This window comes from Cupressus sempervirens, chromosome 4 (assembly GCF_028749045.1).
Source record: "Cupressus sempervirens isolate cs-2001-9-10 chromosome 4, ASM2874904v1, whole genome shotgun sequence".
Classification (NCBI taxonomy): domain Eukaryota; kingdom Viridiplantae; phylum Streptophyta; class Pinopsida; order Cupressales; family Cupressaceae; genus Cupressus; species Cupressus sempervirens.
The window spans coordinates 545,017,305-545,089,393 of record NC_143121.1 but is presented as its reverse complement, the minus strand read 5'-3'; the positions used below and the strand labels follow the sequence as shown (position 1 = coordinate 545,089,393).

At 32.9% G+C, this 72,089-nt stretch overlaps 1 protein-coding gene across 1 annotated transcript; it reads right to left on the bottom strand.

The window, feature by feature from the left end:
* Positions 1 to 28,696: 28,696 nt before the first annotated feature.
* LOC149562344 (uncharacterized) lies at positions 28,697 to 61,573 on the bottom strand. The gene is made up of 5 exons (XM_089825870.1): positions 61,429 to 61,573; positions 61,224 to 61,323; positions 59,262 to 59,334; positions 30,128 to 30,273; positions 28,697 to 30,014 (listed from the first exon to the last, which is right to left on the bottom strand). The coding sequence occupies exons 1-4, from the start codon at positions 61,571 to 61,573 to the stop codon at positions 30,133 to 30,135; spliced, it is 459 nt and encodes a 152-aa protein (XP_089681996.1). The 3' UTR covers positions 28,697 to 30,014; positions 30,128 to 30,132.
* Positions 61,574 to 72,089: the final 10,516 nt, after the last annotated feature.

Genomic DNA, 72,089 nt, shown 5'->3' with positions numbered 1-72,089 from the left:
TGATATAAAATCTAACATCATATGAGTCATATAAAATCTATTATCATGAGTGATATTGATAGGTCACCCTTTTACTTCTTCCTCTAGAGTCTACATTGGCTTTTGCATCAAGCATAATAATTAGCCTTATCAATAGAGATGGAGAAAAAAAGTTAAAATTATTTCCTGTAGTGCCTGCCCTCGTTCACATCTTTTCTAGACATTGTTGTTGTTATTATCAGACTATGATATATTAGTTTTATGGTTGATGGATTAGTGGTATTGTTTTGAGACTATCAGACATTATGTTATGGATTCAGTTGGTACATGATGAGATCATTTAGACTTTACATTTCATGCATACATGATGATCATTACATTGCTTTCAGTTATTGTTGATGATTAGTTAGATGGTTTATTATCTCATGTGTTTTATTATAGATACTTACCCCATATTTGCATGTGTATGGTGTGTGTGTTTTCTTATTGTATGGTGTTTCTGATATGGTTAAGGAAGGGAGTCATAGTCACCTGCTTATTTGGGATCTACACGATGCACCACTTCCTACCATTGTCTGTTTAGCTTAGCATTATATATATTGTATGCACATGCATGGTTTTTTTGCAGGTTGCAGGTACCAGGTATCGACTTCCCTAAATTGCCAAGATGAGTGTACCCTATTATACTATCTCAATGATAAGAGAAGGGAGATAAATTCTCAAGTCCAAATCCCAAACCCTTAAGCCAATTGTCCTAGTGAGGTAGGACAAGTATCTAGATATTTTACCCACCGAATGTGTCGAATGACATGATTCATGATTTTTAACCCTTTAGACTAATTTTGTGTGAATTGCTCTATGATGGGTTTTCATATTTTATCTTGGAGGTCTATGGTGAATTTTCTATTAATTAAGTCTTAATAAATAGATTTAATTAATAAATTAATTATTTGAGAAAATTAATATAAAATATCATGATCTTTGATATTTTGATTATAGTTAATTAAATGTGAATTAATTGAGGGAAAAGAATTAAATAAAAGAAAATTAATAATTAAAATTAATAATAATTATAAATAATAATAAAGTAAATAAATAATAATAATAAAAGTTATAAAAATTAAAATGAAAGTTATAAATATTTAAATAGAAATTATATAAAAAGTAAACTGGAGTTATAAGCTTGCATGGGAATTAATGCACCTTTTCATTTCTCATATGTCAACAACACGGGGGTTAGTGCATCAATTAAGCACATGGTGTCTACAGCCTTATGGCTCATCTAGAAGGTTGGAAAAGACCCATGCTTAGTTGGTGACACCTTCTAGCTGTTTCTAGAAGCATTCTAGATGTTTCCTGAGAGCTCTTTATATTTAGGCATTCCTAGAAGCTTAGACATAGCGTTTGGAGTGCAATTGGAGCATTGGAGGATTCGAGAACTCTGAGGAAGGGAGCTTGCTTTGCGGGTTTTTTGAGGAAGAGCGAATTAACATCAAAATCCAGGTAGATTCTTGTGATTTTACTTATGCTATTTTTGCATCTTGCATTCCCTGTCTTCTTCGTGTCTTCCATATGTCTTTTGAGGAATTTCATATTTTTATTGTATGCATTCTCAGTATGGGTAGTTTAATTCATTTGAGAAATTTATATGCATAGATCTAAAAAGAACACGGGGCTAGGGTTTAGATTCATAGTCAAACCCATTAGATTAATTATTGGAAGAAGTTTGAGATCAAGACTTATAGGAAAATTCTGAGAACTGGAATTTATATATGCTTATATTTCCAAATTTGAATACATATATATATATATATGTCTATATTTTGTGATATTTGATTTAACTCTGTACACACACACACACACACACACACACACACACACACACACACACACACACACACACACACACACACACACACACACATATATATATATATACATACATATGTATATATACATATATATTTCATTAAAAAGTCGAATGACACATAATTCACAGCGAGCGAATGATGCATCGCGATTGGAGGTATGCATTTTAATAAAATGCAATTATAATTATAAATTTGAACGGGCAGGGGGATGTGTTTTCCACTCCCATCGACGGTATTGCCAAAGCAAACTGCAGTACCGAAGCGTACCTACAGTCTGCAGTGTACCTGTGATCGCAGTGTACCCTACGATTCGCAGGTCACACATATATATGTGTCGGCGATTATAAACTCATCGTGTGTTGTCAAATGTTTATTCGATTTTTTTTTATATAATTCATTTATAAGTTAATAATTTTATATATATATATATATATATATATGTATTTATATATATATGTGTGTGTATTTATATATATATGTATTTATATATATATATATATATGTATAAATATATATATAAGTATATGTATGTATATACATTATTAATAATAAATAATTGATATATTAATAGATAATTGGAATTTAAAGAGTAATTCTTTAATAACAAGTTATTTTATATTGTTGAATATAGGTTCAATATAAGCTTTTATTTTAGAAAGATGAATATGAAAAGAATTTCAAATATTATTTTGAAAATGACGGGGGTCTAAATGGGAATATAAGAGACATTTAGAACATTTAGAAAATTGAGTCTAATGGTTTTTGGGGAGAAACTTTTATCTACCAATACAAAAACATGGGTTAGGTTAAACATGAAATTTCTCCACTTGATATTTAAATTGGGAAACGTAAACCGAGACTTTTGTATTTAAATTCAAGTTTGTAAATTTAGCAAAACCAAAACATGTGTTTGCATTGTGTATTCTTTATGCTATTTTTTTGGGTTTTGGGTTGACTAGTGTTGACTAGTTATAGGACATCTACTAGAGGCTTGGGAGTTATGTGATTATGATGTCATGATGATGTTTTAATCTCGATCTTTATAAACCCAACCATGGTTATGTGATGGAATGCTCTATGTATTGTTTGTAATTATTGATTGTTATAGTTGAGATTCTTATGTATGAGACACTTGACTTAACCATTTTTGGTCATCGATCAGTTATCCTTGGTTAGTTTCTAGTCGCCATGATGGGACTGTAATGTGGATTTATTCTTGATGATGTCATGATGTGATATGTTTGACTCAACCATTTTTGGAGTCTTCGATTAGTATGATGAGATATATTTTGGTTATTAAGAACCATTGGATACTTCGATTATCAGTGATGCTTCAGTTGCCAATAGAGAGCTGTTGTGATCATGATTTTCTATGGTTGTTTGCTCATAGAGATTTTATGCTTTTATGCATATTTGATGATTTTATTATGGATTATCTTTTGTGATTTTGAGATTTATGATTCCATGAGCTTAGGGTAGGATATCTGCATGTAGTCATGGGAAGTGGCTTACAATGGGGGCCAAGGCCCTAAGAGGTTGCCAGGGTAACTCATTGTAAGTTGGATTAATAAGTGATAACATTCACACCTAATACTAACTGAATGAACCTAAAAAGATAAGTGTTTTGTTCTTGCCCATGCCTTGAGTGCTTGTACAGGCTAGGATGGGAGTAGTGAGAACACATGGTTGAGACCTTGCATTCTGTAGTATGCCTCATCAGTATGAGAGGATACTAGTGGCCGCATGAGATCAGTATGGACCCGTGGAGTTTAGCTAACTACTAGGGTAACTTGTATGTGATAAATGTGATGACACTTTCCCTCTTGCATAGTAGGTTCCTACATGTCATTGTGTGCCTTTGGGATTAGATGTTGATTTTGTGTTTGGAACCTTTGAGTTAGTATACTTTTAGGATTCCTGGACTTATAGAGATTTGTGCTATGTGATTTTGGATCTATCCTGTTTGGGACTTGAGATTATCTCCTCAGCATGGTGGGAGTGGACCACTTAGGTACCACGCGGTCGGGTGGTAGTGTATTTTCCACTCTTATCATTTGAGATTCATTGAGACATCGTGGCTGATGCATCCTTCATGATGGTGGATATGTATCCTTTTTATTGATGATTAGCATATGTTAGATGATGATATCTTATGCTTTTATTTGCATGTTAGATTACTTTCTACACATGATGTTGTATATGTTAGGAGTGACATTCCTACTATGTTAATACCGATGATCTCTTCGGTGATTTGGAATGTTACGCATGGAGGGATGGCTAGGATCCACGATGGTCTAATGATGCTATTAACCGTTGGGAGGAACCATGCACTTAGTTTATTATTTTTGATCTTCTATGATGTTATATCATGTGATTATTGTTACTTCGATGTATCATGGATTAGAATAGGATGATGTACCTTATTCTACATATGTATATTCTTTTGAGCTTGTCATACCCTGTGACATGTATAGTGGATGATTGAGCATTTGAAATGTAATGTATAAACATTGGACTTATCATTATTATTTCATGTGGTTGTTGTACTAGATGGATTCATGTATGTTAGTTAACTTTTATGTAATTCAACGTTAAGGGATCTTTAAAGAATGTAATATGTTATGTATGTTATGTTTACTTTCAAATGGACATTGCTATTGCTTCCGTTATTGTGCATAAGTTATATGTGGTATTTACTTTCATGTTTTAAAAAAATAAAATAAATAAAAATGCTACCAAACTTAGTGAAATTCTAGGTTAATTCTTTGGATCCCTTGGCGGGGCATTACATTTCCAGGACAGGGCCAAGCAATATTCCAGTCTCTTCATTCAAAGCTCAAAGAAGTTCGACCAATTTTGATGACTATTGTTCTGGTGCTTCTAAACATTGTGAAAGAGTTACATATAGCTTTGAAAAAACTTGCAATAACTTGTATAGACTGCAAGTTTTGATGCTGGTGTTCTTCATAAAGTAAACTACTAATTCTATGCTCTATAATCATTATGCTTTTGGTGTTATATAGTATGTTACAGCTATGATCAAAATAATTTAATTAAGTAATGTCTAATATCAGTTGTTTTTACTATTTCCCTAGGCTCTTGAAGGTGTTGGAAAAAGTCAAGAAGCAAGGTCACAAGAATTAGATTTGGTTGGGCATGAACTTGATAGGGATGAAGTGTTTAGTTTAAATCAAGAAAGAAATATTGTAGAAGAAGTCAGGGACAATGATGAACATGGAAGAGATTCTATGACTAATGAAGAAATTCTAATTCAAGGTGATGAAGAGTCATGGATTTCACCATCGGACAGCTTAGAAACCAGTGGGTCTAGGTCTGATGGTAATTCCTCAAAGAGTACCATCTACCAAAACCAGGAAAACCATGTGGGTATCTTTAATGACTGGGAATCTCATCTAAGTGTAGCTAACATGATTAGGTTTAGTGGAGGGGAGTTGGAAGATTCCTCAAGATATATAGTGAATGAGGATATATTTTTTACTTTTCCATCCTTCATTGTTAATAGCCAGGAAGATCTTGTAATGGTTCCACATATTGGAACTGATGGAAAATTTGAAGTTCCATACATGGGGAATAATCAAGTTTCTATAGGCAGCATTCAAATTCCTTTCTCAAAGAGCACAAATCACAAGTGAGAGGACTCACCGACATCTATAAAGGATAACTCTAAAATCCAAAGAACCACACAATTAAATGTTTAAGAAATAGGGAATAGCTATTTGAATGCTACTAAAAAACATCAAACTAGAGAGTTGCAATAGAGAAATAGGTCAAAACAAATTCATGTAACAACAAATAAAGGCAGGTTTGGAAGTTATAATGAATTATCTACTTTATTTTCGTCTATGAAGATAGAGCAAAGAAGTCACACTTTAAGGGGTATGGAGTTTTATTTATCAATCATGCATTCTAATTAAAAGATTTTGATGTTGACAAATTTTGGCATGCATTTCATTATCAGCTAAAAATGTGTATGCAGTATCAGTGCTAAAATGAGTTGAGGCAAGGTTGGAATGTCGAGACACTGATGGGAAAAGGTTAATTATTACTGAATTAATGGTTATTTGATAATATTGGTCAAGTCCACTTATTTGTTTGTAACAATATTTAGTAAAATCCTTTTTACATTGTTTGTACAGACAATTTACTATCTCAGAACAAGTGGACCATCTTCTTCATCAAGCTACAAGCATTGACAATTTGTGCAGCATGTATGAGGGTTAGACACCCTAGATATGATGCGTCAAATCTTTTTTCATGGGAAAGTGTATTCCATTTCAGGCTAGTTGATATACCTATTATGATATTCCAGAAAGTGTATTTATCACAAACCTCTTAGAAGTATAGTTGTCGTCTTTCTTCATTTGGGCTATCTACATATATTTGCACGAGTCTTTTATGATTATTTTAGAGAATGGAAGCATGATAAAGAAATTCATCTAGCACCATATTGGATGTGCAAGGACTGGTTGCTTCAACTGCATAGAAAAATAAATAATCTCCATTAAATAAGTTGTTCTCTTCAACTGTAGTATTCACATTACTATTGAGCTACTTTTTTTAATGTTTTATTCGGAGAATTTCTAGCCTTATCTTGTAGATGCCTATGATATAATTGAAACATAATTGAGTTCTACCTTTCTGTATTTGTTTTGTAGTTACCTTTTCAATCATAATCTCTCAAGCACCCAACTCTCTCTAATCATCCTTTGTGGCTCACCTCTAGCTCCTTGGCCTCTGCCAATGTATCCTATAGCCATCTCTCCAACCTCTTTCACAAAGTGACCTCTTGTAGAAGAAAATCCTCATGCCACCTTGTACCTTATGAGATTCTATCTATATGAGATATACCTATGTATTAGTTGACCAATAACAAAGAGAAGATCATCAAAATGCATTATTCTCTCCAAATTGACAATATCAGAGTTCAAGTTTCATGCATCCAAATTTATTATATAGTCTACAATACAATTGCAATTTGAACCCACACGTACCTGATTATCATTTGCAAAACAAAACAAAGTATGATTCTAAAGGCATATGTTAGGGCTAATGATTCTTCTTTATCACAATAGTTTCAAATAGTCCATAATACTTTGAGAGTCATTTTCACATTGATGAAGGTATCCACTTGGTTGTTACTCTTCGAGAAGATGAAGCATATAAGGACTTTGACCTTATCAAGAGAGTGGATCATATAATGCTTCTCATAAATCTTCCCAATTAAGAGGGGAGGGTGAACCATGTCCATGCAATTCTATGTAATGGTCTGAGAAAATATCATGTTGTTAATTAATTTTATTGCCAATTTTATATTGGAAATTATTGATTATTGATAAGTGCAATATTTTTTTTATCAGTGTTGATAGTGTTGCAGTTTACTAATTATCCTATCATGCTGAGTGTTTGTTTTGCCTTATTCTTCTCATTTTTCTATGTCAACCTAGCTAGATTTCTTTGATCAAGATATCTTTATAGTTGTCTTTGTAACCTTCAAACATCAATTTAGATCACTTTCAAATATTGTTACTAAGAGTTAAGTGATCTGTTAAAGTTGATGTCCTAATTAAGAGTTTGATTCTTTAGAGATGGGCTTATTTATGGATTTCTTTCTACTTGGTTCTAGTTTTTCTCAATATTCTCTTTGTATTATGTTCAAGTGACATTTAGTTTCTTGGTAGTTGTTAGTCTTATTTCTCAAGCATTTTGGATATATGAAAATTAGAAACTAAGACATGTTAGAGGAGTGAAATTATGGTCTGCTAGCTTTACTGAGATGCAATCGGGACTTTTCAATTTGTTTAATATCATTTGTTCTTTTAACAATAATTAGTTATTGTTCTCACTGTGTAACAACATGTAGATGCATCCACTATCTGGAAAGAATTCATGACCCTAGAAGGAAGAAAGTAGTAATCTCATCCTTGCATAAAATGCTCTCAATTTTTGGACAATTTCAATTGCCTTGAGCTCTACTATTAAAAAATATCTAACTATTTGGATTATTGTTGTCTACTTTACACATATTATTACAATAAGGTTACAAAAAAAATTGAGTGGACAATTCCAGATGATCTAAGAGTTTGTATAGCTATTTTATTCTGTTTGCAAAAAAATTCAAGTATAGATCTTCCCTTATATTTTGTCTTTGCAGAATAATATAGATAGTTTTAGCTATGAAAAATGTTGATGTCATGCTTAAGTGATTTCTCCTATGAGAAGGAATTTTCTATTGTTGGTTGTTATTGCCTAATTATAGAATGTATCATTGTGAGATACTAAATAATTTATTAGTTAGGTTTTAAATTTGATCTTAACTATCTTTTGAATATTAGTGTTAAGGTCTAAGTTTGTAGAAATTGTTATAGGTGGCTAACCGAAAAAAATGAGGCACAAGCAAACATTCTTGTATTGATAGGTACATGGATGGTATGGATTATGAAGAATTCAGTGTGTGCTTTTTCTAGCTCTTCTATTTATGACTGGTGGCTTTTCATCTATTAGTGGAGTGTCATGCCAATGGCTAGTGTAGAGTGTAATTAAGGAAATGACATTGTATGTAGTACAGAGTGTCTATTTTTGGATGACACACTTGAAGCAATCTTCTAGTCACTAAATGCACTTCTACATTGTTGTTAAAAAGTTGGACACCATTTTTAAATTTAAAATCCATACCCTAGTTCCCTTTTCCTTTGGCTGATTTGAGTTTGACAAACTGGAATTATTTTTTGAAATAAAAGGAGCCTTTAAACTATCAGCTTGATTGGATGTTGCCTTGTTGCCCCCATTTCAAGAAATACAAGTATATAACCTTTTTGGGTGCTATATTGAGAATGAAATGACATAAATAATAATTAATTATGTACTCTTTAAAGGGTGCTAGCTCGATGGAAGAGCACCTGCTTTACAAGTAGGAGGATGGTGCTTCAATTCCATCATGCCCTATTATGAGCAAGTACACTACCAAATATGTGACTAAATATGCTATTGAATATGCTACTTAATATGTGACCAAATATACTATTAAATATGCTACTAAATACACTATCAAATATTATGTAACTAAATATGTTATTGAAAATGCTACTAGATATGTGACCAAATATACTTTAATATGCTACTAAATACACTACCAAATATATGAGTAAATATACTAAATATGTGATTAAATATGCTACTAAATATACCACTAAATAGGTGACTAAATCAACTATCAAATATACGGCTAAATATGTGATTAAATATACTACTAAATATATCACTAAATATGTGACTAAATTGATGATCAAAATCAGTGATCAAATAAGTGACTAAAATCATTTGGTAGTAAATTAAGTAGTGTTATAAATGATTGGATATTAACTACTATTAGTCACATGACTAATTCTAGTCACATATATACAATTTTTTGTGGTTTTTTTAATCACATATTGTTGTTATTGTACTAATGTTGGGAGGTCATTTAAAAAACCATGGAATGAGGGAAGAATTAATGGGATCATAGTGACTGAGAACATCCCTAACATTACGCATCAAGAATTTGTAGATGATACAATTCTGGGAGGAGACAATTCTTTAGAGGAAGACAAACACTTCAAAAATATAATTTGGCAATATATGGAAGCATCAGGCCAAAAAGTGAATGTTGTAAAATCAAAAATCTTATTTATCAACACCAAACCTGAAGTAGAAAACCAAATTTTTAATATAATGGGTTATAAAAAAGGATAATATCCTTGTAAATACCTAGGTATAGAAATAGAAAAAGGTTCGAGAAACAATAAAGGCTGGAACAATATCCTAGAAAGAATGGATAAGAAGATGGGAAGCTAGAAAGGAAAGTGGCTAAAAAAAGTGAGTAAAGTAACAAAGATTAAAGCAGTTCTGTCAACACTTCCTACCTATCAATTATCTTCCCTTCAATTAAATAAAAATATGAACAAGAGGATTGAAGCAGCTTAGAAAAAAAATTTGGAATGATACAGAAGGGCATTAAAAAATGGCACTAATCAAGTGGGAAAACATATGCAAACCCAAGGAACTAGGGAGTTTAGGGATAAAAAATTTGAATTGGCAGAATAAAGCCCTACGAGCTAAATTGGTGTGGAGAATATATCATGAAAAGGACCAAAATGGTCAAAGATTCTTTATAAAAAATATTTAAATGCAGCAGATCCAACCTCCCTTTTTCAGGATGCGAAATTTACCTAAAGGTTCAGTTGAACTTTATAGTAAGATGTAGAACACTAATAAGTAAATTTATTACTGGGGATACTAGAAGGGGAGAAGAAGCATTCTTCTAGAAGGACTCATGGGATGGTCATCCCCCATGGATAGCTTAGGAATTCCAACAAATGTAAAGAATACTTTAGTAAACCTATGGGGGAAACATATCAGCAATTATAAATACAAGAAAGAGGAAAATGGAAAAGAAGAATGGGCATGAAAAATCCTAGAAGGTATCGATCTAGAAACTATAGAACAAGAGTCATTTGAAAGTATTCTTTGAAAGAGGAAAGTAAATCAAATGGAAAGAGGAGATAAAATTATTTGGGGAGCCTCCAAGGATGGAAGATACAGTGTCAAAAGAGGTTACAACCTTATTATTCATTCACAAAGATGGAAAGAGCTAGATATGTCTCTTAAACTATGTTGGGATTCAACTTGCCTCCCAAAAGTAGGAATATTACTTTGGGCAGTCCTCCAAAAAAGGATCTTGACAACTGATAGACTTAAGAAAATTGGGTTCAAGGGTCAGTCAAGATGTCTATTATGTAAAAAAGATAGTGAAACTATAGACCATCTATTATTCCAATGCTCATACACCCAAAAACGTTGGGAATGGCTTAGGAAAAAGCTTGCCTGGACCTCACCCTTACCAAATAATCTAGAGTAATTTGAAAGGGTGGCCTAAATGTAAACCTTTCAATATTTATGATAAATTGTGGAACATTTATCCTTCCATCATTATGTGGGAAATCTGGAAAGAAAGAAATAGAAGGATTTTCAGTGAAAAGGAATTGATGAGTTGCATGTTATATAACAAAATTGAAGCAAGCATAGTAGAAGTCATGAACGTTTATCTAAGAAAAATGATAAAAGAAGAAGTTACATTCTCAAAATGGGATGGTATAATGAAAATAAATTGGAACAACTTGATCAATCCACCACTAATTTATAAGAAAAGTAATTAAGAGGCAAGGGATAAGTGTAATGGGAGCCGCCCCCATATGGATGGACAAAATTGAACTTTGATGGGGCATCAAGAGGCAATCCAAGTAAGTCAGGTATAGGATGTATCATAAAAAAGGACATTAGGGAATGGATTGTCAAAAGAGTGATATTTATGAGAAATATGATGAACAATTTAGCAAAATTTGAAGCCCTTCAAGAAGGACTCCAATTATGCCTTAACTTAGGAATTAAAAGACTTATAATAGAAGGGGATTCACAAATTGTGTTCAATGCCTTGAGGAAGAGGACTACTCCAAATTGAGTATTAAACTTGTTACCTCACTTTTCATGCAATACGCAGTGTTGTCGATCAAGTCTCCTTTTTTGAAACTTGAAGTTAAACTTGAACTCTTAACATACTTCAACTTTGAGTTTAGGTCCACCTGCTTTCCTTCACTCAACAAATTATTTACCCATCAGCCCGAGTCACATATTGCAAAGTTGAAGTTGAACTTGGAGTTATTTTCAAAGTTACTTCAACTTCAACCTCAAATTTGTGATTTTCTAACATTTTTGTGTTTTCTTGCAGGTGATGTACTAAAAATGATGAATGCAATTCTCGAGGCATAAAATGGGTCCCGCTCGATGGCATTGAAGATGCAAAAATCAATAAGTATGATAGCTAAGAAAAATCATGCGAAGGTACAGTTGGTTTTATGGGAAAAGGTGGAGTCAAGATTTTATGATATCATGAGATGTAGGTCACGTGCAAATTTGATGGGTATTAACTACAAACAACCTTCCAAGTCTTGTCAGGTACAAGTGACACACTTGTTATAAATGCCTTTGCCCTCTCATATCTGTCTTGAGATTTGCAAGAAATCATTTCTTAAAATTACCCTTCTAACTAGTATAATTGCCCATTTGGTCATTTCGAGCTCTCAACATCGACTGATAAGCAAAAGAGGTGGAGGGTTAAGCTCTATTAAGAACTGTAAGTGCATTACATTGTTTTCCTCTGTCATTTTTATTGTACCTACTTTTGGTTTAAAGTGCTTCAGTTTATCTTTGTAAATCCTTCTTTTCAAACCAAGCCATGATGCTTTTCCATCCTAAGATGCCTAAACTAGAAAAGCCATGCCTATTAAGCTCCCTCCCAAAAATCAAAGATACATTTCTAGTGAACAAAAATCTAGTTGATATATTAGAGCAGGTGAAGAATGCCTAGTCTAGATCCATATACTAGAAGTTGGCCAATAGTGGGTTGCTCGAAGCCACCACCTTTCCATCAGCCATTGGGTGTCTGGAGCTAGTTATTGAATGTGCAAATCATTATGACCCCAACACTAAGTGCATCAAGAAAATTTCAAGAGAAGTGTTGGTCAAGATAAACAGGGCTAGTATTAACTCTAAGAATTCCTCATAAAGAACTTTAAGAGCCTTGGACGTTTGAGGAAGTAGAACATCTATATGGTGATAGAAAGGAAGACTATGATTCTATCATTGCTCAAACCTGCCTTTTAAAACCAGTTGGAGGAGGCTCTAGATTGCCCAAACCCTTGACTATGGAGCATTTCATTATAGAAATTTCCGATATTGGGCTACTCTTAAATAGAGTTAAGGGTAATGATCACACCTTTCATTGGGAGAGCTAGATGTACTTCTTTATCCATAAGATTGTCGAGGGTGAAAAGTTCATTGATTGGACTGATTTAATTGCTGAAAATTTACATAAGGGTTTAATAGCTATGAGTAATTTCAGCTCATTCTTTCTGTCTTCTTTCTTAATCTACAATTTACCAGTGTCCAAGTAGTGGGAAGGTCTTCCACACTTGCCCTGGACCAACAAAATGACTATTTATTAGTACTACAAGGATCTCCAAGCAAGTGAATGTTGTAAAGAATTTAGGAGAGTGAATGATGTATTCCTCGAAAGATTGGTGTTCAAAGTCCAAGGGCATGAAAATTGCAAGTTGTCTGAAGAATCAATGCAAGCCATTAAGATTTATGGTTGTTTCTATATTCAATTTCCCAAATTCACATATCTCAAAGTTGGAGGTTTTTTTGGTAAACCTCTCAGGTTACTGCATTATTGTTTAGACAACATTATCTTATTTGAGATATGCAGACAATTTGTTTATGTGATAGAATCTCCTAAAAACACCAAAAAGTCATCCTCTTTCATATTTCTCATAGAGATTGGCCATTGTAGATGCTCAAATTTCAAGCAAGTTGTATTAACAAAAATGACATTGTCCCACCTATACCTCAAACCCTACTCTACTAGAGAAGATTTTGATTACGCAGGTTTTACTAGAGACAATTTCAAACATGTAGTTTCACTAGTCCATGTTCCACATCTAGAAGATTACTAGGCTAATTGCTCAGATAAATTTGAAGTTAGAAAAAGGTTATGGTCAAGGTTGACAGTAAGCCAAATTAATATGTTTGAAGTTAACCTCTACACCAATGGGATAAAAAAAGATGAAAGTGAAGAAGTGATTGACCCATTTTATGCCAATCAAATTGAATGTATGCCAATTCCTAAAATTGATTGGAGTAGAAGAGAAGAAGATGATTTGCTTTCCTGTACCTCAGAAGTTTTGAAAAGAATTGAAAAATGGTTGAAATCAAAGACTGTTAAATCAGCTACCCATAGTCCCCTAAAGAAATACTCAAGAGCCAAACATAAAAAGACACACCCAAAGCCAAAAATTATCACTAACCCCAGTATTAATGATCCTATTGTAGGTTCACCTAAAGTTGAAGTTGAAGTAACTCTGCAGCCACTTCAACTTCAAGTTCATAAATAGGTGCCAAAGACCAGAAGGATAACCTACTCAAGTACTAGGAAAGTAGCACCAGGCAAAGGAAAAGATAGGGTGACCATTGATCTAGATCATGTAGAAGTAAAGTCAAATCCAAACCAACTTCCTAGTTCTCCAATGGCACATAGTGTATCGGACCCTCAAAATTTGCTTGAGAATGTTAATACTCAATTAGTTACCCTTGCCTTGATTAATGTTTCTCCCATGACTGGCAAGGATCCTCTCGTGCCTAAATGGCTAGAAATTTCCATTGAAAAGTAAACAAGTATGGTGCCCCTGTCTATGCCTATTGATGATTTAGTTAGCAGATGTTTGGAAAAATCTTCAAAAGCTATAAGGGCCAAAACTGAATCTAGAATTAAGTTTGATAAAAGTTCATGTCATTGGTCAGACGAGATTGCTAAGACACCAAAAGGTATCCTACATGAGGATCTCACTCCTCATGATTATCAAGTGTAAAGAATTGATCTAAGAAAGGGGAAGTCACGCAGTGGATATGAAGATCTTTGAAGCTTCAAATAAAAAGATTCCAAACAAGGTCTAGAAAGACACTTAGGATAAACAAGATATGAAGGAAGCAATGAGGAGCACGACATAATACATCAATGTTATCCTACACCTGGAACTTAAGTCTTTGAGTGAGATGTCTTCAATTGTGGATGTAACATCTTTTGCTAATCAACAATTCCTTGATAATTTATAGAAGTGTAAAGCTGTTGCAAAGACAGTTGAAGAGTGGTTACACTATGTCCTGAGTGAAACTGTGAAACAGATAAATCTTTTAGAAAAAGCTTCAAAGGAGACCTCTGCCATCAGTAAAAAAGTGGAATCAAATAATGAAGGCTGCAAGAAAGAAAAGAAAAATTGGGTAAAAGTAGTGCTCGGGATAGAAGAAATTCAAGGATTTGGGTTGCAAAGGTTCCAAGCTAAATGCCATGTGGCTGGTCTTGATTATAAGACCTTGTATGTGATTAAAGATTGTATTGAATGGCAGAATCAGGCACTTGTTCAAGGGGTAATAGAGATTAAAGAAATTCTAGATGGTCTCAAAATTGTGGATGAAATAATTCAAGGAGATCTAAAGTGGTTCAGAAAGCATTGCGCAAGTAAGGAAAATGACTCTGTTGCCCAGGTGGAGGAAATAATAAATGAGGTTCAGAAGAAGTTTCAAGAAATTTAGGAGAAGAAAACGCCATCCAAGCAAGATTTTTCAAATGTCACTCATACTAAGACCATATTGATAATAAACCAGAAGCATTTGGAAATGCATGAAGAGAAAATAAATGAACTAAAGAGGGAAAAGGAAGTTTGGAAATAGATGATTACCTACATCAGTTTGCCCCACTACTCGATTATTTCTACATTCGCTGCTACTTATGAGACATCGAAGGCTGCAAGAGTCGCAACTAGTGTGAACAACTCTTCCTGAAATGGTGTGTGGCTATTGGACAATTGCATCTTTTTTTCTCCTATCTATTTCCTTTTATGCATTTTAGTTAACACAATTGCATTAACTAAAAAGATAATTTACTCCTGGCGGGGTAATTTTGGATAGTTATCCAACCCTATGCCGTATAAATATGTAATAGCTAATATCTAATAGGGGTTGATCTCCATATAGAAACTAAGACAAAAATACTTCTTTTTTAAAGTTCTGCGCTTTGAATTTTGAATATAGTATTTCCTGAGTTAGCAACAAATATTAAATAAAATTCTATAGTTTTATGTGTTGAAGCTTTCTGAAGTGGATATGATTATTTGCTTGACAATAATTTGCATTCTTAAAAATATTTTTTATGTGCGAGAGTTAAGTTATATTTGTTGTGTATTCAAGACTTATTTGATTTGAATCTCGAAGGTTGTGGGAGGTGGAATTTATATTATTCATTTATTTATCCATTTTTTTTAACATTCAATCATGTGGATGATATTGATTGTTAAAATTAAGTGGTTTTTTAGCATTCACATTTATCTTGTATTCATGAGATGACTTAAGCTTTTCAATATTTTTAGCAAAATACTCATTGGGAAGTTTTTTCCCTCAATAGAGGACTTAATGATTATCTTTTCATAAAAGGTTAGCAACACCTTATATAACATAAAGCAAATTTCAAGCAGAGAATTTCTTATCTGTAATTAGAAATTCAATCTATTAGTATACAAACATTTTCCTATTCAAAAGTGTTAAAATCTTAGGAAAAAATCGTTTACTAAAAAAAATCTAAATTAGAAGAAGTTTTAAAGTTATTTGATTGCTTTGAAGAAACTAGAATTCAACATATATTTTGAGAAAGAAATCGAAAGATGATAATCTGGCAAATATAGGGGTAGATGGTGAAGAAATATTAATTTTCAATACACAATAAAATATAACTCAATATTAAAGATTATAATTGAATAATTACCTAAAATTAGAATTTATTGCCAAATAAACATTTAGACATTACTTAGTAATGATGGAGAAAACATTATAAATTGGCAATTAAATTAAGAAAGAAAATTGACATCATTATTTGATCAACCTTCTAGAGCATCTGGCTCCTCCTCTCTATAAATGGGGTGTCTCTCTGATAGATCATAAAGTGTCATTTTTTTTTTTATAGTTCTTGTGTAGGTTTAAGTATGGACTTTTTTGTCATCGTTTTCCATGTTTTAGAAGCTAGGACTATGGCTTTTAGGGGGAACATCAAACCTGAAAGGTGGAATAGGATTTTGAATCCTATAGATGATCTATCAAGGGTAGTAGTCTATGATTATACATGGCACATGAATAGTTTTTTTTATTAGGTCCTTATAGCATGTCTAGCTAGGGAAAGCATTGAGCAAGGCTTAATCATAAATTTGTGTCACGACATATTTTATCCAACCTAGTTGGAAGGGTTTGAGTACACAGTTTTAAGCGTCGCTAATCAAAGGATTCCTCTCTCGAAGGTTTATATGAGTCACCCGCCAGGCAGGTTAGGTCTAGCTAAGGTATTCAAGTGCCCCATAATGACTATTAGGGACAATATCAAGTTTTACCAAGCATGGTAGAAGATGGAGGGAAAAAAATCAATTCTTCTACGTTGGAGAGGAATAGTGTTGAGTTGAATCTGGTATGGCTCCAAAACTACCTCAATCTCTATTTTGCTTATGTGGAGTCGGAGGTGGATTTGAAAAATTTGGAGAGTGTAGAATTCTTTCCCCCCAATCTATACAAATCTAGCAAAGAGAAGACTGCCTTCATCTTTCCTCATGGGTGCCTGATGACCAACAAAAAAGAAGCTTCAGAGATTATTATGGTATGCATTAAAAAGGATGAGATTTAGTCCTTTGTTTTTTAGTATGTTGATAGTACTACAGCGGACCTGAGTGCAAAGTTTTGTTTATGGGATTATGGTTAAGCCCGGGTATAGCATTTGTTATTTTAGCCTTGGGTCAATTTGCCCTATTTTTAATCACTGGTGACCCTTTTTCTTAGGGTATTCATATCTTGGTATCAGTACTCAAGTATATCTTGGAACATTAGGATACAAGCTTCTTAGTAGTGGATGGTTCTCCTAATATGGAGATATATGGTTGTAAATATTAAATTTTATTAATACAATATATATAGTTAACTTTAATGTTTAGCAATTCGCCCTGTTTATCGCTTTTGTTATGGTGGTATCCATTGTGGATATTTCATGGTTGATTCCATTTGTAGACTTTGATCATGATCATTCTAGGTATTATGAAACAAAGGATTGTTTAAAACTTTAGAAGGATTAGATATAAGTAAAGTAGTAGGAAGTTATTGGAATCAGGCATGTAAAATAATGTATTAGGTTTTGGCCTCTGAAATCATCCCTCATTGATCAATAAGATTAACAATTGAAATTTAAAATCCATAAGTGAGAACAAATTTATTTATCTTAGCAGAGGGTTTCGATTAAACTAAAAATAATGAAATAAGACACTGAAAATATGGAAAATAATCAATAAATATGAGCAAAAGATAGAGGTCAATAATTAAGATGACCATATGTAATAGAGTAAACATGATTCCCAACAATTTATATATTACACACAAAAAATAAAAATCTTGTGAAAAACATGGTATTTAAATAAATATGGCTCAAACAAATACTAATCTGTAGTAAGAAGCAAGAAATGTGGACAAAGAGATGTGGAACCAATATTTAGCATCTTTAGACTTGCAAGGGTAGTTCACTACAGTTGGTGTCTAGGACGCCTGATTTGACTTCTTATTTTTTTCTCCCTTATATTGCATTGACTAATATCCAAAGGGTTGTGCTGAGTGTGCCATGCAAATTTTTAGATTTACCTATTTACAGATCATTTGAAGATTGGAGTTGGAAATCTTGTGTTCTCTCAAGCTCTCTATTCTCGTTAATCACGCTTAATTAATAAAGATAGAATAATGTTGTAAAACTGTGTATAACTTTGGAAGAAATTTTTTTATGAAAACTTGTACTAGGGTATGCCCCTTTTAAATTTGTATAATATAGGACCTTGGTCCCGAGAAAGATTGAAGGTTTTCTTACTCTATTCTTTCCTACCAGTGCCTAGTTGAACGAAGAACTCTATATTCCTTTATTATTTCTGATGCAAGAGAATCCAATGGTGTAAGGGAAATCTTGTATCACCCAAAAATATACTTAGTAAAGATTCCAACTCTCATAGTTCCACTATTAGTTTTCTGGGTTAGAGTTTTTTAGCACCTTGGGAGGTGTGCCAATGCAAAAAATGGGTTGTTTTGTAATTGAGCAATAATTATGATGATTTAGAGGGTGTAAGTTGGAAGGATGATTATATTTTTAATTTAAAACACTCCAGAAAAAGAATCAGGTCAAAAGACTTTACGGTTTGAAAGTTATTACAATTTTAAGTGGCCTAGAGACCTCCTAAGAGCACTTCTTAGTTAAATTTGAGGCACTAAACAACCTTATATGGGCCCAAAAAATGGGAGATGAGAAAAGCTCTTCCATAGGACTATAGAGCACTTTGAGATCTTTTTAGAAATGTAAACAGTTCATCAATCAAATTCACAGATCAAAAGTTATGCTTCTCGGAAGTTGGACTACCATTTCTAGATTCTTCTAATTTTACACCGGCTTCTAATGTGATTTCTAGAACCTTCTATTTTGGCGATGGATGCCAAATGGCATATTCTAGAATGTATTCCTAACCCTAAACCTAATTGGGGTTTATTTAAAAAAAAATTCTGGCAATGTAAAGGCAGTTCTTGGTGGAGTTTCAAAGAAGGTACTGTGAGGAGGACTTTTCTCTAGGATCTGACCATTGTAAGCCCATATGGCATGTCTTTGAGTCTGTTTACATGTACTAAATGTAGTAGCAGATTTTAATGATAATAATATTCCCCTTTTTCCTATTGCATTCATTTTGGTTGTGGTTTGTGCCTTCATCAAGTGGTATCAGAACAGGTTTTCTTGAGTGTGTAGACAGAGTGTTGACTGTGAGGTAGTTTGCACTAGGACTGTGTGGTTGTGGGTTTGTGGCAAGAAGATGTCTCCACAAAGGGAGCGTGGTTAGAGCCCTCTAGAGACAAGTTCAAGCATTGCAGGAGGAGATCTGTAGAGGGATGAATGTTGTCGTAGGCAATGAAAGTGAGGAAGAAAATGAAGAAGGAAATATTGGGCCAGAAGGGGAAGGAGACGGAGAAGTCCTAAACTAGGTAGAGGAGAGGCTTTTTAAGGCCATTGCTAAGCTTGGAAAAAGACTTAACATTGATGTGGGTATGTTTTCAGGAAGTCTAAACACGGATGAGTTGATCGACTGGATCAGTGAACTAGAGGAATATTTTGAGTATAAGGATATCAAGGACTTAGATAGGGTTAAGTTTGCGAAGGCCAAAATGAAAGGCCATGCCAAAATCTAGTGGCAAGAGATTCATTTGGAAAGAAATAGAAGAGGAAAGGAGAAAAACACAAGATGGGATCGCATGGTGGAAAAACTAAAGAAGCAGTTCATTCCTATTGATTATGAGCTTGATTTGTTCAAGAAAATGTTAGGGTTAAAGCAAGCAAGAAAATTTGTCTAGGAATATACAGAGGAATTTTACCAAGTTCTTATTAGGGCAGGGCATGCAGAAGCAAACAAGGAGAAGGTCGCCCATTACCTTAGTGGGTTAAGACCTAGCATTCAGGAGTTAAGTCTAGTTAGAATGACTAGCATTGAAGAGGCATACCAGTTTGCCCTGTGAGTTGAGGAGAAGCTAAACAAAAGGTTTGATGGAAGACAAAGAGGGCATGATCAAGGGGGAAGGGAAGGTGGCAGGTCGTTTGGAGGCCAAAATGAAAACTAGACGAAAAATGAAGATGTGGGTACTAGCCGAAACTAGAGGAACGAAGGTTTCAACCACTCCCGTGATCAAAAATTTGGAGATCAAAGAGGAAGAGGTAGAGGATGTGGACAAGGTTCAGAAAGAGGAGACTTCTATGGTACTTGCTTTCATTGCAATGAAGAAGGCCATCGTGCCTTTGAATGCCCTCAATGCCAATGAAGGATAGATAGAAGAGTTGATGGTCAAGCAAGGGTTGCTCATGTGGATGAGGATGCACAGTCATCACATTCAGAGGATGCAGAAAGAGGAGAGGTTCTAGTAAGTGAAAGGGTCTTACTAAGCAGTGAGACTAAACCTAGACAAAGGAGGAGTTTGTTTTGTATCAAGTGCAAGTGCAAGGGTAAATGTTGTGATGTGATTCTTGATGGTGGAAGCACTGACAAATTGGTGTCATAAGAGATGGTCTCAAAGCTAAAGCTCAAGAGGGAGAAACACCCCCAACCCTATCAGATTGCTTGGGTGAAGGATGATCATAAGGTCCTGGTTAGTGAACAATGTCTAGTGAAGTTCAAGAGTGGGAGTTAGCATGATGAGATTCTCTGTGACATCATTCCAATAGATGTCTGCCATTTATTGTTGGGAAGGTCGTGGTAGTTTGATAAGCATGTTGTACATGATGGCCATGCAAATACATACTCTCTGAAAAAGGATGGAGTTCGCCACAAACTGAAGCCCTTGATTAAGGAAGGTGAAAAGGTATGCAATAGTGCTAGGGTATGTCTTGTTGATGGAAGAAAATTTTTGGATGGCATGAAACATCAACGTATGTGTTATGCTTTGATTCCTAGGAAAGATAAGGAAGGTAATAGTGAAATTCCACTTGAAGTTTCAGGCCTATTAAGTGAGTATGGAGATGTCATCTCTAATAATCTTCCAAAAGGGTTTCCACTAGTAAGGCAAATCAGTCATCAAATAGATTTAATCCCTGGAGCTAGTTTGCCTAACAAGGTTGCTCATAGGATGACTCCTACTGAAATTGAGGAGCTAAACAAACAAGTTCAGGAGCTGTTGAGGAAAGGATTGATTTGAGAGAGCCTGAGTCCATGTATAGTACCTGCAGTGTTGGCACCAAAGAAGGGTGGAGAGTGGAGAATGTGTATAGACTCTTAGGTTATAAATAGAATAACCATCAAGTATTGGTTCCCTTTGCCAAGAATGGATGATCTTATGGATTGTTTGAGTGTTCAGTACTTCGCAAAGATAGATCTCAAGAGTGGCTAGCACTAGATATAGATACGAGAGGGAGATGAGTGGAAGACTGCATTCAAGACCATGGAGGGTCTATATAAGTGGTTAGTCATGCCCTTTGGATTGACCAATGCACCAAGCACCTTCATGCGGCTTATGAATGAGGTACTAAAGAAATTCTTGGAAAAATTTGTTATTGTATGTCTGGATAATATTTTAATTTGCAGCAAGTCTTTGGATGAACATTTATTGCACATTCCTAGTGTCCTTGAAAGGTTGAGGGAAGAGAAATTGTTGATTAACTTGAAGAAGTGTAGCTTCATAAAAAAGGACTTAGTCTATTTGGGGTATGTTGTATCAGCTGAGGGTCTCAAAATGGATCGAGAGAAGGTAAAGACCATCCTAGAATGGCCTACTCCAAGGTCTGCTACTGAGGTGAGGTCATTCCATGGTCTGGTTAGGTTTTATAGGAGGTTCATTAGAAATTTCAGCGGCATATGTGCACCCCTGACTGAAACAATGAGGGGGATAGAAAAGAGTTCAAGTGGACTACAGGAGCTACAAGGAGTTGTGAATTGTTGAGAAGAAGGTGATAGAGCAACCTGTGTTGGCACTTCCTGATTTCAATAAAGTGTTCTAGGTGGATTGTGATGCTAGTGGCAGTGCTATTGGGGTTGTATTGAGCGAAGAAGGTAAGCCTATTGCCTACTTTAGTGAAAAATTGAATGATGCAAAGAAATATTTTGTTTATGATCAGGAGTTCTATGCAATAGTTCAAGCCTTAAAGAAATGGAGGCATTATTTATTGCCAAAATAATTTGTCTTGTATACTGATCACCAGGCATTGTAGTGCCTAAATAGCCAAGGTAAATTGAATCAGAGACATTTGAAATGGGTGGAGTTCATGCAAAGCTATACATTTGTGTTGAAACATAGAAGTGGAAGGTCTAATAGGGTAGTAGATGCATTGAGTAGGAGATAGTTGTTGTTGACAATAATGCAAGTTGAAGTGGTTGGGTTTGATGAACTCAAGAATATGGACCCTGAGGATCCTCATTTTGTTGAAGCATGGAAGGCTTGTGAAGAACCTGTTACTCTAGACAGGACCAGGTGGCTAGATTTTTTATTCAGGATGGTATGTTGTTCAAGGACAATCAATTATTTATTCCAAGGAGTTATATGAGGGAGAACTCGATCAAGGAGAAACATAGTGGAGGAATGGCAAGACACTTTGGTCGGGATAAGACTATTGCCATTATTAGAGAACATTATTTTTTGCCTCAATTGTCATAGGATGTGAAGAAGTTTGTGCAGAGTTGTCAAATATGTCAAGCAGCCAAAGGATTTAGTCACAATACTAGACTATATCAGTCATTGCCTGTTCCATCGAAGCCTTGGGAGGACGTAAATATTAATATTGTTCTTGGATTTCTGAGGACACAAAGGGGTAATGACTCAGTATTTGTGGTGGTTGATAGGTTCTCCAAGATGGTGCATTTCATTCCATGCCACAAGACTCATGATGCAGTACATATTGCAAATCTGTTTTTCAAAGAAGTGGTGAGACTACATGGTCTCCCAAAGAGTATTGTTTCTGACAGAGATACTAAATTTGTGGGGTATTTTTGGAGGACTTTGGGGAAGAAGTTGAGGATGGAATTGAAGTTCATTTCTACACATCATCTTCAGACTGACAAACAAACAGAAGTAGTAAATAGAAGTCTAGGCAATTTGTTGACGTGTTTAGTGGGAGATAAGCCCAAGGGATGGGATTTGATTCTACCACAAGTAGAATTTTCTTACAATAATTCTGTAAATGGGAGTACTGGTAGATCACCATTCCAAATTGTGTATGGGAATAGTCCAAGGACTACACCAAAGTTGAGAAAGATGGAGCAAGGAGAGACGACAAGTGCTGAGGCAGAAGAATTTGTTGAACATGTCAAAAATCTATATGAGGAGGTATATGCACATATTACCAAGATGAACCAACAATATAAGGCTAGGGCAGATCAAAAGAGGAGACATAAGGAGTTCCAAGTAAAGGATATGGTTATGGTATACTTGAGGAAGGAACGATTTCCAGTGGGTACCTACAACAAGCTGAAGATGAAGAAATTTGGTCTTTGCAAAATTTTGAAAAAATGTGAATCAGGAAATGCATATGAGATGGAATTGCTAGATGGGATTCACATTTCTCCTATCTTCAATATTGTAGACTTAACATAATATCATGATGATGGTGCAGATGAGGGATTGATGCTAGAGCCATGTCCAATTCCTACTTCGGTGAAGGAAGAGGTTGAAGACATTCTAGATAGTCATGTGGGTCGGAGTACCAGAAACAGGTAGTATGAAGAATACCTGGTGAAGTGGAAAGGACAACCAATAGAAGATTCAACTTGGATATCCACAACGGAGGTTGCCCATTTGGATTTCCTTCTACTAGCTATAAAGTGACAAAGTCACTTTTCAATCTACCTTGTGTGTCTAATGCAAGAGCATCTAGTGGTGTAAGGGTAATCCTGTATCGCCCAAAAATATGCTTAATAAATATTTCAACTCTCATAGTTCCACTATTGGTTTTCTAGGTTAGAGTTTTTGAGCACCTTGGAATACATGCCAATGCAGAAAATAGGTTATTTTCTAATTGAGCCATAATTATGATGAGTTAGAGGGTGTAAGTTGGAGGGATAATTATATTTGTAATTTAAAACACTCCAAAAAAATAATCAGGTCAAAAGGCTTTACGGTTTGAAAGTTATTGCAGTTTTAAGTTGCCTAGAGACCTCCTAAGAGCGCTTCTCAATCAGATTTGAGGCACTAAATGACCTCGTATGGGCCCAAAAAATGGGAGATGAGAAAAGCTAGTCCATAGGGCTATAGAGTGCTTTGAGAGATTTTCGAAAATGTAAACGATTCGTCAATCGGAGTCTTGGATCAAAAGTTATGCCTCCCGGAAGTTGAACTACCATTTCTAAATTTTTCTAATTTTACACCAGCTTTTAATGTGATTTCTAGAACCTTTTGTTTTGGCTGTGGATGCCAAATGGCATATTCTAGAATGAATTCCTAATCCTAAACCTAATTGGTGTTTATTTAAGAACATTTCTAGCAATGTAAAGGTAGTTCTCGATGGAGTTTGAGAGAAAGTACTGTGAGGAGGACTTTTCTCCAAGATCTAACCATTGTAAGCCCACAGGGCATGCCTTTGAGTCTATTTACATGTACTAAATGTAGCAGTAGATTTTACTGATAATAATATTCCCCTTTTTCCTGTTGCATTCATTTTGGTTATGGTTTGTGCCTTCATCAATTTTATATAATACAAAGCTTCGGTCGTTTACTAATCAAAAAATATTCACTAAAACGATCAATCATGATTCAACATATATGCAAAACATTTAGAAAATTTGAATAAGTAGTTTTAAAATTGTATTAACAAATAAAATAGACAATACATAAAGAATGTTTAGATAAATGCATGTTTAATAAATTTAATAAAGGGTTTCTTACATAGCAATTCTTTAAAAAAAAAATTAATTTTTTTTATTTCTTTTTAAAAAATTGTTATCAAATTGGGAACTTATCTTTTATACTATTTTTTTTCAAGTTTATATTTAAAAGATAGTAATTTTAATTGTTATTAAATTGGGAGCTTAGATCTTTTATACTATTTTTTTCCAATTTTATATTTAAAAGAAGTAATTTTATTTTGTTTTTTTAACAAATAATTAGCAAGAAAAATGATTTTTTTTAAATGATTTACTCCACATTCAATGTCATTTTTTTTCAGAATTTCACTTTTTTTTTAATAATTTGTAAAGGGCTTCTTGTATAGTAATTTTTAAACCTTTCTATTTATAATTTTTTAAATTAAATTTAAAGCTTATTATTTTTAAACTATTTTTTTTAAGTTTATATTTAGAAAATAGTGATATTATTATTAATGTAACTGGCCAACAATATTTTTCAAAAGTTGATTTATACAACAATATGTTTCCAACTATTGTTATATTTTGAGGATTTCAATTTTTCTTTTAAAAAAATGAAATTTGATTTATGTTCTCTATATATAGATGTATGTATTGCCAGTATTAAACATGCCACTAATATTATCATTTAGAGTTATATTTTTAAAATCAAAATTATCGTTTAGCTTCAGTTTCCTAAGCGAAGAAGCTAGGTAACCCAAGCAAGGAAGCTAGGTGATTTAGTCACCTAAACCATGAGCATTGTCTAACTAAACTTTTAGAATAGATTTAAGAAGTTCTTTTCTTTGTCCTCATATGTTTTTTTTTTTTTTCCTTAATTAAATTTTAATTAAATTTTATTTTTTCTTTAGATCTAATATTTTATTTTATTTTGTCTACTCTGCATAAATGTTGACTTTTAAATTCTACATTACATTAATCTTTTTCTTGAAATTTTCAATAATTAATTCAAATGATTTAAGATAATACCATCATTAGTAATTTTTAAAATTTTACATTATTTTTATACATTAATTAATGTATATTAAACTCTGCATTGTAAAATTGTGCAAATATTTTTTGTTCAAACTTTCCATGGTTTCAATGTAACCATTTGAAAAAAACAACTTTATGCACTCACAATGTTCTCACCTGGTACGCAGACTCACGGAGTTAGCGAGGAGTTGCATTTTAAACCATATACTATCTGAATCTCTTTTTTCGGTTTCCTCTGGTTGTTAACCGTTACGTGTCTGATTCAGCCACTCTTGTGTTAAATACATTTTGTGCAATAAAAGAATCCCAAATAAGCATGATGTTAGGAGATCGATAACATTTTCCTGTCTGGAAAATACAGTTTTCAATATGCCGATTGATAACTTTTTTCAATGTACAGTTTTTATTTAGTGATCGCAGTAAATGCAATGAATCAAATTTGATGGTATTGTCAGGGCAGGAATATTTATGCATTCATGTCGTGCTAATATCACATTAACACTGAGCAATTAAATCAAAGAATTTAAAAGATTATATGAAATTTCAAATGTTTATATATTTTTGTAATTTTTCATTATTTGATAAATCACATTTTTCATTCATTCTATTGATCCATACTGGGAGAAAAAATTAATTTTCTTGAGCAAAAATATAAATATTTTCTAACTTCATCTTGCATTAATGAATGCATTAATTACAACCTTATCTTTGTGACAAGTTGATAAGTTTTTTTTATTTTTTTCAATTATTTTATCTTCCATCTCAGATAACATGTCTAATCAATATTAATTCTCAATAACAATATAATTTCAATATGTTATATCTTCGTATTTGAATTTCTAATTTTTTTAAATTTTTAATTTTTAATAAAAATAATTAAATTATATCATTATTTTACTTTTGTAAAAATAAATTAAACAATAATATTTTTAATTATATTTTATAATAATGTTTGTAATATGTATAATTGATAAGTATTACAATTTGTAAATTATATCATTTATTATTATTAATATTTTATATTTAAACAATTTATCATTTAATTTAAATATACTTAAAACTTAAATATATATTTTAATATTAATTTAATAATTATATTTTACATAAAAAAAACATACTAAAGAAAATAACCACAAAAAAGAAATAATTCAATTCTAAAACATATGTAAATTATTATTAAATTTTTATAAACTATGTATTAAAATTAAATAATTGTACTCTATTTTTTATTTATTACATCATATTTATTCATCAATCAAATTTATATGTATTACATCTATTTATTATTTCCAAATATACATATTAAATTATATAGATATTATTTTAAAATTAAAAATTACTTAATTTTATAAAAAAAATTGAAAATACAAAACATTAAATAGTAAACCTTCTCTAACTAATGTAAAATTAAACAATTAGTTTTATATTTAATACATTTCATTTTTTCCTATACAAATGTGGGTTTTAATATAAAAATTAAATTTTTAGTTTCATTAATTAAAATATAATTTAATTTATTTTTTCTATCATAACCATGATTTTATTTTTACTATTTGTTTTATTAAGAAAAATAATTATATTTAATATCTCTCACACACACACAATTCACAATTTATGATGGTATTGCTTTATCTTACTATTTTATCTCTTGTCCTCTTCCTCTTCCTCTTCCTCCTATATATTATCTATCATTTTTTCCTTTGCATATATGTTTATGTTGTTATTGTTATACACTGCTATTTATCTCTATATAATGATTAAAAATAGTGTGACTTCCATTTGATAATCAAGATGAGAATAATACATAGTTGGGAACTTTATTATTGAGTTTAAATGCCCAAACATATAATAATATAACACGAGAACTTAACAACAAAATATGAGCCATCCTTTCAAATCACAACTGCATTTTTAAGACGAGAATTTAACAACAAAATATGAGTCATCCTATCAGATCACGAGAGCATTTCTAAGCAAAAATTAATGCATTCACAATGTTAATTTAGAACTATTTAACCTTATTCTCACTCATGTACACCTCTACAACCATTATGCGTTAGGCAAGAACTATGACGCACTGCATCTCTTGTTTCATCCATCATCTTTTAATTGTATTTATTCTGGAACATTAACAGCTGTTGGAATTCATGTTTAGGTGCCCCCTTTTTTTTGTTTCCTGACATCATGAATTGAATTTCGTCAGCTTGTCTCGCCAATAAAGATAGCCTACTGGCTAATTACCTAACAATAGATTAATAACTGACATCACTAGTCTTTGCTATGTATTTGGTTATTATAATGAATTTCAACTTTTAAATTAAAATTTATGATATATCATTTTAAGTTCGAAATATGGAGTTCACAACACATTTTTGTCGCTATCCTATTTGCCCTTGGTTTTGTAGAGTAACCAAGACCTAAAAGGGACTTTGAGGTTTTTTGGTCTATAGACAATTTCAATAAAAATTCACTTTGGGGTGTCCTAAGGCAGTCTTGGGCAAACTTACTATTTATACTAAGTCATTGTGGCTATATTTGGAAGTAAAAATTCACTTTGGGGTATTCTAAGGAAATCTTGGGAAAACTTACTATTTATACTAAGTCATTGTGGCTATATTTGGACTTCCAGTGTAGTAGTATGTCAATGGTAAATTACTCAATATCAGTAAGATCATTTATTTTATCATTGATAATTTGTTATGCATTAATAAAGCTTTATAAGTTAAATTTAATTATTTCACTTTACTAATGCATAATCTATTGTTTAAAAGAAATATTTAAGTAAAATAGTTCCTCTTGATTTCATAACACATTGGAGGCATAAAAGGTAAAGGAAAAATATATATATATATTACACTCGCAAAAAAAATAGTAGTCGCAGGAAGATAGGGGAGCTGGGAAAAATTGCGGCCACGAGAAAGTACGAGGAAAAAACAATGTCATGTTTTTAATCCCACATTGACAAAACAAGAGGGTGAACTCATGAGAAAGTGTATAAAAAAATAAGTTACTGATTCTGGTTTTGATGCTGATGCAGATGTCATATTCTGATGCGCGATTTTTTATTTTGAATGCGTTTAGGTGCATCTGCATATACATATCTATCTCTCTCTAGAGAGAGATTTGTTAATCTTCGGTCCACTTCAAGGGGCATTAAGTACTATATGAGATGGATACAACCAGAATTCACTAAACTAAAAATTTAAGCTCAAGGAAATTTGATAAAGTTGTTTTCAATCTTACTCATGCGGAGCAGGGAATGCAGTAAAGAAGTCAACAAAAAGAACAATGGATTGATAAATATGTTTCTCAAAAGTATTAAAGAGTTGTTGTTAGCCTTTTTGCCATTTTGATTGGTATCATTCAAAAGTTGAAAAAATAAACATTTACAAATTTTTAATTCTGATTTTTGAAACAGCAAATTACATGATTTATTTTTTATTGTTGTGTTAAGTTTCTAATGATGTAATGTGAAATTTTTATGATGTACGTTTCACACTCTCCGTGACAGGAATAATCTATTAATCTTCAATCCACTTCCCCTTTGGAAACTAATAAACTCCTTTACATATAGATCATTCTTATTTGCTTCGTTTTTTAAATTCCATTTTTTGGAATATGTAAAGGAGTCTATTAGTTTTCAAATATCAAACTATCCTAGTTACACAAATAAAAGAGGAAGTGGACCAAAGATTAACAAATCATTCCATCATGGAAAGTGTGAAACGTACATCATAAAAACTTTACATATTACATTATTAGAAATTTAACACAACAATAAAAAATGAAGAATATAATCTGTTGTTTCAGAAATCAGAATTACAAATTTGTAAATGTTTATTTCTTCAACTCTTGAATAATACCAATTGCAATTGCAAAAGGGCTGCTAACAACAACTCTTTAGCACTTTGAAAAACATATTTATCAATCTATGTTCTTCTTGATGACTTCTTTACAACATTCCCCACCACCAATATGCCCCCCATGAAGAAGACTGAAAACAATTCTCTCAAACTTCCTTGTGCTTAATTTTTCAGTTTGGTGAAGTCTAGTTGCAACTACCTCATATAGTACTAATGCCCCACGACTTTCCAAATTCTGAATCGAACTATGAGCTGCATCATATACTCTCAACCTTTTTCTACATTGAAAACATTGAAAAGGAGAGTTAAAATTTTGGAAGTTAAAAGATTAGGAAAAAGAAAACAAAGCATAATTCCTTTATGTATTTATTTCTTAAGTAATGATTGATACCTTTACTATCCAGAGGCTACGATGTTTTCTGCGGATTGAAATGCAGTGGCCAATGCTGAAGAAAATGATAAGTTCCCTTCTCCAACTAACAGAATGCTATGCATGTTTGAATAATGCATCATCTTTCTCTCCACAATGGGTCGCCCCTGCAAAAAAAACGAAAATCATCTCCATCAGATGTTAATGTAGAGCTAAGTTAAATCACAATACAAGAATAAAGTATGCAAATTAAGATAAGTATCACCAAATTGTTGCTCTGAAAGCACAAACAAGATTAGGAGGTTGTGTGTGATGAAAGTATTGTCATTGATGTCGAAGTTCTCTAATCGAGATTGTTAAAAAACTAGTGTAACATTGATAGTGATATCATTATTAGCCAAAGCATGTTATTCAAATATATTCAATTGACTGACCAAGCTAAGGCATGGGAGTTTGCATTATCAAACATAGACAAACAATTTGAGGGATATGAAGGTGACTTACAGTTTAATGACTCTACAGCAGTCCAAACATGATTGATGGTTTTACGAGGAGTCAAAGCATTAAAAATAAATATGCAACAATGTTTACAACATCATTTGTCACAAAACATTGGGCGGTGATCGCATCAGCAAGTAGATAAAAATGAGATGCACGAGGCTATGTCAAACCAACCACATCAATGTTTGAATGAATGTCAATCCTGTATACTACAGTGCTAATATTCAGAAATATATATGGATGAAAATGGTATGACGAAACAACAGACACAAAGGCATACTCCATGTATTTAGAAGACAATACTCAGAATATGTCAGCATGGGAGACACTGCTTGGACACACTGAACAAAATATGTGATGACATCTAAAAGAAATATATGGAGGCATATACGGGAGTAACTGCTCATAAACACTGAACAAAATATGTGGGAGACACTGCAGTGTCTCTCCATATATATGGGAGACACTGCTTGGACACACTGAACAAAATATCTGATGACATCTAAAAGAAATATATGAAGGCATATATGGGAGTAACGGCTCATAAAAAATTATGTGTCTATTGCTGGTGTTAAAAGACCAGCCAACAGAGATATATATTCTCTGCTAAAATCGATGAACCCGCAGAGTTTGAACATCATAAATGAACCACAGAAGTCAGCATCACACAGTATGGTTGCTAAAGACAATAAAACAATGATATACTATATGCAGCGTTAAAGATTCAAAGACATGCCAAACTTATTGATACAGAATAGAAAGTCCAGAACATGGTCAAAGTAATATTTGCCCAGCACTAAAGAAGCAGCGTTAAGTATCCATATTACTACAGTAGATGTAGTACAGATCACTACAGTAGATGCAAATGAATTTGAAGATAAGTCTACTGCAATTCTTTAAAAAAGCATCCATGAAATATGAAGGCATCCACCATATATCATGCAAACTCATGAACCAATAACTAACAGGAACGATACAGTACAGCATATTGGAGATTTGAAAGGGAAAATATTGTATATAAGATAGGTATGAATTGATACAAAGTTCCAAACAATAATATCATATGCCATCGAATATGAAATAGATGTGGCAAGAAGAAGGCACTGTATGCAGCGATATGTGGAGAGAAACCCCAATAAAGAAAAGATCAGTAATACCAAAAGATTTATGAAAGGGAGAAGATATATTTGGATAAATTGTATGCCAGTCTGCTGTGTCAACATGAAAAGATACGTGCCGTCAGTGATTGTATTTATCAGTTTGTAAAGATTGAAAAAGCTCATACATTTGTTTTAGTAAGAAATAAATTAAGAGGAGAATATATATTAGTCAAAGGATGTCATGTTCATGCCAGTTTGTTCAGCGAAAACAGTGAATTACAATTTGCTAGGACAATGAAAGACTCATGAATCAGACAAGACCAATGACATCGAGGCCCTGTTCTTAAAAGGCCATCTGGAGTCACAGGGCATATGATCAAGAGTTTAAGTTGCACATCACAGTGATGACATGGATGACACAGATTTCCCAGAGTTATACTAGCGATAAAATAATCAATAATCAACGATAATTTATTGTTGAAAGACAAATAAGGTCAAAATGTGCATAATGGGTGGAAAAGCGTTTGAGAATGAATTATTTGAAAATTAAATACTAAAGTAATTTTTATGTGAAGCTATAATTATATTAAGAGAAAAAGGCTTTATTACGAAGTGTTTTTATTTTTATATATGACTTTTCATTTTAAAAAGTCACATCTATTGGATAGAATATAAATGGGAGTTACTCTAATCCAAAATGGAATGAGTGTTATGAGAAGAATATAAATGAAATGTAAGATGAAAAAATTAAAAATCAGGGATAAGTCAACGATATGTGAGTGGTGTAAAAAGCAAAATATATATTTAATTGAAAGCATAATAGGAAGAATTATAAAGAAGGGAAAGCATTCAGATTTGCAGAGCAAGTTAAAGATCCATCATCAATTGAAGACGAGCAACGTAAGCAAGGTGGAAAATAAATATGTGTGCAGTGAGTTGGTATTCATGCAGACAGAAGTGGGGGGTTGGTGCTTCCAGTAGGTTGGTGGCTGCAAAGTGTGGGAGTTGAGTCGATGCTCATAAATATAGAGTTTGGAGCATGCAAATTATTGAAAAAGAATAAAAGATTATAGAAAAGCATTTACTTGCCATATATTTCTCCCCCATTGGGTTTCCACGTAAAACATTGTGTTCAAACACCCATCTGCAATTATCAGAAATTATGGACTGGGCAAAAGCAAAATGTCAGGGGATCAAAGACGGGTTTCTCTTAGACTCTGAACATAAAACTTTCATTCTAATTTTTCAGTCAAAGAAATTCAGGGATGAAGTTTAGAACTTTAAAGTGTGGTTTGTAAAGGCTCGTGTATCACAACAGCAGCATGGGTCCCAAATTTTAAACCCGATCCCTCCTTGCTCCCATTTAAACCTCTGTGGATATCATTCCCTGCTTTGCCTCTTGAGTACCAGGGTCCGGCAATTATAGAACTGTTGGCTAATAAATTAGGAATTTTTGTGAAACATGATTTTACAGTTTATGAATACTCTAATCGTGGTGTGAGGGTTTGCCTCCTTATTAGTGAAACTACACAGCTGCCAGATCAGATTATTATTAATACAAGTTTGGGTTCTTGGGATCAGCAGATTGTAGTGCAGAATGAGACTATTCTTCAAATGTTTGAAGATGTTCTGTGGCACTTTAACACACAATGTCAGAACATGTCACATGAAGCGATACTAGTCTATAAAGATTGGGCAACCAATCCATTTAAATGCTCTTTTTCCCAACAGCCATCTCGAGTTATAAAGGAGGTTGAAGATGAGAACATATCTTTGTCCAACCAAATGCCTGACAAGGATTTTATGATTGTTTGCCACAAAGGACTAAGTTTTATCTTCAAGTGCAGGAAGTAATTTACACATTGCTTATCATGTTTAGAATTTTTGGGAGTCCCTGGAATTGGGGATTTAAATGCACCAACTATTTATCATTACCAGCTTATCTGAATGTGAACCAACACAACAGCGAGGTGCAGGAGTGTATGGATTGAGTGGTACATGAGATAATGTTTGTTAATAAACCTATCCACATTCCTCAAGCAAAATCAGTTGAAGTATTGCAACAACCTACAGAGGCTCAGTTGCATCTAATGGCAGACGATTTGCTTACAGGACTAGCAACTACAATTATTCCTGAAATTGCTGATGAAGGAGTTTGCTTTGTAAAGGATAAGGACTTGCAAGCTGTTGTATCATCAGAACTTAATCAAAACATTCACTTTCATACAGAGGAATCTTTGATTCAAGAAGAGGTGGTTGACTGTCCAGCTTGGGTAGTTAATGATAAGGTTTTTCATGACATTCAGGACAGTCAACAGTGTATTGAGAAGGACCAAAGGGCTATTCTTAATCCTTCCTATGACCTTCAGATCAATCAGGATTTTAACTGCCAATTGCCTCAACGGGCAGGGATAGAGTCAGAACATACAGATGCAGCCAATGTATTAGAGACAACCAATTATATCAGCAAGCAAGCAAATATAGAGATAGAACATATAGATGCAACCAATGCATTAGAGACAACCAACAATATCGGCAAGATAGCTTTTGACTATTCTAAGATTTTGTCATTAGCAAAGACCCCCAAGGAGATTATGGCAGGTAAAAAGACACCCCAGCCAAGAGGTAGACCTCCAAAAAGCGCCAAAATAAAGGAAGAAGACAACACTTGATGAGTTCTCATCATCCAAAAGAATGACAAGGAGAACAAGAGGTTCTCCTTGTCAGCCATGAAGATTATATCGTGGAATGTCAGAGGCATTAATGCCTCTGACATGTGGCTTAGGATCAAGCGACAACTTGATTCTTTTTAAGTAGATATTGTTCTACTCCAAGAAACAATACTATCTCAAGATTGTTATTATAAAATTTTGGGAAAATGGAATAATTGGAAATCTATGCACATGCCGGTACAAGGTGCCTTGGGTGGCAATGGGGTCCTATGGAATCCTAAAGTTATTCAAGCACAGCTATTGGATCAAAAAACTAATTGGCAATTATTGAAGATTCAAAGCTTTGATATCTGATTTTATCTCATTAATGTATATGGTCCTCACCAACCTAATGATAAAAGAAGACTCTAGGGCACTTAAACACAAACTATTCAAAGGCATCAATATCCAGAATTTGTATTGGGAGGAGATTTTAATGCCATACTCAATGCAGCAGAAAAAAGTGGTGGTATATGGCCTCCAATAAAGACAATGAAGGGTTTCTTAGCACTAGTAGAAGGCAATGCACTGTGGGATGATATTGGATTTCTTTGGATTGACTCCTTTTTTGGAGCCTTCTTTCATGGATTCGGCCCAAAAGGATTGCTACTTAGTCTTTCAGACTACGATTGTAAGAGAGTTCTGATTATGTAGAGAGGAATTTTGTGACATATTTATGTGTCCTTGGCATTTTCTGCATCATTTTATAATTCATTTTTGGGATACTTGATATATGCATTTGACTCATTTAGTGATATTTTTCTGATCCAGCCTTCATCCTTTCTGTTGCTGTGTGTGAGTAATATCTGATTGATAAAGTATTAAGTGAATTTTTAGGATTCCTTCTCACTCTGTCTCAGTTATCACCTAGTTCAGTTTGTACTTTTGCTTGCAGGTTATAGTTTGTGTCTTTCATTTTGGGACTGTTATGTGAACATCTTCATGTTCCTTAACTCTCATTATCAAGACATTATTATGAAGTATTAATGCAAGCCAGTATAGGATCTAAGTATTGATAAGCAAAGGGAGTTTCACTGTTTTGATAACACTCATATCTTAAGTATTCATAAGTTTTGGAGTATCACTTATTAGCTAGGTTCAGTTTTAGATTTGTTTCTGCATCTTTCTCCCTTTTCCTACCAAGTTCAGTTCATTTTAGTTACAAGAGCTTAAGTGATTATCCCAAGGAGCCGGCCTATAACCTGGAGATCCACTCGATTTCATAGGAAAATCCCACTGCCTATGAGTGGTTCAATGTTACCTGAAATTTCTAGTTCTTTTCGTTGAAATCTGGTTGGGTGCAAATTTCTGAACTTAACAGTTCCAGAGAGAGATAAGTACAAATTTTCACTTATCTCTCTCTGCAACTGTAATGGGAAGTCTAGTCCAAAGGTGGCACCTAAAATAATTGGCAAAATAAGAAATGCAGTTTGTGACTCAAAACTTAAACGGATGGCAGTGATTCATTCCAAAGGATATAATGAATATAGCGCCCAATGAAAGACATACAACAGTATATTGATGGAAATGTTTCGATTAGAATATGAAGCAAAGAACAAACCAAACTAGAAACATTAATTACGCATAGACAACAACAATGTATAATGCCTTAGGTTTTCAACAGCAGCAAGTATATGAGGATGGCATGATAAGTACGTGGGCTCCAGGATGGTTTATCACATATCAAATCTGTGGAAGGCAGTGTCCAGATCATAAATTATCAAGCACACCATAAAGTATTGATAAAGTTGTTAGCGATCTGTTTGATAGTAAATATCATAAATAAAACAAGTATATGCGAGGCAACAAGCAAAACAGATGTTTCAATTTATTTGGACAAAGTGTATCAAAGTCTCCATCTGAGAAGTTCAAACACAGAAATTGGAGTTTCATCAGAGTAATTTTGAGTCTCAGTCTTGAAGGAGAAATGAAGAACATAGAAGATTGCTTTTCCATGCTAACAATGGAGAAGAGAAAACTTCAAAGGCAACAATGGGTATATAAATAGAAAGAAGCAATGATGTCCAGAATAATATGTATATGCAGCCTCTCATATTTTATTGTTTCTAATAAATTACAGAAAAGAAAGAAAAAAAAAGGTGTGAGTTTGTATGAATATGAAAGGCGCCTGGAGATATTCATCTAATATATTGCTTTTGATAATAATATGATCTGATTAAGAGCAACTAGCAGTTGGATTAAAAAACCTCACTTGACGGGATTTGAAGGAGAGGTGCGATTAACTAAATAATAAGGAAAGGATATGTTTCTTTATCCATCATAAATAAGGGATGGCTTGCTTGTCAAAAGAGGGCAGCAATAGAAGTAGAGCAGCTGGAAACAGAATTAAAAAAAGGAATAGATATTTTTTAAGTTTGGGTGGATTGAATATAGTAAATGAAGCACAGACTATTTATATTCGTTTTTGAAATTTAATGCAAGAACCCTGTTTTCTTTGTTCATCTTGAAAATCAAACTTCAAATACTTTGTTCATATTTATGCCTTGTGATTATTCATCTAAAAATCAATTGCTACTAACGGTGAAGAAATTAATACAAGTCTTCGATTATGAGAATTTGCATATGAAATGTTGTCTATGTGAATTTTGTCTAATTGGTTTCCCCAAAGAAATTCAATTCAATTAGACTAGGACTTGTATTGCTAATTAAAGCTTCAGTCTATAAAGTAGTGGATGGTACAACACTGTCTCTCAAGGTTGTATATAAGGGTGTGGAGAAAGTTTGGCTCTATTTGCCCAAGACTGGATAAGGGACGAGTCTGCAATTTATTTCATAGAAGTGGGTTGATGTCTTCTGCCTTCAAGTTCAATATTCTGCCATATCCATAACTCAAACACTATTCCTTTCATTTTAATAATATTCATTTCACAAGTAAAATATCAAAGCATTCATATATCTTTATTTTGATCAAGTTCAAAGAGTTTGCCAACGTAAAGAATTCACAAAGTTTGAATTCGCTATAGAAAAGCTTTGAACTAAGAAATCAGGGTTCAAGGAGGTTTACCCGCCTAGGTTTAGCGAAGCCAAAAGTGCATGGGAATAAATCATAATTATTCCCATTCATTGGCCAACACTAATTGAGTAATCTTGTTGGAGAATTGGCAAAGCTCTTGGATTTCCAATGTGTGGTTTTGGGAACCAACATAACCAATCAAACGGTGTAACGAATTCCTACTGTCAATTTCATCAATAGTATTCCCAACATTTCTTCATTTAGGATAGCCCCATCTGTCTATTGCAATCTCCATGACTATTGTTAGATGAGTCATTGCTTGGCAAGCCAATCTGGTTATTTAGCCTCACTATATCAAATTTAATCTCTCTTGATTAAAGTGTGTCCCTGTTTTCAAGATCAAAAGGTCAATACATTGATAAGAAACTTCAGTATATCCAACAAAGATACTTTTTCTACTTGTCTTCCAGACTGTTGTTTTTTCTTTAGTAACTATACATAATCACATTCATAACTACTACATGCTCTAGCCTGTTCCCCCTCAGGTGCATATTCCTCACTGCCTTTGTAAGACTTCTTTAGAAAGGTATATATAGAATTGATTGCTTCTGTTCAAAACTTTTAGCAAGATTCTTGCCTACAGATACCATTCCTCTGCTCATGTATAAGACAGACAGACTTTGCCTATGGAAAACATATCTCTAGCGGAAAATTCTTGACAGAAGGGGCCCGCACAGGACCTCAGCACCCAGTCAGTACCTTGGGCATACCTAGGTACTAACCAGCATAGGACAACTAGGACAGAACCAACGTGTGGACCAGGGGCAAAATAGGACTCAGTAATATAGTATCTGGGGATAATAAAGCTTTAAAAAGGTGCTTATTAAGAGTATTTAATCACCATTTTAATCCCTTCAAATGACCCTCGAAAGATTCTAAACAGAGTAGTTGATGCTAAGTTTATACAGCAGAAACTGTTATTCAGTTGAAGTTATTCAATGATTGCATGTATCTAATTTCATCAAGTAAATTGACAGGAAAAGCACTTAATAATATCAAGTTTCCACAATCCATTGTTAATGATGATGTTGCTTCTGGATTCGATTGTGTAAGTTTTTTTATCATCAAAAAAAGCACTTGTCAAAAGCACTTGTCAAAATTTGTATTGGTGAAATCATTTTTTCCTGAATTGTACCTTGGAATGCAGTTTAGTTGTTTGTTTTATGAAATTGTGTGATGTTTCATTTGTTTAATCACTCCAATTAATGCCAATATGTTGGTCTGTACTTTGGCGACCAAGGAGCATGTCTTTGTAATTCATTCAAATCTTGTTGCAAATTAATATAGGTCTCTACTTTAGCATATCATTTCTGCTTTTGATCATTTATCATCCTTAATATCTGCAAATCTCACTCCGAATATTTGAAAATCTCACTATGAGGCTTAGTTGTGGACATTGCAAGACTTGCATCCATGGCAAAATCATAGTCTTTCACCAATTTACATTTAATGTAAAACTGTGCATGTTTATAAATTTTTGTTTACAATTTTACTCTGTTTGGTTTTATGTTTACCTAGGTCTATAGAAACTTATCTTCTGGTTAGGTTTAGTTAGGCCTTCTAAATTCCCTCTGCAGGCTATTATTTTGCAACTAAGTACCCAGTTCTCCCCCTGGCCCTTCAAACTAGGCGAATTTTGAACCGGTCCTTGGTCTTGGTCCCGATTCCCTTTTGGATTCCACTTGGGTTCGAAGGCAGGCAGGCTGGTTCCTCCAGGCCCGACCTAGGTCGATCCTTGGCAGACTGAGTGCAAACCAAGTATAGTTCCAATGAAAAACACTCTATAATTTAGTGCAGAAATTGATTATTACAGAATTTGACTAAAGATCTTTAACATTACAAAACAAATTTGCTGAAGTTCGGAAATTTATTACATAAAATTAAACTAGCCCTCAAGATTTCCTCCAGTGAAATTTATATATCCAATTGTTGATAATGACCCCTATCTAATTACTTGGAAGCTTTGTATAGCGATGAATCATATTTTAACTATCAAACAATATCTTCAATTGGTATAGGGAGTTGTAAGCTCCTTAAATAACATTTTCGAAGTAGGATGCTAATTACAAAGAAACAAGCTCTCTGTGAAATGAAAAAGTAATAAGTGTTGGACAACTTGGTAAGTAGGAATGTTATTAGTGTGGCCGGTCCCATTGACATCAGCATTGTTTGTGAATCAACTAATGCCTTTGATGATGATGGAGAAGAAAAAGATGTAAATTTAGATAATCCATTAGACAATTGAAATACTAAGTTCTAATCGTTGAAAGTTAAAACAATGATACTTGAACTCGATATTATTTTAGTACTCTGGTGTTAATAATAGATATAATGCTATGAGTACAAGTTTATAGTGTTTATGTTGTTTTTATGATACTATGTGGCATTCTAATCTTAATTCATTCTTCTAGGCTGCATACATGTGTGTGTGTGTATATTTTGCCTGTTTTTGTATTAACGAACCCAAACAAAGCCAAAACCCATTTCAAAATTTTGCCTTGCCAGTAAAGTAGTTCTTAGAACCTGAACTTGAACCCGAGCTTGAACTAGTAACTGAGGTTTGCAACAAAGAGGACTTCACCCAAAGGTGCTTAAGGCAGCAAGACATAAAGACTTGGAATTCAGTAAACTAGTTCTTAGAACCTGAACTTGAACCCGAGCTTGAACTAGTAACTGAGGTTTGCAACAAAGAGGACTTCACCCAAAGGTGCTTAAGGCAGCAAGACATAAAGACTTGGAATTCAGGATTTGATGCAGATCAAGATTAAAAAAAATGTGAAAGGGACCTATTGGACTTGCTTGGCTACCTCTTTCCTTCCAAAATTTCAGCCAAAGGCACCAAACCTAGCAATGAAGCTCTACTTAAGGGGTGAAGTCCTTCTAGATGCTTTGCATTTTACAACCATTGCCAGGCCTTGCAATAATCAGCAAAATCCTCTTGGTGATGAAAGATCACCAAAATCTTTATATGCAAAACTGAACAGTGGGTTCAATAATGCCTAAGCAATATGCCACTCTATTCAAAAGATGGTGTTTGCATTGTGCATTCCCGATCAAATCAAAATTTTCATTGAAGAATTTAACTTCTACAAGCCCATTCTTTTAGGTCGGTATGCCTTACTTTTTTATTGCACTGGTCACTAGCAAGGAATTAACTTTCATTATTATCTTAGAGAGCTTAAGAGAGGAATCGACTCCTTGTAAGGGAACTTCCAATAAAAAATATAACCGTTTCCAAATAACCCATAATAGATCTAAAATAAATATGTAATTATAATCCACATGCAAGAGAATAGGCAACATAACCACAGCAAATGTGACAAAAGATATACTCTGGGAAACCCTCATTGACGAAAAAAACTCAACCTCCAAAAGCATCCATCTTATTCAGCAAAAATACCATTGCAATACAGCCATTAAAGCCTTCAAAGCCATAACCACAACCGAACAATCCATGTGAACAAGCATGAATCCACACATCCCATACCATGCTTCCAACTTTCACAAATGCTCCTTTGGCTAGCCTATCAAGCCTCATCCCGCTCAACTCTTGCCTTTTTGCCTTTTGTCTTGTCTCTACCACTACCCTTGGGCCATCTAGGTGCAAAATTACATAATAAAATTAAATAATACAATATAAAAATATTATGCAATGTGTGCGACACCCATTATCTCAACACTCCTCAACCAGCGATGAGAGCTTTCCATCTACTTCATTATTTGCTTGAGCACTAAAGAAGAAAAGACCCCCATACATCAAATCCCCATTCAAGTTTCTCATCACAAACCTTCCTCATGTTGTTCTAGGATTTCTACATAAAATGTGTTACCATGAAAATCAATAGTTTTGTCACTATATATATATATATATATCTCCAACTGTTGATGATGTTTCTTTTTTCTCAATGTAAGGAACTCCATATCTCTATCATATTGCAATCTGCAGTAGATTAAACTCTCCTTCAAGCTTAACTATGGTGTGTGCATTCAAAATTATTTGCAAAGTTCAAGTGCCAAGAAATGTATATATTGTCCATAATATTAATTTGCCTCGTATTCATACCTTTGACATTGATGGTGTTTATATTTATTGTTTTGTTCTCTGGCATCAATGACAATATCTCTAGATCAATCTCCCCCTTTGTCATTGATGGCAATCTCATCTCTTTTAGTTCTCCTCCTTTCTATATCTCTCCCCCTTTGACATCAATGGAAAAGGGATGATCATCAAACTCTTATCTTCCAACCCATCAATTGCATGTAAGGTTCTCTAGTACTCCTACTAAGAAGGATTCTTCAATGATCCTACATGCTCAAGGACTGCCATTAATGCATGTGCCTCTTTGAATGTTCCTCCTGCAATCTTTGACATCAATGCAATGAACTTTTCAAACTCTTGAATATAATTTTCAAAACATCAACATGTCTTGAGTCATCTTGTTCTTTTCTCCAAGGGTTTAATGAAGAAAATTTATATCTCCCCCTAAGTTCATTCTTCTCCTTACAAACTAGGAGGTGTATGGACTGCAAGTTGCACTTGCACTGGTTGCTTCTACTCCTTTAGTTATCTTCTTTCTCCAAACTTTTGTAGTTCTTCCCTTTTGATTACTTGGTTTGAAGTCCATAAAGCTTCATTCTTTTATTTGTTTTTGTCAAATTTCTTTCTCAATACGAGGATAGATTCTTTTTGTTTGTTGTATAATTTTCCAATTACAATGGGGGAGATTGATTATTTGTCCTCATTAAAATATGTTAGAGTCATGTTGTCAGGCATTGGGTGCTCATTAAATTCTATCAGAGTTTCATTAGTCTTCACTTGATCTCCCTCCTGGGCTTCATTCTGTTCATTACTTTGACCTCCTTTTGATGTCTTGAAAACTTTGTAAACCACCAATCACTCCTGTACAAATTGCACCAAGATATTGAACCTCTCTGGATGCTTTGAAAATATTTTTCTTGAACTTGTATGCCATAAAATAGAATGCTCATTAAATTTTTGAAATTTTCATCAGACAAGCCAAAGTCAGATTAGATGCTTTAAAGTTAAATAAGTGTTTGAGTCTACTTGCCTCTGATATAAGGATGTACTCGTGCAGCTTCCATTCAGTGCATTGTAGCAATATGTAATAACTAAATGTCTTTTTCATTCCAACGTGATGCCCCTTTTCGTGTACTTCTGTGTCATTGCCCGAGTTCTTCCAGTAACAATGTTTCTTTGACATGGTTCTCCGATTTTTACTGCTCTTGGGATACTTTTTCTCCAAGGTGGTGAAGGAATGCCATTCTTCTTGTTCCATTTCTACGAACGAAATCTTACATTTCACTATGCATTCACACAAAAAAGAAAAATGAAAACACTAAAAGCAAACAAATATATATAGATAATATCTATAGCACCTTGCATAAGAAGAACATTACTATACTATTTAAAATACTTTGAAGTTGCGAAGGTTCAGTGTCATAAAGATCTATATCCTTGAAAACGTTCAAGTCAATCGTTTCTGAAGCGACTCTCTTCAGATATGATTATCTGAGGAAGAGAGTTGCTTCATAAATGATTGACTCAGATGTTATCAAGGATATTGATCTATATGGCACTGAACCTTCGAAGTTTCAAAGTATTTTAAATAGTATAGCAATGTTCTTATGCAAGGTGTCATCGATATTATCTATATATATCTGTTTGATTTTATTGTTTTCTTTTTTCTTTTTTGTGTGAATGCACAGCGAAATGTAAGATTTCGTTCATAGAAACGGAACAAAAAGAATGGTATTTCTTCACCAACTTGGAGAAAAAGTATCCCAAAAGTAACAAAACTTGGAGAACGACGTCAAAGAAAGATTGTTACTGGAAGCGCTCGGGCATCACAAAAGTATACGAAAATGAGCATCACATTGGAACGAAAAAGACATTTAGTTATTACATATTGCTACAATGCACTGAATGGAAGTTGTACGATTACAACCTTACGTCAAAGGCTAGTAGACTCAAACACTTATTTAACTTTAAAGCATCTAATCTGACTTTGGCCTGTCTAATGAAAATTTCAAAAATTTAATAAGCATTCTATTTTATGACATACAAGTTCAAGAAAAAGATTTTCAAAGCATTCAGAGAGATTCAATGTATCTTGGTGCAATTTGTGTTGGAGCGATTGGTGGTTTGTAGAGTTGTCAAGACATCAAATGGAGGTCAAACTAATGAACAGAATAAAGCTCAAGAAGGAGATCACTTGAAGACTAACAAAACTCTGACAAAATTTAATGAGCACCCAATGCTTACATGACTCTAATAGAATTTAATGAGTACATGGATAATATGGATAATAAAGGCAGATTCCAAAGTAAAGGGGCCTCATAGCTATAAAAAGAATGGATCAGCCCGAGCACATACGTATTGAGCACTATCGACACAAGAATATGATCAATTGGATCATAGGAGAAGACTCTTGTAAACCCGAGAATCACCAAGTGTATCACACGAGCGTGTTTGAGCACAAGAATTAAGAAGTATAAGAGACATAGGTGAAATGTTTGACAAAATTACTACCTGTGCAAAATGTGTGGTCCATTCCCTAATGGTGGCGTATCATTATACAAAGCATAATTGGAAGAGTGAGATCTCTAATCAAAAAATCATCCCATAACGTCACATACCCATCTGATAGCATGGTCAAAGGAAGGCATCGTCTAAAAGAATACTGATGAGCTTGAAGCTTTGGGTTTGAAGATTCCATTAAAACAACGACATGGAACACCTTAGGCACGATTTTCATCAAAATGTTTGACAAAATGCCCGTTGCCACTAGCGTGATAAAATCCAAGCTACGGTAGAGGGGTAGAGATATTGAATCTTGAAAGGACAAGACCCGATGGATATCGACAATCGGTGCAAGATGGTTTGCCAAGTATCAAAGGCGTATTGAAATACACATGGAGACAGCCAGAAAAGAGCATGTGAAGGCGATCGATGATTGATTAGAAGATAATCCCAAAGGAGGCATGGCTTACATATTCAAGGTCGATGGTTTTAACTTAAATTAATGCTCAACACCGAACAAGGTGAGAGTCACGACCATGAATTCTGCATTCTCGTCGTCAAAGATCCACTCTCGGCATATAGTTTGGAATCATAGGTAAGTTGATTGCTCTGATGAATGATGTTATCAGAAATGGTCAAAGATAAGGTTGCTTATAAAAGCAGGGTGCAAAACAAATATCTGATACACAAATGTCATATGGTATCACGAATAATGGCATCCTATGATAACGTGTCTCAATGCAAATAAGAAAGTGAAAGATGTTTGAATACAAATGTTACTAATACCAAATGACAAAGCATCCCCAGGTCAGTTGTATCTTTGGAAACAAAGAGTCGAGATTCCACCAATGCCAATATTTATAAGGTTGTTGCAAACCTTGTGGAATCATTCATATCGAATCCAATGGAGATATCAGTGCATTAAAATACCAATGTTGAATAATAACACCTGTCATGCAACATGGGCATGTAATTTATAGTTACAAATTCCCTAATTATTAGAGGAAGCCCAATGAAGGATTATATCATTAAAACGGTCAAGATGTTAAAGAAAAGGGATTAGGATTCGAAGGGAGTAAAACAAATTATCATTAAGAAGTGATTAAAGGCTTTAATTCCAGGAATCAGTTACATTGGTAACTAAAGGGTCACGGACAGGTAAAGATGTTAAATAGAGAATTAAATGAGGTAAGAGGGGTCCTCCTTTTTCTGCATGTCATGTGGCTGCTAGAAAAGGGGCACATTTTATGGTTGTAATAGGGAGATAGGAGAAGGTTATTTATTTTTCTGCAAATATTGATTGTAATCACAGGGACAGGGAAATCATGTGGTTTCTTTTGTTTTGTGTATAAAGCAAAGATAAGTTTATATCTCTCAGATCGTGTAGTCTGAATATATCTTTCTTGGATTGATACTAATCATGTGGTCATATCTTTCGTGTTTTGGATGCAGTCTTGTGTTGCTTATAGTTTGTAGAATAAATAACGTAATCCTTCATTTTATCTGTGATTTAAGGAAGGATTGAATGAATGGTTGTGTGGCTGTTTGCTGATCTTTCTTTCTTTATTCTAACCTATAAATCTAGCAAACGCATTCATTTTATGCTTATGAATGAATGTCAGAAACCCTTGGTATCTTCAGGTTAAATCTTTCAACGAGGGTGCTATACCTCTCAATTCAAAGGAGAGTTACTTGCCTATGATAACTCATCCAACTATTAGTTTTGTTTGTTCTTCTTTTTTGGCATTTAAGAGTCAAGGACAAATATGTTTACTAACACTGTTTATCAAGAGTTACTCTACCAATTTCTAGATTTTCCCATGTCAAATCTAAGTTTGAGTCTCCTTCTTCATCATCATTTTCATCTATAACTAGACCTTTTCTATTGTTATCACTAACAGGGACTTTTCCTATAGCCCCATCTGCAACATTCTCTGAAACCGATTGTGCCTTCTTTGCTAGAGAGACGCTCTCACTCAAGGGATCAGCTTCATCTTATGCAAAAATGGAGCCTCTAAAATTAGAGCTCCATCACCTATGTTGGTTTTTGTGTCTTTGCACCCAATCAAATTGGTTGAGGCTATCCACTTCTCTATGTTGGTTTTTGTGCCTTTGCACCCAATCAACTAGTTGGGAATTCAATTGGTTGAGACTTCATATCTCCCTCTTGACCTACCACTTGAGGGGGTAGTCTTAGTGTTTAGATGTTGATTCCACATCCTCTTGGATGTTGATTGAGTCACCTTGGGATGTGGAATGATGCAATGTGTTAGTCTCACTCCAACTCTTGCATTGATAACAGAGCATGATCATGGGTTATTGTCAAGTTTCCATCATTGAGAAAACTCTATCATTGTTGGTGACCATATTACACAATATGGTTAAGCCTTCTACATGTGTTGCTATGCTTTGTGCATTGGTGTTATCTACCCCAAGTGTCTTTGTGTTCTGTCATGACATCTTGAGTGCATAGTACACAATACAATTAAGTCTTTTGGATGTGTTGCTATGCTTTGCGCATTGGTGTTACCTACCCTGAGAGTCTTTGTGTTCTGTCATGACATCTCAACTGCATAGTAACGTAATGCAGCTTGTTGGCATTGCACTTACATTGCCACAAAAGCTATAAGTCCAATTTTGACAGCGAATGTCTTGGGTGAAAGAATTGGCACATTATAAAGTTGATTGGCCTTTGCACGGCACTTTAATGCCATTCTGTAAGAAGATGACACAATTTTTATGTTATTATAAAAGATTGAAAAGCATGCAATTCCATTTTGTTAGAAAGGCGATGGTCATAAGCTTCTTGCAGTGTGCATTTGCTATTAGCCTAGGGTTATATTCCTGGTTTATTATTGAGAGCAACCACTAGAGCTTCAAGATGGAGTGCAAATGTCTTGGGGTCATATCTTTGATATATGTTTGCAATGTATTGTGCTTGTCAATAATCAACTACTCTAGGGGTTTTCTAAGTATGAGTGAGGGACCAAGCTCTAGTGGAAGGTTGTCACTCCAAAATTGCAACTAAAGGGGGTATTATCTCCATTCTTGCAGATTATCTCCAAAATATTGTATGACATTTTCACTTTTTCTACTAGATCGATTCTCTAGTATGAAGGTTCAACATATAAGTATGAAGGTGGGACAATAATTGCAAGCCCTAGCACTTGAAGAGTGTAGGCTCAGCTTTATCTTCTCATCCAATCAGATCCAGTTAATGTGAATGAGGACCTAAGGAGCAAGATAAGGGTCTTCTATGCCTATTATAAATCTGATGGTAAAGTTTTGGCCGATTTGCATGTCCATCATGTTTGAAGGCTTCTAGGAGTTGGAAGATTAGATCATTCAGATTTCTTGTGTTCCTTCCATACTCAAATCAAGGCACCGACAAAAGAATTGTTATGGCTTGTGTTTCCATCTCTAGCAAGAATCAAAGGGGAAGGTCAATCAATGAAGATGAGGCTTAGGTAGAGGTGGTTGACACAAGACATGCCTCACCAAGTGGCAATGCGAAATGAGGATTGGTGTAATGTTTAACACATCAAGTTTGCTACTATGTTTTGTACTGTTCTGTGTATATGTTAACGGCAGTTTTGATGTCTACATGAGTGTGTTGTCTAGGGTTTTGAGAGGTTTGCTGCAATTGCAATTATTAACAATCTGATGTATTATCTTTTATTAGTAGGTGTCTACTTTTTGGAGGAATTTTTTGATAGCTTTTACTAAGTGAAAAAGTCCGCTCTGTAATTGTTTTAATATCAAGGATGGGGGTGCTATAGAAACTCCATTAGAGTATTTAAAAATTAAAAGAAAAAACATTAATGAGAACATGAAAGAGATTGGAATTAATAATTTTTTGTCTACTTTGCAATGTGAAACTTCGTTAGCTTACCAAGTCTTCACACTAACTCGAAGATTATTTTTTCCTTCTTTGTCTCTATTGAGAGAAATTCACTAGGGCAATATTGTTAAATTATCAGGATGCTGCAAATGTACTAACATTGCCATTTATTTTTAGTATATGTTTTTCAAATAACAGCATCCTTGTATTTGTATGAGGAATAAACCAAGAGAATAGACATGTCCCTTCAAGACATCTCTATTCAACAATATGATAAATATAACATTGTGATTATATTAATTTCTTTTGACTTAACAAGTTTATCCTACCAAAGCTATCAAAACATCAAAACTTCCTCTTAGCTAGGGAAGATAAACACAAGACATGTATTACACCATTGGTAATATTAGGTATGGCAAAAAAAAAAATTAAATAAAAAAATTTTGATCAAATGATATCTATCATTTTGATATCACAAATGATATTACAAGTATTGGCCTCCCACAATATCAACAATATTCACCAAGTACTCAAAAGGTTTAAATATCACATCTGATATCAAGAGTATTGGCCTCTGAAAATATCGTCATCTGATATTCACCAAGTACTCAAATAAGGTGTGATATCATATTTGACATCACGAGTATTGGTCTCGTAGAATATCATACGATATTCACCAATTACTCAAAATAAGGTTTGATATCACATCTGTTATCAAGACTATTGGCCTCCCACAATATCAATGATATTCACCAAATATTCTGAGCAATGGTCTCCTAGAATGTTGAGAATCAAGATATTCACCATTTACTCAATTTGTTGATCTCATAATACAAGTTATTGTAAGATCATCACCTTATAACAACTTCTTCAAATACAAGTGACATCATTTGGAAGACGTCATTTCCTCATGATGTATACAAGCCGTAGGCCCATAAAAGTCACATACTCTCAAGGAATATTTATGAATCACAGTCCTTGGATAATCCATCTCAACATGGTTTACTCCATCTGGATAACTGAAGGTTGAATCATATCCTCTATTTGTTCCATCTCATTCAAGGTTGTCTCTAATGAAATGTCAAGCTCCCTCTAAATCTCAATCTCCATCTTCCTACAGTAACATTCTCAGAAGAAAAGATCAAGGCACATAGCTCTTATAGAAAAATAAAAAATGTTAGTAGTTTAACTCATGTCTTTTAATAACAACAACAAAAATCTCATTATAACCATGATTCACATTATAATTCTCAATTGTATAAATTCATATATAGACTTATATTCAATTATGAATTTCATTCCATTTTATATTCCTAATAATAATATTAGGAATTTCTCCCTTTATCATGTTATTTATAATATTTCAATTTAATAAAGCATACTTACCTTATGAGAAAATATATATGTATTACCTTATTCTTATGTGTTCATTGATGTTTAAAATTTTGAATATCATTTGGGTTGACACTGGCCATCTATACTTTCGAAGTGCTGGGTCCACCATCCATATGGTAGCCTCAATTCAAAAAGATTTCTATTTCGAGAATGTGCGACATTTCTGTCTAGGAGTTTAACTCTATTGTCTTCAAAGCACACAATTTACAAGAAGCCAACTTTCCCAAGTGCTCATCGCAGCAATGAATCTGACTTCAACCCACATTAATGGGACACCAAGTAGCTATGCATCCAATCAGACCACGAACACATATTTCCTACGAGCCATTGAGCTAGCCATATCATCCATGCAAAGGCATATTCATATCAATTGCTCCATATAAAGTACTCCATGAGATATCATTTTGTCATTTACGGTGTTGATCAAATAATATCGCATTACATTCGTATTTTCAGAAAGCTCGATACTATATCCGGTCATATTTTCTCAACCAATCTCCGTCTCCAATATCACAATGTATCACAAATATTTACTCCACTATTAGTTGAGTGACCAATGTGTTCAACCTATTAATATCAAAACTGATAATATTGCTTCAACCTAATTGATATTGTTATTCAATAATACCAAATGATTTGCCAAAATGAATATGGATCGCCAACTAAAAGTTGTATAAGTTTCAAATAATAACAGCAGCCCAACGAAGTCAGATATGTAATGCTTTGGATGTCTAACAATCTCTACGGCAGAGGGAAAGCCTGAAATCCTTGGACACGACACTATGAATTATTCCCTCCACCGATAATTATCACTGCTCATAATATTGTTTAGCAATGTAAAATCATAATTCTACTTTCACAGTAATTAGAAATATATATTGACCCGTCTGAAACTAATTTTAGATAAATCCCAAAAATATGTGAAACTTCCATGTAGGGAAATATTATTGTCCCTTCGAATAATTAATTCTACAGAGGCTTTCCCTGAGACTGAACTTTAAATATTTAACTTGCCAAATAAATATTTATTATTTCAGTCATTACGGAAAAGTAGCAACAATTTTTGACAGTTGTTTACAGTCAGATTGTGCGGTTAATCATTCCAACAAAAGACCTACTTTGATACCATGGTAATTATCAGGATGCTGCAAATGTACTAACATTGCCATTTATTTTTAGTATATTTTTTCCAAATAGCAGCGTCCTTGTACTTGTATGAGGAATAAACCAAGAAAATAGACATGTCCCTTCAGGACATCTGTATTCAACAATATGATAAATATAATGACATTAATTAATACTTATATATATATATATATCATTGTGATTATATTAATTTCTTTTGACTTCACAGGTTTATCCTACCAAAGCTATCAAAACATCAACAAATAAAATGGTTCCAAATCCTTAACATTTCTTTAGCATTCTTGTACTTGTAATGTAATTTATATGCTATAAATTATATAATAAGCCCTTTATATGTTGAGCCTAGGGAAAAATAATTCATATGTAATAACATTGTAGACAAAGATCATTTATGAGGGCTATAATTATCTCATAACCTAAAGTTTTGTGTAATGTCTTTTATTTGTATTGTTCTGTTGAAAGAGCTATAAAATTAGTTCTCAAAGATTAATGTAAGGCTTATCCTTTCCTTACCCAGAAGTTCTTATCAGAGCATATTAGATCAATTATGGGCCTGTTGAATGCACTTCTTCTATTTTTGTTATCTTTTCAGACTCTTACCAATAGATAGAAGAACGTGTCAATATTCTAAAATAAGGTTCAAAATGTACTTGGAATTAAAGTATGTCACAAGATAACATGCACATAAGTTCCCATTCAGATGTTCCAAGAGAATGCAAAGGAAATGCCAGAATTTTCAGGCATAGGCTTATTGATTATTGGCCATGGTCAAAGTAGCAGCCTCAGCTCAACTCTCACTACAAACATCGTATAACTCAAAAGATGGGAAGATTAATATCCTAATTCAGATCACCAATCTTGGTCAATCTGAATTTAATTTGATGCACTTGTAGATTCTATATTCTGTCTAACTCTAAAATTTGGACTTTGAGCTTTTACTATAGTTTCTGGCATCTGGGTTCTTAAACTGAAAATATGACATATAGAGAAACAAATTATCAATATTTATATTAGCATTTTGTAAAGTTTTAAAGCTTGGCACCATAACATCCTGATTTTCCCGGGTCTAAATTAACATTTAACATACTCAAGTAAACAGTTATTACTTCATTTCATAGGAAGGCAGTTACATCATTCATGTTCATGTGAATATGATTTACTATTAAAATCAGTTAGACAAATTTTCTTAACTAGAAACTTGAAATACCATTAAATGAAATTACTTCAGAAATTGAAATCACATGCCTCAAAACAACTGAGTTCAAATCAACTAGCGATGCTTTTGCAACCACCTGGGTTAGTCCACAAATACACTATAACAATTTCACAAGTCGACTATCATCTAAAAACCCCTATCTCAAAATCATAAGATGATTACAACTAAATACCATTATAATTTAAATTACGACATCACAAATCACTGTACCAATTAGGGCATCAATTACCATCAGTTCATTTAGGACTCCTGAAAACGCTTTACCACTTAGGGCTTCCGCGACCACGGATTCAATTTAGGGCATCCGCGACGACGGATTTAATCTAGGGCTTCCACAACGACAGATTCAATTAGGGCTTCCATTACCACTATATCATTTAAGGTTCCAATTGTCATACAATTAATTAGGGCTTCGAATTTCTTTTCCTTTCGATTACTTATCTATGACAGTAACTCAAGATTAGAATTATACTTATATTCAATATTCATATAAATGAAAACAAATCACAATCTATCCAGGTGTAAAATAATGATAACAATGATTTAACTCAATTCAATCTTACCTCCTCATAAATAAAAATGATAATACCTGTTTCTAATAAACAATTGAATGCATAACTTATCTCTGTTTGTCTCATCTCCGACATCTTGAGTGAGGTGAAACATTTTCAGGGGCTTAACCACCCAACCTCGGACCACAAGATATCCCCACACGATCTCTAATGAGAAAGACCCTCCCTACCCAAAATTGACACGAAACATCTTTAAACACACCATACGACTTGGCAGCAGGATATCACCATAACAGGAATATGCATGAGTTATTAATTTGTTTAAATGGTAAATATTGAATGTCATAACTGATACTGATTCATACTATTGAGGATTCCTTTCTTACCTCATCACCCATCTTCTTGGTTTCACAATCGAGTGAGTCCCAGGTATTCGGGATTCTCAAAGCAGACAGCTCCTTCGTATATTCAAGAAGATTACATGCAACCATCATTTCATAAAACTATGATTATGTTCTTAAAAGATCTCAAAATGTCAACATTCTTGTATTTCTTTTTAACAAGTTCATCTACACCTCCACACCATGATCAGGCCATCAAGCCAATGACTCCTTGGTGCCTGAACAATTAACCTTTACTATTATGTCTTGTACCTTATTTACCTTATTCTGGCTCTTAGCCTGGTGAATTTCCTTGGTACTTTGTTTTGATATTCAATTCAAATTGAAACAATATTCCATACTGTATATTATCTTTTATGAAGAAAGAAAGTTATTGAAAAGAATCTACAGAGTAATACATATTCGGAAATTAGGGTGAAAAACAATCCTATAACTGGAGCAATGCTATGGTAGTTGATTTACACCTTCTCCATCTTGATTATTTGATGAAGTTCTCGTTGTTTATAATATTATCTTCTAAGAGGATGCTTTATATCTTGAACAAAGATATAAGATTGGTATACGATGATGGCTAAAAGAGATATAAAAATAAAAATAAAAACATTATTACAATGCAATATCCTTATTTTGTTATTTGTTTTCTTGAATCTGAATCAAACCCATATACAATGTTAAGGAATCTTTGAGTTATTGACATGGAAAGGGAATAAGGAAACATGAACTGTAACATGACACTAAGGGTGCGGTATTCTGTACTCATGTTGCAGACCCAGCAATTAAAAAAAAGGTAACACATGATTTGCAGCACGGCTTAAGATAGTGATGCTCTGAATAGACTCAATGGTTTTGATGCATGGTTTAACATGAGTTGTAACCCAACGTATGATAGCGGTATTCTTTACCTATGCTACAGACTCGGCAATTTAAATGTAAGGAAAACAATGTTCAACCTCGGACCACAACATATCCCCATACAATCTCTAACAAGAAAGGCCCTCCCTACCCGGAATTTACGGGGAACATCTTTAAACATGCCATACGACTTGGCAGCAAGAGATCACCATAACAGGAATATGCATGAGTTATTAATTTGTTTAAATGGTAAATATTGAATGTCATAACTGATACTGATTCATACTATTGAGGATTCCTTTCTTACCTCATCACCCATCTTCTTGGTTTCACAACCAGGTGAGTCCCAAGTATTTAGGATTCTCAGAGCAGACAGCTCCTTCGTATAGTCAAGAAGATTACATACAACCATCATTTCATAAAACTATGATTATGTTCTTAAGAGATCTCAAAATGTCAACATTCTTGTATTTCTTTTTGACAAGTTCATCTACACCTCCACACCATAATCAAGCCATCAGGCCAGTGACTCCTTGGTGCCTGAACAATTAACCTTTACTATTATGTCTTGTACCTTATTTACCTTATTCTGGCTCTTAGCCTCGTGAATTTCCTTGGTACTCTGTTTTGATATTCAATTCAAACTGAAAGAATATTCCATACTGTATATTATCTTTTATCAAGAAAGAAAGTTATTAAAAAGAATCTACAAAGTAATACATATTCGGAAATTAGGGTGAAAAACGATCCTATAACTAGATCAATGCTATGGGAGTCGATTTACACCTTCTCCATCTTGATTATTTGATGAAGTTCTAGTTGTTTATAATATTATCTTATAAGAGGATGCTTTTATATCTTGAACAGAGATATAAGATTGGTATACGACCATGGCTAAAAGAGATATAAAAATAAAAATAAAAACATTATTACAATGCAATATCCTTATTCTGTTATTTGTTTTCTTGAATCTGAATCAAACCCATATACAATGTTAAGGAATCTTTGAGTTATTGACATGGAAAGGGAATAAGGAAACATGAATTGTAACACGACACTAAGGGTGTGGTATTCTATACTCATGTTGCAGACCCAGCAATTAAAAAACAAGGTAACACATGATTTGCAACACGGCTTAAGATAATGATGCTCTAAATAGATTCAATGATTTTGATGCATGGTTTAGCATGAGTTGTAACCCAACGTATGATAGTGGTATTCTTTACCTATGCTACGGACTTAGTGATTTAAATGTAAGGAAAACAATGTTTGCAACACAGCATAATAATGGTATTCTATATCCATACCTCAGACTCAATGAATTAAATACAAGGAAAAACATGATAGGAAGTATTTTGGATTTTAAACTTATTTGTTAGACTACAAAACAAGGTTATCCATTATATGATTCAGAATCGAATGTATATATCTTTCAATTTCTACTTATCATTCTTGCATTCGAAAGTAACTATCTGTTACCTTGACTCGGAAACGGTATTATAATCTTCTTACTATTGTTGCTACCATGTGAATTTGGAGAACTGAGAACCGGCAGAACTTAAGAGTATATATCTAGACTTGGTTTGTTGTTCATCAAACTTTAAAGAAAGTAAAAGACAAGCTGCAATAGGCACCTTACGTGACTCCTCTAATGATTTTGATTGCTTTGCATTTGGTTGAATTCCTTTTTTTCTAGTCTGAGATCCATAGCAAATGTGATAAGGAAAGTCCAGGCGTAAATGAGTTCAATTTCAAAGCTCTGTCATCTTTTGGGTCACCCGCCGTAACGGCTTGGAATGCTGAAGGAAAATAGTTGAATGAATGCTACGGTAATGGGAAACAAAGAAATATATAAGAGCCTGACTCTACGGCTTCATCAGTTACAAGAATCCCTTTGAATTCCTAAGATGACCATTAGAATTCCAATTATTAAATTGACTATTGGAAACAATTGGAAGATTAAAAATTTGAAGATATAATAATATTATTATTATAATTTAAACATTATTATAATGTAAAAATATTAAATTATCAAAAGATAATGGTGCCAAATCATTTTATATTTAAAAGCGCGTAATTAAATATTTATTAAAAAAATATAACGAAGGATAAACTAAAATCTTTTAAGATACGTTTTATATTTAAACTCAATTATTTTAATTAAAATTATTAAATAACTCATGCAAGTCCCGCAGATGTATCCTATTTCAAATCGCTAGGTCCTCTACTTATCTGTCCAGTGATTGTGATGCCCTGCCTAATTCTTTTTTGACAATGCTTCCACCCCTTAGACATGCTTCCTGCAATGAATTTCTCAATAATTAAATTATTTATTCATAAATAATCATAACAATTAACCTTTCATCTTAATTCCATGAATTCGCGATTAACGATCAACTAACATGTCATCTGCACTTGAAATCATAACAACAAACTAACTTACCATTTCGCCAGATTATATCAAATTAAATTGCCAACCGACTTCATGTAAACCTCAACGGCTATATTTCAAGCTATGTCAAAAATTGGGATGTAACAGGCACCATGAATGCAGTAGTTTTTTATTAGTCATTTCAACTTGTTTGTAATTGTTCAATTGTCCAATTGTTTATGTACTTGCAAGTAATGGAAGTTTATGCAACTTAGTTATATTCATGTACTTATTCTTGCATCTGGCTTAATCGTAAAGACTGTTTTGACACCAAACGTTTTATAACTTACTGATTCGTATGCCTATACCTGTCAAACCCCTGTTCCTTATGACAATATTACTCCACATTTCACATTCCTATTGTTGTGCAGGTCAATAATTACATCAAAAAGACCAAGATGGAGATGACAGACCAAAAGGAGCTTAAGCATAAAGTCTGCACATCAAGGTAAGAAGAGCAGCATACATTGGCAGGGCATGACATGCATCAGGAATCTGATTTTCAGAATCTATATTTAGGAATTATGTGTAACCCCTCGTGCACATTTGAAGAATAGAATGGCGGCCTGGCCTGCTCTTGAGATGGAACAGATCACTAAATAAGACAACTCTAGCGAACTTCTCCACGTATTTACTCATTTCATGAAGTTATTTGCAATGGCAATTTGACTATTTTGCATCCTCTTTCCTTTTTGATGCAAACCAATTTAAACCTTACGTTGTTGCTAAAAAGCTTCAGCTTGTGATAGATGTAGTTTTGTGAGTAGCTTGCATTACAAGTCAGCAACTCGTGCTAAGGAATTTGGGAAGCCACGTCTTCTACACAGCAATCTGCAATTACCGTGAGCCACCCAAGGACAGCTATCATTTGCCCACGTTGTGATTGTGGCTTTGGGACAACACACAAAGATGATGAGGAAAGATATACAACATAGGCAACAAAAGCGAGGGTCCCTGTTGAACACGAAACAAAGAGGAAGGGAACCCGAACACTTTTCATTCTTCATTTAATATTCATATTTCTAGTTTGATTTAGTATCTGTTATAATTTAAAATTCAATGATTTTTAAAGTTGTTATTGGTCTATAAATAGGAATAGGAATAATAGATAGAATGAGAAGGGCTCCAGGAAGTTTTTGCCTATTTTCTTGGTTGATGATCGTGGATGTTGGAAGAAAATAATTTGTATCCTACATATTTTTAGTAGTTACTCCACTTGGCCTTCATATATAGACCATTTACTCTATATATGCAATCAACATTCAATTGAAACTATTGAATCAGATAGAGCATTTCCTCTATATATACAATCAGCTTTCAGTTGAAACTATTGAATAATTTAGCAATTCATTAGAATGAGTAACTCAGATCTCACGTTGGTAGAATATCTTTCAATGTCGAAGTCCTATTTCATGATCTTGGCTACATAGAGATATTTCTGCTCTCTTTTTTGTAGTTAGTTGTATTACTTACTGTCACAGCCATCCAGTCTAATCATAGAAGAGTTCACTTGTTCCATTGAAAATCAGTTAATTTTGTTGTGGCAATTTTACGTACTCCTGCCACAATGCAATGTAAATGCTTTATATTGATCATGATCAACATTTCCTATTGCTATATATTACACAAATATTTAAGTCACTATCTATGGATAGGTAATTTTGTTGTTGCTATTTTAAGTAAGGGTTTAACCAGGGAGGAAATTTTGTGGTTAAGCCTGCTCAAGATAAAGTAGTATTAGGATGGGCTCTTAGGTTGCTTCAAAAAGGCATAGCCTAGATGTAATGAGGGGCTAACTATTCCATTCATTTATACGAGATGAATTCATGTAAAACTCTAAGAGATCAATGAGATTGATGCAAAAAAGTACACAAGTCAACTTCGATAGTAATATCACAATTCAAAACCTGTAGAAAATATCTCCTACTTACCAACACTCAACATGCTTGAATAAAAAGTGAGAATAATAAAAATTAAATATGCAATTAAAATGGTGTGAAAAACATTGGCTCTATTATAAAAGGACTCAAACTAAAAAATGTTCTAGATCTACTTAAAAATTCAACTTCATTAAATTTGAGGAAAGAAATCTCTAATTCAATTTCAATAATATTAAAGCTCGAATTGCATTTTTGATGCTCTTTTCTTTTAATGTGAGAAACATTGGCTCTATTATAAAAGGACTCAAACTAAAAAATGCTCTAGATCTACTTGAGTAAGATTTTGAAAAGGCTTTAGACTTTCAAGCCAAAGCCAATTTGGAAGATGCAAAGAAAATTCTACAAGCCTTTTCAACATTCTCCCTACTTGCGTTAAAGTAGAAGCTTTGAAACCAAATAGGACTATGAGCGTGCTTCAAACCATAGTTGTAGGGGATATTTATTGGGTATTAAAGCATAAAGGCATAGTGATTCAGTTAGATATTGCAACATCCCTGATGCTCATTAGGAATAAATGCAAGGGATTGGCAACTAAAGCATAAGCTTTAACAAATAATATGGAAAGAATAGATACATATACATAGTGGGATTTTACAAACATTTGTAGTGAGTTGTAACAATATCAAAAGCTTCAAATAAATTATGATTGATAATAAGATTGATAAAGATGAAAGGTAGAAACCAATGCAAAGTTGAAACAATTAGACCGGCAAAGATGATTCGCAATATAATTTATGAGAACAAACAGAACAACAAATAAGACTTGGATAAGTACCGCTGCCAGACATATATCAGTATAAATGAAAATTTCAGAACTATCTTTTCACAAATGCCTAAACATTTTCAAGGAAATTGATCCATTACCTATTGTAAATAAGAAAAATTTGAACTATCTAAGGAAAATGATACCTTATCCCTCTGTCTTTCTACGCCTGTCAGTCAAATTCATGCTCATAACAATGATATTTCTTTCAATTTCCTTTGATAACCATTTAACATTATGAAACAAATGACAAACAATGCATGTAAAAGATAAAACCTATCCCAAGAGAAGAGAATGCCTGCTGTAGTCGAAATCAGGCAAACACTCAAAAATCAGCATAAATAATGACCTGAACTGCAACTGAGAAGATTGGAGATGGGAATTTTTCTTAGCTGTGGGAAAGCATAGTAGGTATAACACAGGCTGGCGTGTGTAGAAATCAAATAGGAGCTTATAAACAATTCTTTAACAAAGCAAAATACAGGAAATTTAAAAAGAACTCTGTTCAATAACAGAGGATGCTCTGTAAAATTGTTCTTTTACAAGGGAAAGTGAAATTGATTTTATTGCGAAATCTATATTTGAAAACTAAGCCTAAATTAACTCAGTCAACACCAATGTAAGGTGCAGATTACTTATGGAGGCTCAGCATGCTTTATTAGAAACAACAATGTACACATTTTATTCAATAAAAGTAATTGAAAATCTAAAGGAATGCACAATTAGAAGTTTATGCAAACACCAGGAACAGAAAGAGAAATACCTACTTACACTTCGTTGAGGATCACAAATTTCGTCAGGTTTCCTTTGCCTAGGATCACGAATTCCCACAGATTTCCCTTGCCTGCAACAGTTATGGACAAATTAATCTTACAAATCTGAGAAAAGAAAACTGAATGAAGAAGAATTTAAGGATCACAAAAATAAGAACCAACTCAAATATGCTACTTGCTGAGATTATTTGATAAATGCTTCCGAAAGCACAGTGAGAAAATGAGCTTGTAACCTGTGTAACCTAGAAGAAATATAAAGTGAAGACATTTTCCTTCTAATCTACCCATTATATGATGATATTGCATGTGATCTAATAGATTTTTACAAATTCAATCATGATTGGATCCATGAAATCCTAAACCATTACAACAAACAAAGTTTGAAAAGTTTTATTTGAACTAAAAATCAATTGAAGCAGTTGCTTAAATTAGTAATTATTAATTTTATCATTTTCTGTACAGAGCCTACCAACAAGACTTAACGTTAAAAATCATTCTCTTTCAGCTCTTGCATCATCTTGGATTTCTGGGAATAAAGGTTTATTACTTAATAATTTGTTTATCTATAATTGTTTACTATTTTATTACTTTGTCATTTTGACTGAGATGAGTTAACAACTACTCCATGACCTAACGTTGGATTGAGGATTACTTGAATTGGATTGATATATGTTATAATTGATTCTAAAAGTCGAAATGGTGTAAGGGTGATTAGGAATCGTTATGTGAGTTTCATGTTTTAAGTTTAATGCGCCACAAATGGAATATTTATTTCAAATTATTAAATTATAAAAACTAATCCTAAATAAAGTTTCTCCCATTCAAGACAAGCCACAGGAATGTTATAAAATATATATTTTTTAATTAAAGTATATATACATATATATATATTTTAACAATTATCTCCTAATGTGTTGTACCTTTCTTTGATGTATTAATTGTATATCTCATTTTTTTCCTATTTCCATACATTTCTATTACTAATATCTAAAATGTGAAAATGCAGGGAGGAGGTGGTCTTCTTCCTACAGCCTAAAAATTTCAGATTAAAAGGAAATATTTGAATGCAATCAAATGCCAATACTGAACCTCTGCTCAAGAGCATCTTCACAAGCCAGGAAGCAATGAAGCCTTGAGCTCCTGTTCCGCACACCCTCTCCATCTTTTTTAATTTCAAATTCTTTATGTCTTAGGTTTCCTTCCGACATTCCTGTGTGAACTTTATGCTTATTTATAAGGAGAACTAGATATGTGTTGCAGCAGTTTATCAGGATACACAAACTGACCTGTGAATGGTGTACCAAGTTAGAACTCTCACTCCTAAAACAAACAATGTATGACTGTTACAAGGACTGTCGCTCTCAGTAGTTGGAGTAGGTTGACGTTGACTTGTCTTTTTACTTCCATGTCTACCAGAGCGCTTGTAATTATTATATATAAAAATTTCTCATATACTATACGCTTTGGTGGATGTACATACCTTCTTCCAGTCCTCCCATTTCGGCATAGGCTGGGATTACAACACAGACTTCGACTTGGGCATGGAAAAGGAGTTTTCAAACCCTCAATCAAGCAGATGAGGCCATGGCTATGGAGACATTCCAAGAACACAAAGTCACAAACAGAGGTGTGGCAGAAAGATACCTTTGACAAAGGGGAAAAAAACACATATCCATCACATTTGGTCAAAGCCCACTTCGAAAATGAAAATACAGAATGGCATTGGGCTATGAAGGTGTTTATACAACTGATTTTCAAAGAAGCCAGAAAAATCAAAGTTGAAGATTTTTAAGCCAGCCCATGAGCGGTTTTGTCCATCAAATCATTTCAACAGGGGAAAGAGATCATTTTGCGCAAACTAGAGGACTGTAAAATTGAACACAGTTCAGAAATGATAAAATATTCTGACTAACCCTAAACATTATGTATAATAATAATGAATGACGATCAAGTAGCATACCTCTGAATCGGAGACAGAGCTGAGATGCAGACCACAATGCAATATACCCGGAACAGTGCTAAGTCAGATAAGTCGATGCGGGTGGAGGTGAAGGAATTGTCTGCAGTGGTAAAGCCATAATAAAGTATTAGTAACCTCGTAGAACCTCAAGAAAACATGGAAGAGAGTCGGGAAAAGGAGGAACAGAAACGTCGGCGTCACATACATGAGACATGTGCTACACGCTGCCGTGCATGCCATTTACAATGCAATTTGTGTGACAACACAATAAAAAGGCAACAACTCGAATGCATGTCATTTACAATGCAATTTGTGTGACGACATAGTAAAACTACTACCGGGAAAATCATTGGGAGCCAATACAAATGAACGGAAAATCAGACTAAAAATGAGGAAATGAAATTCAGCCCATAGTTTTATATATTTTTAATGGTATCGTTGTATTGAATATTATAATAAAATCAAATTCAAATTATTATTATTAGTTCCTTGTGAAAAAAAAGGAATACTTATGCATTCATGTCAATCCAAATATGACATTAACACTGACCAATCAAATCTAAAAATTTTAAAGATTATATGAGATTTCAAATGTTTATATTTTTTTCTAATTTTTCATTAATTTATAAATCACATTTTTCATCCATTCTATTGGTCCATATTATTTTTGGTGGGGCAGAAAATTAATTTTCTGCAACAAAAAATACAAATATTTTCTAACAACTTCATCTTGCATTAATAAATGTATTAATTATAACTTTATCTTTTCCACACTTGTGACAAGTTGATAAGATTTTATTTTTTCAATTATTTTATCTTCCACCTCACACATGTCTAATCAATATTAATTATCACAATCTGTTAAATATTTTTAATTTAATCAAATCTAAGAATTTTAAAGATTATATGAGATTTCAAATGTTTATATCTTTTTCTAATTTTTCATGAATTTATAAATTGCATTTTTCATCCATTCTATTGGTCCATACTATTTTTTGTGAGGGAGAAAATTAATTTTCTTCAACAAAAAATACAAATATTTTCTAACAACTTCATCTTGCATTAATGAATGTATTAATTATAACTTTATCTTTTCCACATTTGTGACAAGTTGATAAGATTTTATTTTTCCAATTATCTTATCTTCCACCTCACACAACATGTCTAATCAATATTAATTATTACAATCTATTAAATATTTTTGATTTCTTATTTTAAATATATTTATTATTAATTTTACATTGATGTTTATTTTTTACTATTTGATATAACTTGTTCCTAAAAACTTCATGTAATGCATAAGTTCAAATTATACTTTGTATTTGAATTTTTAATTTTTTTTAAACTTTGCTTTTTTATTAAAAGTAGTTAAATTATTACTATTATTTTACTTTTATAAAAATAAATTAAACAATATTATTTTTTAATTATATTTTATAATAGTGTTCAGCGTTACAATTTTTAAATTATATTATTTATTATTATTAATATTTTTTATTTAAACAATTTATTATTTAGTTTAAATACATTTAAAATTTAAATATATATTTTAATATTAAATTAATAATTATATTTTATATATAAAAAAAACTAAAGAAATAACCACAAATAATTCAATTCTAAAATATATATAAATTATTATTAGATTTTTATAAACTATGTATTAAAATAAAATAGTTATATTTTATTTCTTATTTATTATATCATATTTATTCATCAACATCAAATTTATATGTATTACATCTATTTATTATTTACAAATGTACATATTAAATTATATAGATATTATTTCATAATTAAAAATTACTTAATTTTATGAAAATTTTGGAAATACAAAACATTAAATAGTAAACTTTTTTTAATTGTTTAAAATTAAACAATTAGTTTTACTTATAAAATATTTTTATAATCCAATACATTTCATTTTTTCTTATAGAAATGTGAGTTTTAATATAAAAATTAAATTCTTAGTTTCATTAATTAAAATATAATATATTTTAATTTTTTATTATAACCATGATTTTATTTTCACTATTTATTTTATTAAGAAAAATAATTATATTCAATTATTTCTCTCTGACACACAAATTATGTTGGTATCACTCTATTTTACTATTTTATCTCTCTTCCTCTTCCTCTATATTATCTATCATTTTTACCTCTGCATATATGTTTATGTTGTTATTGTTGTATACTATTATTTATCTCTATCTATATCTCTATCCTAGTTTTTTTCGAATGCCAATGATTAAATAAAAATAGCGTGAGTTCCATTTGATAATCAAGATGAGAATAATACATAGTTGGGGGAGTTATTCCAACTACTTATGGTTGTCTAGTAGCATGCATGGTATGCTTAAACTTATAATGTGATACTCCAAATGCTTCATCACTTCTTCAAGTTCTATAATTCAAATATTGGTATGGATATCTTTCCTAATTACACATAATTTAAGTTGTCAATGTAGAAGGTGCAAATTTGTCTAAAGCACATGTATTGATCATAGTATGATATTAAGTAATTAGTGTCATATTAGGGACTTTGGCCTCTTATTCTTGGGCTTAAATGTCCAAAGATAGAATAATATAGCACGAGAACTTAACAACAAAATATGAACCATCTTATCAGATCACAAGCACATTTCTAGGACAAGAATTTAACAACAAAATATGAGCAATCCTATCGGATCACAAGTGCATTTCTAGGCAAAAATTAATGCATTCATAATGTTAATTTAGATTCTCACTCATCTACACCTCTACAACCATTATGCATTAGGTAAGAACTATGACGCATTGCGTCTCTTGTTACTTTGATGTTTCACATGAACTTCAAAATTGCTCAAAATATTCTACAATTATGAGAACCTTACAGAAATTTGAAGAAGATAATGAAATGGTTGAGAACTAAATAATGACATTTTAATCCACATTAATATTTTCATAAGATCTAAATTCACAAAGTACACATCATTATATGCCATTACAAAACACTAATTATTAGTTCCTATCTTTGTCTTTCGCAGGATACTATTGTTTTCATTCAATTAATTTTTTAATTTACCTGACCAATCAATTGATTTAAAACATTTAAAAAATATATATGTTTATATCTTTCTCTAATTTTTCATTATTTTATAAATCACATTTTTCATTCATTCTATTGGATCATTGTATTTTTGGCAATGTAAAAATTCAATTTTCTCCACCAAAAATATAGATATTTTCTTACTCTATCATGTATTAATGAATGCATTAATTACAATTTATCTTTTTCACATTTGTGACAAGTGGATTAACTTTTTTTTAAATAATCATTTTTATCTTCCACCTCACAAATGAATGTCTAATCAATATTAATTATCCCTATTTATTTTCCTTCAAATATAGAGTTAAATGTTTTATATTTCTTATTTTAAATATATTTATTATTAGTTTTACATTGATGACTTATTTTTGTAATTTGTTAAATGTTATTTCTTTAAGTTTACACTATAACTACTATTTTTCAATTTTATTTTTATTTTTTTAATACCATTTTACAAATTGTAAAACTAATACTACCCTTCTAACTAATTAGATATCTTGGTAGTTTGAATTAAGTCATCAACAATTTGTTTTAAAATTAAATATTTCAACTTATAATTGAATTGGTAGAAATGACTGGTTCATTCATATAATATAATCTCTATTTTTATTTTTTATTTTTAACATATTATATTTATTAATATTTTTTAAATTTCCTCCAACTCTCTCTATCATTCTACCTTTACTTGCCCTTGTAATAATATATCATTCTTGTTTTAAGCTCTGTCTTCATATCCTTCCTTTCTACCTATAAATCTCCATTTTTCTTATTAGCAAGAACTTTGACGCATTGCATCTCTTGTTATGTCGTGTTTCACTTCAAAAGCACTCTAATTTTAAATAATAATAAATAATGGGTGAAGGGGCACCCTTTTATAACAAGGGTAAGGAAATATATTGTTAGGAAATCGATGAGAAATAAAATTCTCTCTCGTATATAAGGCTTACCTTGGGATGTTTATCTAAGCATCCAGTCACCATTACTTAAAATATATTCAAATAAATGTCACATAGTCTTATCATTCATTTCAGATTAAGTTTTTTAAAAGCAAACAGCATAACTTGTCAAGGCTTTTTTGTGGAGCTACATAAATTATAAGTGATTTTTGAAACTAAGAAACTAAAAAAATGCCAAGTGCACCAACACTGCTGCCTTGATGACCCACCGACTCTCTCTCTTGAAGTCATTATTACACTCACTCACTGATGTGACAATTAAAAAATATTTAATGCTCCATACCAATTTTGGATAACTTTGTACCATTATAGTTCTTTAATATATTTTAATTAAAATGTGAATGTGGAGAGCCATTTTTTGGTTCGAACTATAAAGACTAAATTTAGTTTTCAAAATTATAAATTTATTATTTTACATATTTTAACATTGATATCAATAAAATAATAATAAATATACTAATATTTAATTATAATTTGTTTTAGCAAATACTTATATAATTAAATTAATTTTATTTAAAATTAAATCATTGTGCTATAATATTTAATTTATTATTTATAAACTTAAAAGTATATAAATTATGAGGAATTTGAATAATAAGGTCATTTTTTTTAAAAATACTTATATATTTTTATTTTAATATTATTTTATAATTTTAAAACATATATTATATGAAATTTAGATATCATTGCTATTTAACTTTGAAAAACATATATCAAGCTTTGAAGCTTTTAGTAAGTATAATTATTATTGAAATGACATTTTTATTATTAAATGTTCAATATTCTACATTATTAAAGTAATAATTACAAGACTTAGTTTTTTACATATGAGACAACTCAAAATTGAATAATGATCTATAATTTAGTCATGAGTAAATCAATCATACCAATACTATACATTATTTTTATAAGCAAAAATTATTATTATGTTATTACGATCATTATTATTTTTCTTTGATTTGTTGATCTTAGATTTATATGATTTAAGTCAAAAAACATATTTATTATTTAAATATTTTTTTAAATGACATAAAATTTTCTATTTTCCATCTACAATAAATTTTCAAAGTTTTAATTTATTTAGTTTAATTTCAAAATTTACAAACTATAAATTTTACCATTAAATGTATAACTTGACAAACTTCACTCAACTCCTACCCCATAATCCACCACACTAATAAAGGCGGGAACTTTGGTGCTTGCGCCCCTTGTTTAACTTGCATTTTTATTCCTGGTCATTGTCTTTGCAAAATTGTTAATATAAAATGGTACATTCGGCAACACTCCACATTCAAATAATTTCAAATAAATAAAATTAAGATGGACAGGCAAACATTTTGAGGCTAAAATATTGAGAATGATAAAATATAAAAACTAATGTTTAATATCAAATTATATAATTTCTATTGTTTTGGGCTAGGGAGTCCCCCATACTTTATTCAATGACAAACGAAACAAAGCAGATACCAACGGCAACACCAGCCATGTGAAAAGATTGGATGGAATCTACCAGACGGATGAGTCATCTTCCTGAATTTTTTAGGAGAAAAAAAGGAGTAATCATCCTATTTATGAAGCATCATTTTTTGTTGCACAATTATAGTTCCTAATAAACTTTGTGTTGTTTAAAGTGTAGTTTTATAATTGTAATAATTCCTAATTTTTTTAATATATAAAATGTTTGGAAGAAAGCTAGTACATGAAATATAATATACATTAAAAACTGTGGATGATAAACTCTCTTTTTTTAATATTTACTTTTTTCATTCATAATTTAGTTTAAAGTTATTAAAAATTTAAATATTTTAGTTTCAATATTATATAGATGTTGTCTTTATGTATAATAATATATCTATTCAAATTTTAGTTTCAATTATTAATAATAAGTATATTATATATTTATTTTTATAATTTAAAAAATTTAATGATTTATATTTTAATATTAATTTATACATTTATTTTGACTAGATTGTCTTTATGATATTGTTATCAAGATTTAACCGTGTGATTTTGAGTCAAACTCATTGACCCATGTTTCATGAGTAGTGATTAAACATGAATTCATCCCTCATGAGAATAAATGGAACACTCAGCACTCATTAGATCTAGGTGATGCACACAAAGGTGAAGCACTGAGACTTCTCGAGAGGTCACCCATCCCAATACTACTCCAACCTAAGCGTGCTTATAAGTAGGATATAATTTCCATAACAAGTCAAAATATGATATTGCTATCAAGATTTAACTATGTGATTTTGAGTCAAACTCATTGATCCATGTTTCATGAGTAGTGATTCAACATGAATCCATCTCTCATGAGAATAAATGGAACACTTGGCACTCATTAGATCTAGGTGATGCTCACAGGGGTGAAGCACTAGGACTTCCCAGGAGGTCACCCATCCCAGTACTACTCCAGCCTAAGCGCGCTTAACTATAGAGTTTCCTCCATGGTTAAACCCAAAGCTTGCAACCCCATTTACAAAACCTTTTCCAAGTGTTGTGCCTTATGAACCATTCATTAGAATGCCCCTTAAGATCATCAATTGATAACTAGGAGATAATTTCCACAACAAGTCAAATTATGATATTTCTATCAGGACTTAATTGTGTGATTTTGAGTCAAACTCATTGACCCATGTTTCATGAGTAGTGATTCAACATGAATCCATCTCTCATGAGAATAAATGGAACACTTGGCACTTGTTGGATCTAGGTGATGCTCACAAGGGTGAAGCACTAAGACTTCTCAAGAGGTCACCCATCCTAGTACTACTCTAGCTTGAGCGCACTTAACTACAGAGTTTCCTCCATGGTTAAACCCAAAGGTTGCAACCCCATTTTCAACCTTCACCAAGTGTTGTGCCTTATGAACCATTCATTAGAAAGCCCCTTAAGCTCATCAATTAATGAGTAGAGGATAATTTCCACAACAAGTGAAATTATGATATTGCTATCAGGATTTAACTGTGTGATTTTGAGTCAAACTCACTGACCCATGTTTCACAAGTAGTGATTCAACATGAATCCATCTCTTGTGAGAATAAATGAAACACTTAACGCTCATTGGATCTAGGTGATGCTCATAGGGGTGAAGCATTGGGACTTTCTAGGAGGTCACCCATCCCAGTATTACTCTAGCCTAAGCGCACTTAACTACGGAGTTTCCTCCCTGGTTAAACCTAAAGATTACCACCCAATTTGCAAAACTTTCACCTAGTGTTCTGCCTTATTAACCATTCATTAGAAATCCCCTTAAGCTCATCAATTGATAAGTAGGAGATAATTTCCAAAGCAAGTCAAATTATGATATTGCTATTAGGATTTAACTATGTGATTTTGAGTCAAATTCATTGACCCATGTTTCATGAGTAGTGATTCAACATGAATCCATCTCTCATGAGAATAAATGGAACACTTAGCACTCATTAGATCTAGGTGATGCTCACAAGGGTGAAACACTAGGACTTCCTGGGAGGTCACCCATCCCAGTACTACTCTAGCCTAAGCGCACTTAACTACAAAGTTTCCTCCATGGTTAAACCCAAAGCTTGCAACCCCATTTGCAAAACCTTCACCAAGTGGTGTGCCTTATGAATCATTCATCAGAAAGTCCATTAATCTCATCAATTGATAAGTAAAAGATATTTTTCATAGCAAGTCAAATTATGATATTGCTATCAAGATTTAACTATGTGATTTTGAGTCAAACTCATTGACCCATGTTTCATGAGTAGCGATTCAACATGAATCCATCTCTCATGAGAATAAATGGAGGACTTAGCACTCATTGGATGTAGGTGATGCTCACAAGGGTGAAGCATCAGGATTTCCCGGGAGATCACTTGTCCTAGTACTAGTCCAGCCTAAGCGCGCTTAACTATGGAGTTTCCTCCATGGTTAAACCCAAAGCTTGCAACCCCATTTGCAAAACCTTTGCCAAGTTTTGTGCCTTATGAACCATTCATTAGAAAGCCCCTTAACCTCATCAATTGATAAGTGGGAGATAATTTCCACAGTAAGTCAAATTATGATATTGCTATCAGGATTTAACTATGTGATTTTGAGTCAAATTCATTGACCCATGTTTCATGAGTAGTGATTCAACATGAATCCATCTCTCATGAGAATAAATAGAACAGTTGGCACTCATTGGATCTAGGTGATGCTCACAAGGGTGAAGCACTGGGACTTCCTGAGTGGTCACCCATCTCAGTACTGCTCTAGCCTAAGCGCGCTTAACTACAGAGTTTCCCCCATGGTTAAAACCAAAGCTTGCAATCCCATTTGCAAAACCTTCACCGAGTGTTGTTCCTTATGAACCATTCATTAAAAAGCCCCTTAAGCTTATCAATTGACAAGTATTAGGTTGTCTTTTATTCATTGTATCAAAACACAAGTATTATGATATCTATTAAAAGTATTAACTAAACACTTTAAAATTTATATAATTATAAAATTACCTATAATTGAGATAAAAGAGAATGCTAACAGTAAAAAATATATGAATATAACTTTAAAAACCCAAATCCCATTAATAGCAATGTGATTATGAGACAAAGCCTATTTGCAATTAAGTTTATAATAAAAAATTACTGACAATTCATGATATACAAAATTGCATCATTTCCTTCCCCTTCAATATGCAACTAATTTTGTCTGAGTGTAAATACAAAATTCTAAATAAAGTTGGAAATTTTTTATTTAAATGAATATTTTAAATGAAATCTAACAAAGCACTGAGTAAAACTATCCAAAAAAGCCTTTTGAATACTCGAAACTACTGGGTAGTGGGTACGATGGCAAATAGGCGGGCATGGAGAGAGCCAAAGCAGAGGAGGGGATCCATTGGTTGATCATGTATTTTTGTCCCTGGCAAAGCAATGAGATGAAGCAAATTGCAACAACGATTTTTTTTCTCCGTGTTTGACAATGTTAAATTGTCACAACAATCTAGCAACAAGTCTCATAGAAATAAGCCTATCAGCTTAAAGATGGATTTTAGTGGCCTTGATTTAGCTTTTCAGTTTGTTGTTGTTTATTCAACTATTTTTGCAACTTGAAGTATTCATCAGTAAGGAGGAATGGGTGTGCAATTTCTGAGTGTGAAGAGTTGTGAGTGTCATATGCAGACTTTGGGGTTTTATAATGTTTAAGGTAAGGAATGATATCATATCTTTCTATAATGTTTAGATATTTTTGTAGATCTCATTGTCTAAGTCTATTGTTGGACAATTCTAATTGCTAATTTGTATTGCAACTTGTTCGATGTCTCCCCATTTGGTTCCTACTTGTGTTCTAAGTATTTTTTCGATATTTGCAATCTGGTTCTGGTTTGCATGGAATGTTGCAATCCATGTTTGATGCCCAAGTAACAATGCTTGTTCAGTATTTCTGAAAGACATAAATGGCATAAGTTTTTCCCTACAACAATTTTCATAATTGATATGTGGGTTGTACCTTACATAGTGTATGTTAAGTGACTTTTCTCTCTTTTTTGTTCATGTTGAATGACTAGAGTAAAATATAGTGTACTCAGCCAATGATGAGCTTTCTAAGTGTGTTGGACAATGCATATGCTTGTTTAATGCCGAGGCATACATAATGTCTTCACAGTTGTCTGGTTCCTTTGCCAATAGCTTTGGAATTTTTAATATTAGGACTCTACTTTTTGGGGAGGCAATATTGACAAGGACAATTTTTTGTGAGCTCTTATGCAGTGGTAATGAAAGGACAAGGTGCTCTTTTGTGCAGGGCTTCAGGGTCCCTTCAAAATTCATTTTCTTAATAAAAACTACTTGTTACGTCTTCAATTTTCTTAATTATTTTTATTCTTAATTTCAACTATGAGTTTTTATTTTCTTTATTTTCCCTATACATCAGGCATGATCCAGGGTAACTTGCATGAGTGGATTCATCATCATCATTATGGTATTATAGTGTTTTAAGTTGAGGTCGTATGTGCACAACTCTTTTGGTTTTCATGGAATAGTGGGGGGTGGGGAGGGGGGGGTAGGGGACCCCTGACTAGCCTCAAGATAGTTGGTTGGGGGTGGGCCCCTTCCCTATAATTTTATGGGCTATAGGCCCTACAATGGCAATAGGCCCTACAATTTATATAAGCACTTTACCCTTTACCCTTTACCCTTTCAAATATAGGGGTAGGGGTAGGGGTATATTATTGTAGGGGTAGATTATTGCAAGGGACCCCTATGCACAATGGCAATAGGGAATTGCCTATAGGAAAGATATATAACCCTCTTTATTAATCAACCCCATAGCCTCTTATGTACCACCCCACTTTTCTACCAATGCTTTAGAATAGTTGATAATCATCTCCACTTTTCTCCCTCTGATTCCTTATCGCTGACATCGATTTATATATATATATATATATATATATATATATATATATATATATATATATATATATATTTTATTTTTTTTTTAATTTTAAATTTTTTTGTCCCTTGACTTCATGTTGACATACATATCTCTCCCTCCTTTGTCCAATTGGGTTGTCATGAGATTTATACAACCCAAACCCCAATTTAAAAGTCACGACCAGAGGGATTATATATATGGTCCTTACATTAGATTTTATGAATTTGATGGTTAGTAATGTTTAGAATATTATTTAGGGATTTTTTTTTTTTAAAATTTTTTTTATCAATATATGATATTATTTGATGATAAACATATATTAAGTTAATCTTTTGATTATGCATATTTTGATCATTCAAATAAATATGTATTTGGTTTATCAAGTAATCAATTAGTTATTCCTTTTATTATTCTTTTTTATTAGTTATAACTTGGAAT

Excerpts from the sequence above, each read along its gene's own strand:
- LOC149562344 (XM_089825870.1), bottom strand. The coding sequence starts at position 61,573 with ATGATTTTCCCGGTAGTAGTTTTACTATGTCGTCACACAAATTGCATT. Across the intron at positions 59,335-61,223 it reads GCTCTGTCTCCGATTCAGAG|GCAAGGGAAATCTGTGGGAA; the intron begins GTATGCTACTTG and ends TAACTGTTGCAG. Across the intron at positions 30,274-59,261 it reads TTTGTGATCCTCAACGAAGT|GGGCGACCCATTGTGGAGAG; the intron begins GTAAGTAGGTAT and ends TTTTTTTTGCAG.